We start from the raw sequence: 55,258 nt of genomic DNA on the forward strand, positions 1-55,258 counted from the left end.
CTCGTTCTCATCCCGCCTTCCTCAGAAACGTGTGGAAGGGGCATGTGCCAGCGGCCCGGGCCGCTCCGGCGATGCTCCAGCGGCTCCCCCGGGCCGTGCCATCGGTCTGGCGGCGATTCCCAGGGCGCGTGGAATCCCGCTCGCGGGGAGCAGCGGGGCCGAGGCAGGGGTACCACGGCACCGGCAGCGGGGTGGGCTTGGGCAGGCCGGGCAGCGGCTTGGGGCCGGGCGGCGCCATCCCGTGTCCCGCATCGCAAACGCCGTCTCCCGCACCGCGCCGCCCCTCAGGGGCCCCGCGCGCCGTTTCCGTTAAAGGGGGTGCCGCCGCTGGGGGGGGCGCGGGGCGGGCCCCCCGCGCGCGCCGCCTCAGGGGGGGCGCCAGGGCCCCTCCCCGGGGGCGCCTCCCCTGCGGTACCTGGCGGGCACCGGGAGCGCGGGGAGCGCCCTGCCCGCCGCCCGGGGAACCGGGGCAGCGAGGGCTACTCTCCGCGCCCGACTCCGCGGAGGGGAGTTTGGGGTGGGAAGGGGGGGGTGCGGCGGGGAAGGCGGTCCCTTTAAGAAGAGCCCGGGGCGCGCGGTCTCTTTAAAAGGGGAGGAGGGGGCGTGGGCGCCGCGGGGCAAGGGCCGGGTTATGTTAATAAGGGGCGGGGCCGCGCGGCAGAAGGTGGCCTGTCTCTTTAAGAGCCCGGCTGGTACCACCGTGCGGCAAAGGGGGAAGGGCTGCAGTCCCCTCCCTCTGGCTGGGGAGAGGCGGGGCGGGGGGGCCGGGCGAGACCACTGCGCGGCGCGGGGAGCGGGAGGCGGTCCCGCCGGCGGCCGAGTGAGTAGCGGACGGTACCATTGCCGGGGCGGGGCGCGCGCGACGGGCGGTACCATTCCTCTCTCCGCGGGTTGCGGGACGCGGGCGGGAGGGGGGGGGCGCGGTGGGGGGTGGGGGGGGAGGATAGAACCGGTGTGGGGAAAAGGCGAGGGGGGGGCAGCGGGCGGGGGGAGCGGGCGCGAGGGGCTGCGCTGGGCGGTACCATGTGCGCGGGGAGCGGGGGGGGGGGAGGCGCCGGCGGACAATGGAGCCTGTGTGTGGTGCGGGAGGGGGACAGAGCCGCCGCGCCGCCCCCGCCGGCCCCGGCTGAGCGCGGTGAGTGCGGGGCGGGCACCGGGCACCGGCACCCGCACCGCCCGCCCCGACTTCGGGAGTTGGGGGGGTCCCGGGGGTGCCCCAAAGGAGGCGGCGAGGGGAGCTCAGGGGTTGCAGGGAGTGCCTGGGGGGCTGTGATCCATGGAGGGATGTGTGGGTAGCTGGGGATGCTCCGGGAGGTGTGCTCCGGCGATGTGTGAGGAGCAGGGGATGCTCCTGGGGAACTGTGGCTCCGTGGAATGTGTGGGGAGGCCGGGGATGTGCCCCGTGGAGGGATGTGGGGAGCAGCGGATGCTCCGGGAGCCGTGCTCCGTGAATGTGTGGGGAGCAGGGGATCCTGGTGGGATGTGCTCCACGGAGGGATGTGTTGGGAGCAGGGGTATGCTGCAGGCGCTGTGCTCCATGGAAGGATGTGTGGGGCATGGGGGATTTCTGGGAGCTGTGCTGGGATGAGTGGGGGGCTTTGGGGTGCACTGGGAGCCCTGGGGGTTGCGCTGTATGGGGCGGCACATGGAATGCTGTGCCTCGCGTGTTGGTGCAGGGGATGCCCCGGGGGCTGTGATATATGGAGGAATGTATGGGATGCCATAGGGCATGTGCTGGGAGGAGGGATGTCGGCTGTCCTGGGTCGCACTGTGGTGCATGGGGTGCTCCAGGAGCTGTGCTTGGTGGAGGATGTGTGGGATGCTCGGTGGTGCGGGGGATGTGCTGGGGCTCTTCGCTGTGTGGAGGCGTGTGTGGGGTGCCGTGCTGGGGCCACTGGGGCTCTGCTGTGTGCAGGGCTGTGGGTGCGGCACTGGGGTGATCTGTGCTGCCCTGAGCTCTATGGAAGCGCCTTTGGGCCGTGCTGTGGAAGAGGACGGTGTTGGGGGACCAGAGAGGTGGTTGTGAGATTCCAATCTCACTCAGGGGCTGGGACATAGGATGGGAGGGGCTGTTGGGTTGGGAATGAAGACTGTCCTAGGAGAAAGAGGCTGATGTAAAAGTGGGGCGGGAGCTGCATTCGTGAACTCTGTGGTTGAGCTGAAGTGAGGGGCTGGGGCACAGAGATCCACAGTAGGTGTAGGGAGTGGGATACAAGGTGAAACGTGCAGTGAGAGGGTGGGAGATGCTGGGTGGGATATTAGATCACCTGGGACGGGCTGTGAGGAAGGGATGGTGGGCTGTGGTGCAGGAAGAACTGAACTATGGGCATCTGCAGGAAAAATGTGGAGAGCTGGAAAGAAAGGAGGTTTGCTGGGGAGAGTGGTACATGAAGGGAAGCATGTGAGGAGCTGGGACTTGAGTCATTGTCAGAAAGAGATAGGGGAAGCACTGGGAGCCAGAATATGGGGTAGGAAGTGCTTTCAGTGTGAGGGAGGTGCACATGATATGAGGGTAATTGTGGAGCTCCAGAGATCTGTCTATCCAGAGATCTGTCTATCCAGAGATAGGGGAAGCACTGTAGATAGATCAGGAATCCAGGGAAGCTAAGCGTGTAGTATCAAACTAGTAAGTGGGATACTAAGTGTGGGAGGGGATCTTGTATATGGGGATTGTGGGGAAGAGCAGTACTGTCAAGGCAGGGGAAATGTGTTTATTTGGAAGGATTCCTACTAGGTAGAGGAGAGGCTGTTGTGTGTATGCATGAGTCTGTGCTCTGACTGGCTGCAAAGGGGGATGAGAGGCTTAATCTGAAGTTAAGGGTTGGATGATGAGAAAAAAAAATGAACAGTGGAGACCCCAAATACATAGGGAAATGGTGAGAAAGGTGGATGTGTGCAGGCAGCAAGACTCCACTTCTAGGATGAGAGAGATGCATTTCTGTGTTGTTCATCTCCTTGTTCATCTCCCAAGTTCTATGTGTAGGTGATGGGTCTAAAAAAGGCCTCTGAGGATGGAATGTTTGGGATGTGGAAAGTGGATTTTACTCAGGGAGGGTAGACAAAGCATGAGGAGACAGATGGGAAGAATCTGATGTGACAGTCAATTGTGGGTTGTTATTTGGGTGTAAAGTATTAAGGTGGGATGATTGCATGATTAGTGGTTTAATAGTAAACTACATGAGAGATCAGAAAATTGTCATGCAGCAAAGAATGAAGTAAGTGTTAGATGGGAGCTGTCTGTGGGGTGAGTGAAAGCCCACCAAGGTGAAAGGGAAGATGCTTTTACTCTTCAGATGCCAAACCTAACATGGACTCTGAAGCTGTTCTGGAAATAACCATGAACCTCACTTTTGGGAGAGGGACATCAAGTCTTGTAGCCCTTACCTGGTGAAGTAACACCTCCTTGGTCTGGGCAGAGAAGAAAGGGCTGTGCCAAGTCAAGTTTGTCTCCTTAAGCCTCCCTGTTGGTGACTGGTTGCTTTTCTCTCAAAACACAGTTGGAGGAAGCGAGGGAGACAGTTCTCTCTCTTTTTAGGGGTTCCAGTTACATTTTTATTTTCCTTGAAAGTATTTTGTCCTTGATTTCTCTGTGAAAAGCCCACACAGACATAGGATGCTCTTAAGCATCCTTAAATGTATCAAGCTTTGAAAGCATGAGGAAAAAAAAGTGATGCAGATTTTTTTTTTCCTTATGTTTTGTTGGATTATTTGATCAGTGATTGCTCAAGATATTACAATAACAACCATTGGGAAGCTAGGCAAGGCATTATATGAAAGCAAATGAAAGAATTAACATACTTTAACAGCTTTATTCCCACTTCTTTTTGTTTACCTCTGTCCTGCTTCCTCTGAGGTCTGCGATGGCGAATTTCTGGTTGAAGTGGGGTGTTCAGGTGTGGCGTGGGGGAAGTTGATCGGGGCACACACACACACACACACACACACAAACACACACAGAGCTGTTTTGTGTCAATCCCACGGCAGAAGAGCTATGCCTGCAGGAGGGCACACGCCTGCATCCCATGGCACAGGGATCTGCTTTCTTGCCTGAGCTACACGGGTTGTTTTCCTGAGGTTTTATAGCCATTTTGGACGAGTTGGCATGATGGCTCTGTTATGCGGTGTGGATTTTTTTTCTTTTAACAGTGATCTCTAAAGAGATTATTTTTAATGAATGTGTCCTTTTTTTCTTACTCAGTGCATAAAAATGGCTCAAGGGCTCATATTCTTTCCCTGTCTCCCTTGCTGGCCTCTCCTCAAACAACAAAAGAAAGGCATCTTTCTTTTTTTGACTTGGAGTTAGCAACGATGTTAGTTTTGGGATTTTGGAATTTTCTCAGTGGGGCAAGTGCCTTTTTTGTTGTTGTTGTGGTGGTTTTTTTGTTTAGGTTTTTTGGTTTTTGGGGGTTTTTTTGGGTCGGGATTTTATTGTGGAGAGGGGTCTGGGGATCTTGGGTCTCACTGCACTTGTGTGAACTCTTAACACCTTAATTGAAGGGGTGGAGATGCTGAATCACTAACAAAGACCTCCTTTATCCAAAATGTTAATCAATCATTGACGTTAAATAAGTGTGAACAAAACCAAGCAAAAAAAAAAACCCACCCTAAACAAGTTTTTGTGCAAGTCCCCCTCCCATTCAGCTGCTCATCTTTGGTCAGGTTAACGTGATAAATTCTTTTGGGGATGTATTTTGTGCCTGTGCACTTGGCTTTTGTGATGTTTGGTAGAAGTTCTGTTTATGACTTCTCAGTGTAGGTTTTCCCAATACAGATTATTTAGCTCCTAGATGTCTGAAGATGTTCTGGGAGAAATTGTGATTTGCTCTGGTGTGGAGGAGTAGCTGGAGTATGATGGTTCTGTTGTGACCATCTTTTTGTATACTAGATTGTTGGTTTTTTTCTTGTTTGTTTTGGGGAGGTATTTTGCTTTTTCTCTCTTGTGATCAGTTAATTTGTTTATTGGTCAACACAATCTTCTAAGCTAGGCAGGACCTGAATTTTAATGTGAAAGAAAATAAATAGGTTTCTGGTCATACAACCAGAAGCTTTGTAGATCTCTTCTGGATATTATGAATACAAAGGGTGTGGACTCTTTCTTCCCTGTGCTTTCCCCCTCCTTTCCCCCCATTTTGCATTTCATCTTTACAGTTCATGTACTTGGATTGTTTTCAGTTAGGGTTAGTCCACAGCCAAACTACATTTGTCACCAAATATCCAAATATAGAAACTGAGGCGACTGTAAGCCACAGGGCTAAAATATTCATATACTACAGCTTTTTTGAGCAGTTTATGTGTTTGATGTGGATAAGAATGGAGTACCTTTGATCCATATTTCCCAGCTATTCAAAGGCTTGCTACTCTGCAGCACATTGACTTCCCATACCTATTTCTACATGTTTCTTTCTAGATGTTGTTTTTTCCTGAGTTCTTGACATGCCGTGTCAATTCTCTTGCCTCACAAACTGTGCCTATGGCTTAGGAATTTTGCTGGTCTTTTATAAATTCAATAGGAATAAATCCCAACCCCAAACAGCAACAACTTTATCCTGTGAATTACACCCATTTAAGTATTCAAACTAATCCCTATCCTAAATGTGAGCTGGGCTACCTTGCAAGGCTTTTTCCCTTTCTGCTTTAGAAGTTTGTCAGAATTTCTTCATAGCAATGCAGGCAGCCTTCATAAAATCCTTCTAACTCGTTTGTGTGGCCTTGGACTTCACAGAAATCTCTGTGCCTCCTAAGGTTTGTGGTCTGTTTACATAGATATGAAGTCCTTTAACCCAGCAAGTTTTGCTGTGGGCTTGGATTTCCTGCTTAGAAGCTCTGCTGGAGTCCCTCTAGTCTTCCTGCTGGCAAAATAAAGGTGTTAACTCAGTTTTTCAGAGCAATTTGTGAATGGAAGGAGATTTCACTGCTGAATTTTTGTTCAAGTACTGCTCTGCCTATTGAATTTAAAAGAGCTTTCTCCTACATAGCCTTACTTGTCTGATAGGTTTTTTAACTGCTTTTAAAGTTTAATTGTTTTGGAGGTTGACCTCCTTTGTAGTAGGAACTATACCAGTCCAGAAGAACAGGAACTTTATTCATAATTAGGAAGTTCCAGATAATCTTGAAGAACTTGAACAAAAGAAATCGATCTGTTTGGGAATTTCCTGAAGGGTTGCCTTTAAGACCATGCAGGCTCATAAACACTGGTTAGCAACAATAGGTGACATTCAATGTGCTGAATCCAAGTGAACTGTTCCAGTGTTAAATTTTGATTTATATTTTTGAAGGAGCAGGGGTGTGCTTTGTGACTGTGCCATTACCTGTGGGCCAAGCTGCCCTGTGTTCCTGTAAGCATTTCCTTCAGTGCTAGAACTGGGCTTTGAGGAATCCTTGGTGCTCATCTGTTTTGACTCTGCACCACCCTGCTGTGTGTGCTGGTGCTGCTGCTGGAGCAGCTGGATGCTGGAACAGATCAGGGAGCTGATCTGGATTAGAAGTAGCCTAGCAAAGAAATGATGATACTTAGCCTGCATCAGTTTGCCAGGCTGGTTTGGTCTTTGGCCACGGGCACATCAGACAGTGTGGTGCAAGGGTGGGAGTAAATATTGGTACCAGCAGTTCTCTAAGGTGGTGTTGCTGCCAAAAGGAATGCTCATCTAACTGTACCCCTAAGAGTCTGCTAAACTTGCTAAATGTTTTTTTCACCTGTTTGTTACAGCTTCCCTTGCCTGAGAACAGTTCCTTCAGCTTACCTTGTTCTTTTTGCCAAAAATCATCTCTGAACATACATGCAAGGTATCAAAAGAGAAGCCCTCTTTGAGAAGCTTTAAGCAGGGCCAGCAAAAGTGGTGGCTTCGCTGTGGAAGAGTTTCTGCTGCTTCAAGACTTTCTGATGATGCAGCACATGTACTGTAAATTGACGATAGACTATTTAGTGTGGTTGCAATTAAGCAGTGAAACTCATGCTGTGAGAATCTTGCTGAGGAGTAAGAATTCAACAAGAGTTAAAAAGCATCAGATGTCTTTAAGAATATGAAGAATATTCAGTTATTGTAATCAGTGACAGTGGAAATTTTGGAAGAGGTATTAAGCCTGTGGTCTAAACAGTGTTGTTTTTTTTTTTATTCTGCTCTAGCAGTTGTGCTTCTATATTGGGAAAGGGAGGGATGGAATAGCTTGTTGTGCCCGGGTTTGCTGCAGGGCTCTCACACTCCTCTCTGGAAACTTGATTGAGAACCAGTGTATGAGATGTGCCATAGGTTTCTGGTCAGACCCTGGTCAACTATCCTGAAATTTGGTCTGAGTTACTAAACTGTGGCTATTGTGAAGTGAACTGCTGCTTCACAACTTTTTATTTTTACATTTTCTTTACTCCTACTTTTCTAGGTTCTTATCTGTTCTTCTGCGGAGTTGAATCTGAGCACTCTGGTTTTGATCTACTTTGACAACACTAATTGAATTTATTTTAAATACTGTTATGAAATTGCAGTTAACTATATCTGAAGAATGAATGTTATCTCTCTAAAGAGATCCCTTTTTTTCAGACAGACTTAAAAGCAGAGGTGGGATTTTCCTTGTTTAGCCTCCAAGAAGATGCTTGAGGAATAGGGAAGGGAGATGAACAGTGGAACTGTAAGGTGGTTGCCCGGTTTGTTTTTTTAAAGCCTAGGCAGAATCAATGAAATCTTTTAAAGGAAGGAAAAAGGAAAGTGCCTTTCACCACTAACATGATTTCTTTCAACAAAGAAAGATGGAGCAATGTCTTCTGAGATTTCACTGAAAATTGGGTGCTGTAGTCTTGAAAAGAGTGCTGGTTTTAACAGCTCCTTAGTGGTACAGTCGATGGCATAAAGAGTGGATGATATACACAATAATTTAGCTGCATATGGAATCGAGGGAGAACTTGCTGTTTTCTGTATTGAGTTCAGAGCAGTTGTTGTTTAGGAACAGATAGCCACTCAGCTGCCTGTTCAACTCCTAGCACTGGCAATTACTCTGAGCTGGGTGTCTTGTTTTTATGGCTGTTTGGCCTCTTAAGAAAGCAATGCCACTGTGTTTTTCCTTTTTGGCTTTCTGGTGAGGCTCTGTCTGTATAGTAGCAGAGCAAGAGAGCTGTAAATCACTGACCCACCTTGTCACTGCATGGTCTCCGTGTGCCTGTGGTTGTCCTCTCTGCCTTCTGAACAAAGGGTGCAGATATCTGTTTTACCTTATCAGCAGGGTGGCTGGGGCCCATGGGCTCTTTTAAAACCAGGGTTGCTTGGATTTGGTGGTGAACTTGAGAGCAGAGCTTGGCTCCTAATGTGCCTGTGATTTATCCACTCGACCATGTTACTTATGCTCTACAAATTGCTTTAAGTCTGTGAGTCTGCCCGTGTATGTTGTGTCAAGCTATCTTTGCCACCTTTGCAATGTGTACAGGGTTGTGAAGACCTGAACAAAATTCTAGTTTAGTGGTTCACTGATAAAAACACTGGGTGAGATCAAGTGGTGCAGGCCATTTTCAAGTTGCTCAGAGCTCTGCTTTCTGCATTTTGCTAACTGACTCCTTCAGGTGTCTTGGTACACTGTTCCACTGCCTGTGAAATAGCGATGTTTTATCGATGTACCAATCTGGATTTGTCTGAGGATTGATTAGAAATGTATTTGCAGTGTAATAGAAAAACAACTGCTGTAGCCTGTTGAGGTGAGCAGCCAAAGCCTCACAGGGACAGCTGGTACAGTGGACAGTTGAGGCGAGTCCTGTGTATGGAGAAACTCTTTCAGAACTTGCTCCTATGGAGTGGAAGTTTCCCACCACAGTTTATATGTATGTATGAGAAAAAAAGTAAAAAACACTTCAGGTCAAAATGATTTGACAGCTCATTAGCAAGAAACACTTTCTTCTGCTCTTGAAAATAATATTTTTTATATATATGCATATATACGAAAAAAATATTTAACCTTCTTGTGGTTGGGGGACAGAAGGTTGAAACCTGTCAGGCAAATAGCCACCATCCAGCGGAATCTGTCTGAATGCTTTAGTGAAAGCCACTTTGATTTGACAGTTATGAGGCTTTGAAAATAGCGCCGTGTTTATACAGCACAGTAAATACTTTGAAGTGCGTTAGCTGTGCTGTACATGCGTGGCTAACTAGAGGAATATTAAATGCCTACATCTTGTGTTGAGTGAGGGAGGATCCTGCAGCAATTGGAATTGCATGCTCCTCGTACTTTTATAAGATCGTGTCAAAGCAGTAGATTTGATAATAGACCTGATTGATACAATTGCTTAATTTCTTGTCAAAATAACAGTTTTACACGCAGTGTTCTGAGATCTTTGAGGTGACCTCATGTTATTTATCAAACGTCAGTTTTTCATCCCAGCAGCTTTGATATAATCGTGTAGCATCGTGGAGTACTGTGTACATGCAGTTTTTGCTTGCTGGAGCGCTTTGAAGTGCTTTACTCCTTAGAAGAGTCATTGCTGTGTGGAAGATCCTGCCTTTAACGGCTGGGAAGCCAGTATGGAATCACTGCACTCACTCAGACTGAGGGTTGTGCTGCCTCTCACATGCCTAATGTGGGTCTAAAATCAAAGCAGTGAGAGGTGTCAGTGCACCAGGGACAAGCACACCCTGGCACACATTTTACCCAGCAGTAAGCTGCAGGGGATGTAGTAACTCTTCAGCGCTGCTCCGTGGGAATGCTGGGTTGGTGGTGTTGAGCTCGCCAAGGTGCCTGAGAACAGCAGAGGGCTCGTGTAAAGGACAGAGCAGAGGGGGATGGCTGGTGGTGACAGTCCTGGACGAAAACTGGTCTGGCAGGCACTGCTGGAAGGTAGTGATGCTCAGGAGAGCCTTAGAAAAGTGCTCATTTGGGAGGAGAGAGACCAGAGAGCTGTAAAGGTGAAGGTTAACATGAAGGAAAGTGTACGGCTTGCCCCCATCAATTCCGACTGGTGTCGTGTGTCATGTCCCCTTGCAGCCGAGTGGGGAATCACTGCTTGCTGTAGCACTGGGTTTTTCCTCAGAGGAGCTCTGTCCTGTACGGACCCATCCCAGCCCCACTTAGCTTATGAAAACTGACAAGATGTGCAGCCCAAGGAGTTATGCCTGAGGATTGCTTCTTATCTTTGATTCCTGGATGCCTGTTGAAGGGATGCTGAAAGGGAAGAAAAAGCACTTGGGTTTTTTTCTGTGTTTGAACTGATTGGTGACTTGTTTCTCCCAAGCCTTTTGTTTAAGCAGTGTGGTGTTAGACAAACTGCTGTCTCCTTGGTCCTGTCCTCCATCCAGTGCTTCAGCATATTTTCCCTCAGTGCCTTTCACAGATTAGTTTCTAGAGAATGGGCTGCTGGCAAGCTCGACACAGGTGTCTTTTACCTGTGGTTGTTCATGCTAATGTTCCTACTTGAATTTTGAAAAAATATACCCAGAGAAGTAGGGGAAAGAGATTGCCTGTGGCTTCTCCTAACTCCTGAAAAGTAAATGAAGTTTTGACAGAAGCCAAAGCTATGAGAGCAGGCCATAGAAAACTCTCATTACCCACTGGACTCCTGCATGCAATGCTGACTGATGCTATTAACTGCTGACATGATATAGAAAGCTGCAGAAGCCTGTCATACAGTAGGGAAATACTGTTAAAATGTGTCTTGAAAAAATCCCTTATTGCTCGAGGTTTTGATCTCTGTCGGTGTTAACAATAGCTGGAACTCCACAGCAGCCCGGCTGCTGCTCAGTAAGCGACGCTCAATGTAGGGACTCCAGACTCCACTTGTGAGGTACATAGACTGCTCCCAGCACTGCTAACAGAGGTGGAGCTGAAGTGATGTTGGCAGCTGCGCTGGAGTGCGCCGGGGCTGAGCTGAGGTCACACGATGTCGTGACAGAGTGCGCGGCGGTGTCCCTGGCACCCCGGCTGACCCGCACCTGCCAGTGCCACTGCTGCTGCTGAGGCTGAAATGGCTGGAGCACCGAGGGGAAGTGTTCATAAGGTTCCTGTACACAAGCAGATAGCTGTAGCTTAGGCTTTGAGTTGGTTTTTTTTTTAAAGAATTTTTCTTTTGGCTTTTTCCCCGAACTGGTTTCTGGAACTGTGTCAGAATCTGCCAAGAGCTTCTTCCAGTCCAAGTGAACCAAGTAGTTCAAGTGTTTTTACATAATAGCAGATGGGAAATTGAAAAGCTCTCAGTGTTTGTCTGTGTACACCTTGAATTTGATCACTAGCGTCCATAAGTGTCTGTCTCCTCCACTACTTTGGGGAAGCACTGTACAACTGGGAAGGAGTTGTACAGAGTGAGAAGCTGTCTAGGGCAGCCACGCATCCCCACCGGATTAATAATGCACTGGGGTGTTGTTAAATACACTGAAAATAAAGTCTAATGGATTTACAGTTGTCTGTTTGACAAGGAGTGTTAGTGTTATTCACAACTCTTAACTTGTGAGAGTAGCAGGCAACATGTCTGTTGCAAAAGTCTATTTTGGAATGATTTTAAAGTACTAAAAAGACTGATTACTTATACAGCCTTTAAATCATGGTTTGTTATCCATGTACTTGTCAGAAGGAAGAGAATAGTTGCTAGAGATACCATTTTCTCAGAAAAGGGGATAGTGACATGAGAAACTCATAAAACACTTAATTCTCTGAGCCTTTGAGTTTGTATTGTGCTTTGTCAGTGATTGTCTTCACTCCCCATTTTAAAGATGTAGAGCCAAAGGTTGGGTTTTCTGTGGCCTTTGTTGTTTTGAATGGACTTCAGGAGAGATTTGTTCTTTGGGAAAGGTCCACATGTGTGGTGATAGGGGCTGGGGGGAAGTATGGGAGAAAGGTATCTGTCCTGTCTTATTTGAGAGATGTAGATGGTCAGGCACAGGTAGGCTCAGCAGAGCTGCATTGTGTGGCCACACTGTACTGCATTGCATGGGCCTGATTAAATATTCTTACAGCTTCTGGGAGGCTTATCCACTGGTCCTAAATTCTTCCGTTAAATGAAGCATTCAAGGGAATTTCTTTCCATGTAATGGCATAGAATCTTGCATACCCTTTCCCTGTCTGTTTGTTGGTCTTCAGGGTGCTAATTTTAGGTGATTCTGTATTTGCTCAGCCCCTTTCTTTGTGCTTTCGGGCTGGAGGTAGTCGTGGGCAATAACCTACTCATTTAGAGTTCAGCAGAGAGGTGCTTACACACAACATATGCAGGAGAAGGTATTTTTCCTGTGGAGGTTACAATTCTGCCTGGCAGAGATTGTGTAGCCCCCACATTTGTGTCACCTCAACTTATTTTGCTACAAGTTCTTGATTATTCTTTTTATTGCAAGTAATTTCTGGTATAAAACTGTGAGCAGAGAGATAGTGCTGTGCAGCCTTTGGAATAGCAGTGATTTCTCTGATGTGGTGAGATGGAATTCTTTGGGAGACTGTGAGAACTTTGTGTATCATTTTTTATTGTTGTGACATAAATATAGGAAAGTCCGTACTATTTCAGGATAAGTTAGGACCATCTAGAAACTGATGACTGGCTGTGAGTTGCTATCTAATCACCATAGATGAACAACTTATCTCTACGTACCTTTAGGTGTCCAAGTTATTTATCTGAAGGCACCTGAGGTATTTTCTGCCCTTGTTTAAGCAAAAGGGCAGAGGGACCTGGCAGAAGATGGGCACAAATGTATTTCAATAAGTATAAGTCTATCCATGCCTTTGCCATCAGTCAGTACTGCCTCCTTTGTGCCAATGCCAGTGAGCATATGGACACCTGGTGGGATGAAATAGGAAAGTTGTCTCCTGAATATTATTGGTATTATCTGGAGTTCATTTTCAGCTGTATCACAAGTGCTGGAAGGGATAGAGTTGGATAGGCTTAAGCAGGTTGAAGTTGCTTTCCTGGGTCCAGTACAGAGCTGGTGTGCAGAAGGTAAGGTTGCATTTTTGCCAGACTATTTGAATGCTGATGTGTTCGATCCTAGTAGTGTGACAGGCATGTGCTGTATCTGTTCTGGGAAAGGATGAGGAGGACAGCTTTTGCTAGGAGGCAGATTTAAAGGTGTATTTATTAGCCCTTGGTAGAGAGCCCTGTCTAGAAATTGGGACTGCTTCAAGGGATTGAAGTGTCTTGTGTCTCTACATCCTCAAGTGCCAGGAAGATGTATGGGAGGTAGAATATTCATGTCATTTTATCTATTTGCTTTTACGTGATCTTAAGGAAGTCTGACAGCTCCATAAAAGCTTTGACTAACACTTCCTGTGCCCTCCTTGTTTCCTGATCACTCTCCTTATCAACGAGGTGTGTAATCAAGTACTTATTAAACAACAGCTTATTAAAAAGTAACGTGCAGCACAGCTGCAAGTGTGTAAAATAAGCAAGTGCTCAACAAAACTGCTAAGTGCAGCACGTGATGAAAACCAGTGGTAGCTCTTGGGTGTAGTGGAGTCACCTTTTGCCAGTGCAGCTATTCTCCCTCTCATGTGGTTGAATGAGGGTCGGAGAAGTTGGAGGTGCCCTTCCCAGTAAAAATGTGCTGAAGGAGCGCGTTGGCTGATTCACTGCCTTGCCCCACCTCTCTGGTCACACAGGGAATCCACTGGTGGATACACTTGCAGAAGTTTGCTTCCTGGTGGCTGTCAGGATCAGCGGTTGCTCAAATGCCTCCTGCTGCTGCTATTCTTGCTTCCTCCTAAAGCTTCTGTTCTTCTCTGAGCAATCTCTTATTCCACTCTCCTTCCTTACCCACTCCACTGTCACAGATACAATTCAGGGTGTGGGCTCAGCTTGCATTCAGAGTTATCATTTGTTTTCTGCAGCAGCAGGTCTCCAGCCTTTTTTCTTTTTTCCATGCTGATTTTGAGCTCTTAATACCCTCAGTCCAGCACAGACTGACAATCCCAGAAAGGCCAGGGGGAAAATAGCAGTGTGCTCTTTCTTGTATGCAGGGAAAGGTTTCTTGCCTTTAATGCTTATGTCACAGTCAGGCCAAAAGTCTGATACTTTTATCTTCTTGGTATGTCTTTATTTCATCTCTCCACGTTCTCCTCCTCAAAGAGGGAGAAAAGACTGAAGTGAATCAGTGATAACTGCAGCTGTTCCTGCTGGAATAGCCACAGTGCTGTGCACCTCCAAGTATTTGACCACTTGTCACTATCCAGCTTCTTCAGCTTAAGGCCATAAGGTAGGAATTAGCTAGTTTGAATTTTTTAAAACCATCTATTTGCCACCATCTATATGGTGGCTGGTTTGTAGAAGTACAGGAGTGGTCAGAATATTTAACTGAAAGGTAAACCAAGATGTGCATTTGCATCTTGTTAGTTACTCTGTGGTAGCTGCTTTGTGTGCATGCTCTCACCCTTTTGCTCTTAAATTCACTGTAAAGCTAACTGCCTTGTGCTGGCAGGGCTAAGACTGCAGGTGAGCAGCAGAGATGGGACACTAGGGAGTGGAATAACAGTGCAGTAACTGGGTAGCCTAAAAAGATGGATGACGTCCCTCTTGCAGTCCTGAGCTATGGTGTGCAAGGCTGTCCTTCCTTGCTAGGCTGGGATTGAATGTTTCAAGGAATAGAGCTCTGAGCAATGTTTATGATAAATTCTCTCCATCTTGATGTGTGCTGGTGTTCACATGCTTTCCTCTTCAAGGGAAAAAGTGTTTTCTGTCCCTGCTTTGGTAGAGGTGTGTCAGTATTGGCACTGGCATGGCTTAGGCTGTATTGTTTCGTTGGGTGGGGTGGGGGAAAGGGGAGAGGAGATATAACTGAGTAATTGGATTCAGGGATGATTGTGCTGCTGTGGTGAGTTTTACTGGATGAAGCAGCTTGTTGCGATAGGTGTTTGTTTCAGCTTCTGTCTGCAGGTGTGACTTGGCTAGATAAGGATGGTCTATCACGTTGATGATTTCATTGTTTGATTTGGCTGGACTGGGTGGAGAATGTAGCTGCATTGTTTGGGACTAGCTTTGTAGTTCGGTTTTGTGAAGTGGATTGCTCGGCAGCACATTGCTACATTATTAAGGTGAAGCTGCAGTAGATAATAGTTGGAGAATGTTGGAGGGAAGAGAATATGCACAGGCTTTCACAGCGCATAACTAATTGAGCCTCCAGCTCCTGTGTTTCTGTTGGGAGATCTGGTCAGCAGAATGCATTGGGATTACACAGAAAAATTTTGGTAGTGATTTCAGTTTGCAGTTGTACTTTAACTGCAAGACTGTCCATGCTGTGTAAATAGCTGAGAGTGCTCTGAGATACCATGCTGGCCCTGACAGTGTGAGTGTTGTCTGGATTCATACTGTTCTTGCAGCCTCTACAGTTTTCACAGTGGGTGAGGGAGAAGCTGGCAGGTCACTGCTCTTTTTTTTTTTTTTTTTTACCAACCTCAAATTTACCAGTAAGCCGCTCTTCAGAGCCTGCATTTCCTTGTATTGCTGAACATTCAGGCACTTAAACTTGCTTTGGAGTCCCTCCTTCCTGCAGGGTATGCAGTGATGTGAAGTAGGAGCTGCCAGAGCAGTAGATAGTGCTTCCTCCTTCTACAACCTGCCTGGTTTTCCCCTAGATGTGATTGCCTGGCTTTGCCTGATACTTGATGTTTCTGTTTATACATTGTCTGGCTGTGGAGGAGGTTGCATATGTGAAGCACAAGGGTTTGGCAGGAGTTGCTGGGCACATTGTGAGGGGAAGGTGAACCTTTGAAGAGAGATGGGTGCAGAGAAGGGAAGGTGACATGGCCAAGCTTTGTGCCAGCTTCTCTAAGCACAGATGAGCTCATGGGAATCCAGCTGGCTAAACGTGGGAGTGCTAAAGCAGGTCTGCCCTATTTCCCCTCCATGGGCAGCATGGGTCTTCTGAGTTTTCCAGTCTGATGGTGGCTTCTTGGGCGCTAATACATCTTTCCAGGCTGAGCAGAAGCTTCTCCTTGTTGGCGGTTCAGAGCAACTTTTGATTTCTCTGCCTTTGTGGTTGAATGCATGGAAGGGGTGCACAGCTTGGCTGTGACTTCTTGTTGGTGAAACTTTTCCTCTCCTTTTTCCAGGTGACTGTTTTTTGTGAGACAAGTGGTTTGCAACTCATGGCCTCCATGATGAGTACTGCAGTGTCGTGACACCAGGGGTCTCGGTAAGCTACTTGTTGGAAAAATAAGGATCTATAATATCTCCAGAAATGGAGATCTGTCTCTTTTGTCTCTGCAGTTGAAGTTTGAATTAATTTAAGGCCATTCTAATTGTAGGCTGCGAGTGGGGTGGGGATACATTTTCACCTGTTCACACCGCCTCCTCTGAGCTTATAATGGTAGTGATGTGGTTACATGATCAACCAGGTCAGGGGGCAAATCCAGCTGAATAGAAATTCCTGTTGTTTCCCTTGGGTTAGTTCCCATTTAGATCTTTCCCTGATGTGGTTGGGAGAGGTGGTGAGAATGAGTAGCTGGCCGAACCATCCTTTTTCTCTGCAACCTTTGCCTGCCAAACAAACCTTAAAGCCATCCTGAAAATACAGTCTTGGATGTAGCTTTCCAAAATGTCTTGAAAAGTGGTTTGACCATTCACTGTCACTGACCCTACCTCTAATTTAAGGCAGTGATATAGGCTTTGCTATGGCAGGCAGACTCCAGCTGCAAAAATACATTTCTCTAGAGCTTTTGCATTATTGAACCCTAGATTCCCAGGATTATATATGCTAGAAGTGCATTGAGAAAAATCACAAGACATTCCATTTCACATTATAAAAGGTGGTACATTCCCTGTGTGCAGAAATAAGAAGCTGAGAAAGTTGAGTTGCTGTTGTTCCTCCAATGAATATATTGATGTATCCTTTATAGCTCTCTCTGGTAAGAATAAATTTAAACTGAAATTGGAAAACACAGTTCCCTTGCACAGCGCATCAGTTCTAATATATGGAGGATGTGTGTATATAGAATAATAAAAAAGTAAGGTTAAAAAATTGGAGGGTTCTCCTCCCACCCCTGGGTGAAGTACTTGAAGGTCTGGCCAGGAATACCATGTAGCCAGTGTGATTGTGATTCTTCTCTTCATGTTTTCTCATTGCACTGTGCAAGACTGGGACTCTTGAGACAGTTCTCATCTTGTAATAAAAGGTAACATAATGTAGAAATATCCAAATGGAAAAGCAGAGGATGAAACAACCAGAATACTTAAATTCATCATGCAGGCATCTACATCCTGCTGTAAGCATCAAGCTCTGTTCACTTTTATGCTGTTACTCCTTTTCTCTCTCTCTCTTTTTTAACCTGGAATTCACTGTCTTTTCAACCGCACCTTCACCTTAAGGAGGGGTGCTCGCAGAGATCCACTGACTTTTACACATGTATCAATCCTTTAGGAAAGCAGAGTTGGGTGTTGTTGATAATGTTACAGTCTTGTTTAACAAAACAGACATAGGAGCCAAATTTGCATGCAAAGATGATACAATTTAGCTATGTGTGAAGAGGTTCTCTCTCCTCTTTAATCCATCTGTATAGAAGCAGCTGTAATTGCAACATGATAGTATGGGCAATAGTGATAGGGTAACTCCAACATTGTTCCCAAAATCAGTGGGATAACCAGCTAATAGCCCCAGAGAGGCATGTGGGTCCTCTGGAGTGTGTGGCTCAGACTAGAGTTCATCCGATTATGCCTGATAAGAGGCCTTTAAAATGAGACATTTGCTGCAGAAACATTCTCTACCTTAATAGGTTTGTGCAGGGCAGTGGAGGTGAGAATAAGGAGTAGGATGACTTCTCTGGCTCATGAAGGAGACATGTGGTAAGCAGGAGAATTTTTGGAGGTGATGCAGAACTTCATACAACCACTGCAATGTGGATCACTATCATATTAAAGTAGAGGATTGCAAAGTCACTAAAATGTGTAATAGCACAACCTCACAACTGTACAAATTTGGGGAACTGGAAAACCACGGTGATCAATACTACAAGCTGCTGATAACTCTACTGGACCCTTAAGACACAGGTCATAGAGCACCTGTGTCTTAATCCTCTGGTGTCATCAGCACATAAACCAATTTTTTTGTTTTGAAAGGCAGTTTGAACAGTAGTTTCTTTATAAAATTCAAGACACTCCCATCCTAGTAGGATTTATTTAGTTTCATTTGGTATTTCTAGGAAGAAACGGCTTCTTTGATGCTGAGAAGGAATATTGGGAATATTTACATTTGAATAATACTTAACTAGCAATGCGTAATACATTAACAATAAATCTTAGTTAGATTCTAAATTAAGTGGATTTGCATCTGAGTAGGTGAGATGAACAGGAGAGATTTTGTTGAAACATAAACAAGACAGAAATTTGTTCCAAAATAATTTAGCCCAAAGCACGTAAACAGTAATGTTCAATAGTTTCCACCTCCAGAAACAGCATTATGCGCCTTATTGCCTGCGTCATGCATATTGTTTCTTAGAAAGAAGTTGAAAAAGCAGCTGCTTTTTTTGTGCCCTTTTTTTTTTTTCTTTTTAAGCCTCAATAATCTGTAGAGTGTTCCTGAGCAAATTTAGATGGGTACTACTCCAGTGCTTTTTTGGCCTTTCTAATAGATATGATGAGTTACCAACCCCTTGTGTTTTCAGAGTAATCACACAGAGCAGTAGCCTACAGGTGGTCAGGAAAGCATTTTATTTTATTTTTATTTTTCTCCCTTTATGTAACCCTTAGCATACATCATTGAACATATGCCTAGGTATAGTGGACCAAAGAGACAGAAGATTTAAGCAGAGTTCATGTTCTTAAGAAATATCAGATTACAGACATTCACTGGGGAATTTTGGACAGCTAAGTCTTGTTGGGGATTTGTACTTTTGGCTACCTCCTGACTTGCTGTGAGGTGTCTTTAGCTTGAGCAGAGATGCAGCATCAAAATGTTCTGATACAAGGTACTTCCCTGTTTTGTTGACTCCAGGATGATTTGCTGTGGCCAAAGGGAAGATGGCCTCATTGCCTCTAAACTGAATGGCCAGCCAGGGCTGCCTCTGGTCTGAAATACACATCTATCTGAAAGCTCTTCTGTATCTTCCCGGGAATGGGGGGAAAATTGCCATGCATTGCTTCACACCAGACACATCTGCTTAGGAAGTTCCTCACTGGTTTTCTGTTCTCTCCTTGTGGGGTGGTTTGCAGTGTGCCCTGGAGATGCGAGACTTCCCCTGGGCAGCAGGAGGCACGCATCTAGAGAATGCTGGAGCTGCAGGAGGGAAGTGCCCAGTGCAAAAGCAGCGAGGAGCAAAGAGAAAAAAGGCGAGCAGGCAGCCGGCACTGAGAGAAGCGGGTGGCAGAAAGTGCTTCGGCGCTGCCTCTGGCGGCACGCTCCCCAGAGGAACTTGACGAGAGCCCATCTGCGTGTGTGTGAGACTGTGAGCTCAGGATTTCTGTCAATGCATTCCAGTAACCCCAAAGTGAGGAACTCCCCGTCAGGCAACACACAGAGGTAAGGAGAAGAGCCTGGCAGTCAGCTGCTGTGGGTTGGTGCACATTGCCATCCCTACCCTGCTGCTGGAATAGCCCAGGAACTGGAGCAATGTGGCTTCACGGTCCCTCTGTGCTCCCACTGGATCTGCTGAGTACCTGAGCAGTGGCTGCACAGTGCTGATGGTGTCCCTGTTTGCAAGGCTCAGGATGAGCTGAAAGCTGTAAACCCATGAGGCATGGATTCTCCATTCCTGATGCTCTCCTCCTTTCCACCAGGTGCCTGGATAGGCTGTAGGAGAGTAAACCTGCTGTTTCTATCTTGGTGTTGTTTTGTTTTTTTTTTTTTTTTTTCCTTCCTCCTCATCTAATTATCTATTTCCCAAGGGGTATTTGGGCAGCAGCAGGTCTCTCTGTCTGTACTTTCTCACAAAATGCTTTCTCCATATTACTGGCTTGAACAGCCTGGAGAACTGATCAGCTGAGAACTGAGATCCTCTGCATCAGTCACCTGCCAGTGCAGCAGGTCAGCATTTTTTCTCCACTAATTTGGAAAGGGAAAAATATGAAAGCAAAGCAGTGTCCAGGGACTTAGGATGGTTCTGATTGACAGCATTCTTGAGTCTGATTATTTACTCCTAGAGGTCATCTGGAGCTTAACAGTATTTCAGAGGGAATGCTTCTGAGTCAGATGTCTGTCCAAAGGAAGAAACAGCTTGTGTGAGTCCCACAGTGAGGATGCTAGCAAGCACTGCCTGTTGGAAGTGATAGTGATGATGGGAAAACACAATGCAGAAGATCCAATAGCAATGGAGTAAGTGGAGGGTGAGGAGGGAAGGGGTGCCTAATATCTGTGGAACCCAGAGGAGCAAAATATTTTTAGGATGCAATTTGCTGGATAGAAGAGGAATGAAAGACTCTTGAGTCTCCTTTGGCAAATTCATCTGCCCCATTTTGCAGGAGTGTGCTTGGAGATGGTGTATCCTCCCCTTTCCTTATTCAGGGGCAGGTTGTAGCTGGTTTAATTGTTTTCACGGTCAGAGGTTTGTGTTTCTCTGGCAGCTCGCCCCAATGTATGACGAATGCTGCAGTAATGCTGGGTTTTCCTTGTGCTCCCTGTAGAACAGGATAGGGAGGTGCAAGGGAGGGGGTGTGGGGGGTCTGCTCTGATCAGAGCTGCAGCGCAGTTGGGGTACAGGAGAATGGCCAGAGGAACTTTATTATGCCTTGTTTGTTTACTCTGAGCTGGTCTTGGTGTGAGGTGCTTCTCTGTGCACATAGAAACCGTTGTCTTTATTGACAGAAGCACCAGAGGTGGGTCCTCATGTGACAGCAGTTTCTGGGATCTGGCAGGTCTGTGGTTTGCCCTGGTGCCTTCTTGAGCAATGAGATCTCATCTTGGATAATAACCCTTTCAGGGCATGTTCAAAAAAGCACCTGCATGACTCTAAGCTTGCAGGCATTTTTTATTTGTCAGCAATTGTCTTAGCTTGTAAAGGTGACAGTGGTTGTTTCTGCTTCACTCTAATCTGTTCCTACAGGGCTGAATGACTCAGTGGTGTGATTTGTCATTTTTTCCTTTTCTTTCTTTTTTTCTCTCTCCCCAGTAGCCCCAAATCAAAGCAGGAGGTGATGGTCCGTCCCCCTACAGTGATGTCCCCGTCTGGCAACCCTCAGCTGGATTCCAAATTTTCCAACCAAGGCAAACAAGGGGGCTCCACCAGCCAATCTCAGCCCTCTCCCTGTGACCCCAAAAGTGGAGGTCACACCCCCAAAGTGCTCCCAGGCCCGGGTGGGAGTATGGGGCTGAAGAATGGGGCTGGAAATGGTGCCAAGGGGAAGGGGAAGAGAGAGAGGAGCATTTCAGCAGACTCCTTTGAACAGAGGGAAGCTGGGACTCCGAATGATGACCCAGAAATCAAAGGTATGTTTGCTGGGGTTCGTGTGCAAGTGCAGACAATCAGTCTGCATCCTCTGTGAGATGGAGAATTGCTATGCAAGTATTAGTGAAACATTTATTTGTCTGGGGTTCTATAAGTTCCAGCCAATGAAGTCTGAAGGTCTTGAAAGCAGGCAGGAGGAGAGATTGTCATAGCTGACATTGGTAAATGTCTTGTTCACACTCAGTTAGAGCCCAGATCTGACTGGTGGGAAAGTTCCTTTGCAAGTCTTAAACTCCCCCAGAGGATTTAAAAATACAAATGCAACCTGTTGGTCTCCTTCTGGCTTTTGGCCTTTCAGGAACTGTTCTGTTGTAACTGGGGTTTTAAACAATATGCTGGTTTGTTTTGTCACAGATACATGGCCCGTGACACTCTGACTGGTAATACAAGCCAGAGAGTTGTGATTTCTGTGTTCTGCTCCTGGCTCCAACCTTGCCTCTGTGAGACAATGCAAAACCAGACCACATGTTCAGTTGTCCATCTTTGTTGTCCATTTGCTAGGTCACCTTGCTAAGGTGGCTGAGCAAAAAAAAAAAAAAGTAAAATGTTGTGGAAGTGTTTCCTTGAGGCAGACATGTTCCTACATAAAATTGTAGTTTTCCTGCTTTTCTGTGTGGTCATTAGAGAATTCAGAGAGATCAGTTGTGGAAACTGCCATTTTCCTTGGAAACGGACCCTAGAGGAGCTTTCTCCCAGTGTTGCTTGAAGACACCAAAGCTTTAGAGGAAAGATGTGTGGTGTAATAGAAGGAATTGCCTTTAGTGGTGCTTGAGGAAGAAGCAGGAAAATTCAGATGAGAAAAAGCTCTGATCACTTTCCAGAACTGATTTCCAAAGAGATCCCAAGATAGTGATTCCCTTCTTTTCCCCTTTGTCCCTTTCCAGACTGCAATTCTGCTGATCATGTGAAGTCCCAGGAGTCTCAGCACACACCACACTCCATGACTCCTTCAAATGCTTCAGCCCCAAGGTCTTCCACACCTTCCCATGGTCTGACTGCCACTTTGGAGCCAGCAAGTGGGCAGAAGACTCCATCCAAAGTGGTTTACGTCTTTTCTACTGAGATGGCCAACAAGTAAGTAGGTAGATGCTTGAATGTTTTCTGGGAGCAGGAATTATATTTGTGCTCATCTTCTAAGAGGTTATCAAGGGCATCAAGTAGCAAAAAGTCATTACTTGTTTTGGGGATGCAGAAAGGGTTGGAGTAGATAATGTCCCTACGTTTTTGCTCTGAGAAGTAATTGTTTACTTCTCTGATGTATAGGGATTTTTTTTTTTTGCAGATGTTTAGATATTGTTTTGCAATCCATGCAGTGAATAGCAGCCAGGATAGCTTAAACTGAGACATGAACCCTGCATGCTGATGAGTTTGTGGACATAAGCATTTTTCTTTTGCTACTCATCTAGAGTGAAATATGTGTGGTTAAGTCTTTCTCCCTTTTGCCAGCTGAAAGATAGAAAGGAGGCCAGTTAAGAAAAATTGATTCTTAGCTTCAGCTGGGTATGTGCATCTGTCTGTCTGTCTTTGCAGGGCTGCAGAAGCTGTGCTGAAGGGACAGGTGGAAACCATTGTGTCCTTTCATATCCAGAACATCTCAAACAGCAAGGCGGAACGGAACGCTGTACCCTTGGTAGGGAATACCTGCATGGGGGTGAGAAGGGGAAATTGCAAATGTGCCTATGTGTGATTCAGAGAGATGGATGATTATTTACACTCTGAAATAAGTTTTAGGAAGACAGACAGTTGTCATTCAGACCATCTGCAAATAAATATCTCGTGTCATCCAAAGAAGAGTTAGAGTCCTGAAATGTTTGGGTAATATATTTCCAACCCACTGGTCATGCAGAGCTAGCACAGATGAAAGGGGTCCCTGCAGTAATGCCTTGAGCAGAGTAGGTTTCTGCATTGCCAAGAGGCTGCTGTGTAATTGCTGCATGAAAGCTACCCTTCCCTGCAAATTTTGGGCTGGTTGGATTGAGAGTGGGCGTTTTGTTTGTACTGCTCCTTATGTGACGTCGTTGTAAGAAGAGCAAGTGACTGAGTGTGGCTTTCTCTTGCAGAACCCCCAGATCACTGCACTTCGGACTGAACCCAAGCCCCTGCCGCAGCCCCAGCCCCCCGCTGCCCAGGACCCGAACCCTCCCCAGAACGCTAAAATGCAGCCGACTCCACCCGTGTCAGCGCCAGTATCCAAACCCACTGGCCCCCCATGTCCCATAGATCAGGACAGTCCCAGTGTGGAAAGCAAAGTGATGTCTGTGGGCAGCCCTGCCAACTCTACCCCGTTGCAGACAGAGGGATTTGGGCAGAGTTCAACCCCCAATAATCGAGCAGTTAGCCCAGTTTCCCAAGGTAGCAATAGCTCTGCTGCAGATCCCAAAGGTCCTCCCCAGCAGGGGTCTGGTGGGGACCCATCCAGTTTGGGTGAGAATCCTGATGGACTGTCACAGGAGCAGTTGGAGCACCGAGAGCGCTCGTTGCAGACCCTGAGAGACATCCAGCGCATGCTCTTCCCTGATGAGAAGGAGTTTGCAGGAGGGCAAAGTGGGGGACCACCTCCAAATGCTGGGGTGCTGGATGGTCCCCAGAAGAAACCTGAAGGGCCGATACAGGCTATGATGGCTCAATCCCAAAGTTTAGGCAAAGGGTCGGGGTCTCGGACAGATGGAGGGGCTCCGTTTGGCCCTCAAGGACACAGGGACATGCCTTTTTCCCCAGATGAAATGGGGCCACCACCAATGAACTCCCAGTCAGGAGCCATAGGCCCAGACCACCTGGACCATATGACTCCTGAGCAAGTGGCCTGGCTCAAGCTGCAGCAGGAGTTCTATGAGGAGAAGAGAAGGAAGCAAGAGCAGGTGGTTGTGCAGCAGTGTTCCCTGCAGGACATGATGGTCCACCAGCATGGGCCTCGTGGGGTGGTCCGAGGTCCTCCCCCTCCCTACCAGATGACCCCTGGTGAGGGCTGGGGACCTGGGGGTCCAGAACCCTTCCCTGAAGGCATGAATATGTCACACTCTCTGCCCCCCAGGGGCATGGCCCCTCATCCCAACGTGCCCGGGAGCCAGATGCGCCTACCTGGTTTTGCAGGGATGATGAACCCTGACATGGAAGGCCCCAATGTCCCAAATCCTGTCTCACGGCCTGGGCTTTCAGGAGTTAGTTGGCCAGATGATGTGCCAAAAATCCCAGATGGCCGAAACTTCCCCCCTGGTCAGGGTGTCTTCAGTGGCCCTGGCCGAGGGGAGCGGTTCCCCAATCCGCAGGGCCTGCCTGAAGAGCTCTATCAGCAGCAGCTGGCTGAGAAACAGATGGGCCTCCCTCCTGGTCTGAACATGGAAGGCATCAGGCCCGGCATGGAGATCAACAGAATGATGCCCTCCCAGAGACACATGGAACCTGGGAATAACCCCATCTTCCCTCGCATGCCGGTAGAAGGACCGATGAGCCCCTCTAGGGGGGACTTCCCAAAAGGCATACCCCCACAAATGGCTTCTAGCAGGGAGCTGGAGTTTGGGATGGGCCCTGGCAGCATGAAGGGGGACATGGGCATGAATGTCAGCATGGGCTCCAACCCACCCCTCGTCCCTCAGAAGCTGAGGGAGGCAGGAGTCGGGCCGGAAGAGATGATGAAGCTGCGCCCTGGTGTCTCGGAGATGCTCTCCTCTCAGCAGAAAATGGTGCCGCTGCCGTTTGGGGAGCACCCGCAGCAGGAGTATGGCATGGGTCCCAGGCCTTTCCTTCCCATGTCTCAGGGCCCAGGAGTCGGTCTCCGGAATCTCAGAGAACAGATTGGGCCTGACCAAAGGACTAACAACCGGCTCAGCCACATGCCGCCACTACCTCTCAATCCCACCAGTAACCCGAATAGCCTCAACACTGCTCCCCCTGCGCAGCGCAGCCTCGGCCGCAAGCCCTTGGATATATCTGCAGCCGGTCAGGTGCATTCGCCGGGAATCAACCCCCTGAAGTCCCCCACCATGCGCCAGGTCCAGTCTCCCATGATGGGGTCTCCCTCGGGGAACCTCAAGTCTCCCCAGACGCCCTCCCAGCTGGCAGGAATGCTCGCGGGTCCCACTGCCGCAGCTGCTGCTGCCTCCATTAAATCCCCTCCTGTGCTGGGGTCTGCTGCTGCTTCTCCTGTCCACCTCAAGTCTCCGTCTCTCCCCGCACCTTCTCCTGGATGGACTTCATCTCCGAAGCCCCCTTTGCAGAGCCCTGGGATTCCCCCGAACCATAAGGCGTCTCTAACCATGTCTTCTCCAGCCATGCTGGGGAACGTGGAGTCTGGTGAGTGCTGCCTCTTGCCAGCCAGATTCGGTGCTTTGGTTTGTGTCAAGTCATCCAGGGTGTGCAGCAAAGGGAGGGAGGAGGGCTCCTGCAGCAGGACAAGAGCTGGATGGCCCTTTCCCTGTTTGAGGGGGGCTGTGCTGAGGGTCTGGTGGGTGGCCATGCAAGAGGAGGGTGAGGGCTTCCCCTCCTGATGTATTAGTGGGTTCGCACCATGCCTCCCGTGTGTCCAGCTGAGGGCTGGTCACTCTGAGGACGTAAAAGCAAAAGGATGGGGTGGAGAGGTGTGAAAAGATATGGAGGATCAATGGAAGAATTCTCTCCCTGGAGGGGTCTTTTGCTGTTCTGCCATAGCTCGTAGTCATTGTAGCTCAACAGAGAAGATCCTGTTGATATTATTAAAGCACTTTGGTATAAAAAGTTCCTACAAAGACATGCTGAGCAGTTAACCAGCTGTGTATCTGGGTATGGGTCAGGAATGATTGCTCCTTTCTGGATTTACATTGCAGACAGGAAGTTGTAATTCAGTTGTTCAGGTTTCAAGCATTTTGGAGTGATCTAACCAGCACTGTATGTAACATTTGGTTGGATGCTGAGCCGTGCTGTGCCTGAGACCTCTGGGTCCAGGTGCTGGCACACCTCTGCCCTCACCCTCTCAAAGCTCACCTGCCCTTCAGTTCAGGCTTACATTGCTCTGGGCGGCCTTCCCGCCTGGGAAATTCTCCTGGCTGGGAACGAGGAGCCCTTTGCCCACGTTGCCCTCTAGTGCTGCCGCGGGTAACAGCGGGGACCGGGATGTGCCTGCGGGGTCGGTGGCTTGGGAAGACACCCAAGTGCCTCAGTCTGTGCCTTAAGTAGTGCTTAATGACTGCTTTGACATGCAGCTCTTCCAAAGCATGCATCTTTCAGCATTGCAGTTTTTTTCCCTATTCTTCTTTCCTCTTTTGGTTGGGAGGGGCTGAGGAACGTGCAGTGAATTTTCTGTGAGAGTGCTGCTTCAGTTTAGCATCTTTCCTTCACATTGGTCTGGGTGGCATAAAATTCACCAGAGAAAAACAAAGGAGATTTGAAGTGCAGTTAAGTTACTTTTAATTTTGTGAGAGCAAAGGATGGCATTAAGGTAATAGGTGCAGAGAATACTTCTTTCACTGGAATAAGCAGCTAATATCTCTATATGAAACAAGAAATGCAGCGTAAACAGGGAGTTTTACTTGTAGCTCCTGATGTAGCTTGTCAGAAATGTGCTCGCATGTCTCAGCATAATATCTGCTACAGCTTTCCTTGTGCTGCCTGTGTCTTTTTTGATTATAGATTTTAATAGCTAGCTCTGGTACTGAAGTCTGTCTTCAGTGTAAGGGAATTGAATAGTAAGATTCTCAGACTAAACTGGTAATTCTTCATGTGGATTTTTGGAGGCTGAAGATAGTTCTTGTTAGAAATGTTATGCAATAGAATAACAGATGTTAATCAACTTGACCAATAGGCTTATTTTTCTGGTTACCTTTCATAGTCATTGACTGCATTAGTCATGTAAAGTCTTGCAATAAGAAAGATTTCTAGGGGAAGAGAGCTTGATTTACAGAAAGCAGTAAGAAGGAGAAAAAATTAAATTATTTCTTTCTTTTTCTTCTCTCTCTTAATTTTTTTCTTTTTTTCTAAGGTGGTCCACCTCCTTCCACAGTCAGCCAGTCAGCTCCTGTGACTCTCCCTGGAAATCTTCCTTCTAGCAGTCCTTACACAATGCCTCCAGAGCCAACCCTCTCCCAGAATCCCCTCTCCATTATGATGTCCAGGATGTCCAAATTTGCCATGCCCAGCTCTACACCACTCTATCATGATGCCATCAAAACTGTGGCCAGCTCAGATGACGACTCCCCTCCAGCACGCTCCCCAAACTTGCCGCCTATGAACAGCGTACCAGGTAAGAAAATCAAAGGAACATAAGCCCAAGGTATCAGGGTGATTTTGGAGAAACCTCGTCAAATGAAGACAGGGAGATGAGAAAAAACTTGAGGAATACGTAGCTGTGAGTTGTTTTTGAGGAAGCAGTTGCCATTCTCTGAAATATAGAGATGGAAATTCTCCTTGCAGCTAGTTTTTTTCTGTCCAGGAAGTGTGTGTTATTCAGGCGTCTGCCGTGGAAAACACTTGTGTATGGGAGCGATTTCTCCTCAGGCAGGCTGGGATTATTTGTGTGAATGAAGGCTGTTGATGGGATTAAGGGTCAGACCTACAATGTGTTATCCAGAGGAAACTTTACCTCTCCTGTCTTACGGCAGTGCCACAGAAGCTTCACTGTTTTTGAGGGGGTTTGTTTGGGGTTTTTTTTTGACACTGAATCATCAAAAATACAAAAGTAGGCTGTAGCACCTCCACCCTATTGAATTAATAGTTGGAAAAGGGGATGAGTGGATGTTTCAAGAGAGCGGTAATTGGTAATGAATTCTTGATGAGTTTAGCTGTAGCTTTGCAGTGTGTTTCACACAGTAAACATCAGGATGGCTGAATATATCTGGGGGAAGCTGGCTCACTGAGTAAGTTGATGATGGTAACTCATTAACCTCATTGATGACTGCCTCTTAGTCTTATGAGGGTTACCTAATTTATCACTGCTGAGTTTTCAAAGGAGTTCTGGTCACTTCCCAGTGGACAAGTGTCCATATGCTGATAATCTGTCACAGACATGTCTGTTACTGCCTGTGTCATCCAGACTGCCAGAGAGGTAGTAAAAGTATGGTTTGGATTGAAATCCTACTTGTGGAGCAGGCTTTAGTCACTGCTCGATGGGGCAGTGACAAGCTCAGGGAGGCGGCTGTTCGAGTGACGTCAAATTTCTGGTTAAAATTAACACTTTTCAGAGCCGCTGCTGATGGTTTTTTTTAATAGCACTGTTTCTTTGTGTGTGTGCAGACTTGGTAACCTTGCAGAAAGCTCTCTTATAGCTTTTATTTGTTATTACTGCCTGCTGTCTAAATGTGATTCCTTGTTTCTTCCCTAGGAATGGGTATTAATTCTCAGAATCCTCGAATTTCAGGTCCAAACCCAGTGGGTCCAATGCCAACCCTTAGCCCAATGGGAATGACCCAGCCTCTTTCCCATAACAACCAGATGCCCTCTCCAAATGCTATGGGACCCAATATACCTCCTCACGGGGTCCCCGTGGGACCCGGCCTGATGTCACACAACCCAATGATGGGGCATGGTTCCCAGGAGTCTCCAATGGTACCTCAAGGACGCCTGGGCTTCCCGCAGGGGTTCCCTCCCGTACAGTCCCCTCCACAGCAGGTGCCATTTCCACACAATGGGCCCAGCGGTGGACAAGGCAACTTCCCAGCGGGAATGGGCTTCCACGGAGAAGGACCTCTGGGGCGTCCTACCAACCTGCCCCAAAGTTCGACAGATCCAGCACTTTGCAAGACTGGAGGCCCTGGCGGTCCAGACTCCTTCACTGTTCTTGGAAACAACATGCCTTCAGTTTTCACTGATCCAGAGCTACAGGAGGTGATCCGTCCTGGAGCCACGGGAATACCCGAATTTGACCTGTCCAGGATTATCCCATCGGAGAAGCCTAGCCAGACACTACAGTATTTCCCTCGTGGGGAGGTGCCAGGCCGCAAGCAGCCACAGGGGCCAGGGCCTGGCTTCTCCCATATGCAGGGGATGATAGGAGAGCAGACCCCGAGGATGGGACTAACATTGCCCGGCATGGGGGGCCCCGGGCCAGTGGGAACTCCGGATATCCCTCTGGGCACGGCTCCGTCCATGCCCGGTCACAACCCGATGAGGCCGCCGGCCTTCCTGCAGCAGGGCATGATGGGGCCGCACCACCGCATGATGTCACCAGCACAGCCCGCCATGCCCGGCCAGCCCGCGCTCATGAGCAACCCCGTGGCCGCCGTGGGCATGATCCCGGGCAAGGACCGAGCCCCCGCCGGGCTGTACAGCCACCCGGGCCCTGTGGGGTCACCCGGGATGATGATGTCAATGCAGGGCATGATGGGACCCCAACAAAACATCATGATTCCCCCCCAGATGAGGCCCCGAGGTATGGCTGCTGATGTTGGCATGGGAGGATTTAGCCAAGGCCCTGGAAACCCAGGGAACATGATGTTTTAAGCTGCTACCATAAAGACTGGATGTTCTGATCCTTGTCAAGATGAGATTCCAAGTCCTGAGGGCTTTTTTGGGAGCTTCAGGAGTACAGTTTGGCCATGCAATAGGTGAAAAGAGACCAGAGGACGCTTTGGGAAATCTCGAATGTATGGAATTACCTGAAAAAAAAAAATATTCATTTTAACAGGTTGTTTTTTTTTTAAGATTTATTTTTTAAAAATTATTTTTGTGGACTTGGGTATCCCGTGATGGCACCTGCTTTGAGAATCTGTAGCTGTATTTTGAGAATTGCCATTTGTCACAAGTTGCACCATTCTCTGTATGTTTACGTCCTTCGGACTGGCTTCTCCCAGGACTCTCGGTTATTTTTGGGGTTTTTTGTGTACTGTACTATATTGTAAAAGGGATTTTAGCAGAGACTTTAGTCTTTGGGGTGAGAGGAGAATGGGATTCTAGGCTGTTTACTTTAGGTGGAGAATCCATCTTCAGAACTTCGGACTATTTTCCTTCAACTCCAATGTATAGAAAAACCAAACTACGACCTCAGAGCAGAGTATTAATGAAAAGCACAAAAAGGAACTTAAGTTCAGTGAGGGGAATCTTTTAAAAGAAATAAATAATAAGTTAAGGACATATTTTTCAAATTATGGCGTGCTGTCCAGCACCTTCTGTCTCTCCCTCCCACTCTTTATTAAATAGGCTTCTCTCTCTCTCCGTCCCCTTCTGTCTCCTCCTATGGCAGCTGCAATACATTGTGTTATTTTGGGGAGTAAATCTAGGAGAGCCTCTCCTCACGTGGGGACTCTTCCCACTTTTAGGAAGGGGCTGGACTTGGACACTGTTACATCCTACAGTAGTCTCTCTCACTGTTTCCTATTCTCCTTTTCTTAGAAACCCCAAGTGATTTTATTAATGTGGGAGTGGAACAGACACTAAAAGTTATCCAGGATTTTTTTTTGTGGTTATTTTTTTTTCCTCCCCAGCGTAAAACGTTCTGTGTAACCTCCATTAAATTTGGTACAAAACCACTCGCCAGGGCTGTGGTGTCAGAAAAATAAAATATATTGTTTCTTACAAAAATGAACCGTCTCCTTTATCCAGTCCAGTTGTTTCTGTCTACATCAAACAGCTGGCCAGATGGCTTTTTGCTCTTCCCTGTGATCACAGCCAGCCTAGAGGCCAAGTGGGGTAAACTTTGATAGCTCCTAAAAGTTTGGTCAATAGGCAGCTGTGTGCTCCTTTTGAGTCAATTCTGTTAACTTAATCCTGAGCTGAGCTTGTTTTCCCTTGGAGTGAGGTCTTATTTCAGAACATCCCGGGAACGATACTTAGAGACTTCCTCAATTTGTTGAGGGTCAAAGAACAGATGAAACTTGTCTCCTCCTGGAGAGTGTTTGCAGCACTGCAAGCTACGTGGGTTTGGGCTCCCCCCGAGCAGCAGTGTCAAGTCTTCCAGGGCACTGGGATTGTGTCCCTCGCTGGGGAATCTGGATTGGCTCAGGTCTCTGACTGCCAGCGCTGAGAGCCTGAGATGGTGGGGAATAGATGAACTTTAATAACAAAGGTGAGAGAGAAATTGTCAGTGAGCAGATTTTTATCAAGACAGCCCTGCTGAGTAAATGGTTGCTTTGCCACAGTTCTCATCGATTGCTTCCTAATCCCCTGTCTTTTCAAACTTGCCTTTTGAGAGGATTTCAGCAAGGAGGTTTTATGGTCTTGTCTATGAGAATTGAAAGGCTGGATGACAAAACATGGATTGGGAGTTGAGCCGTGCTCCTGGAGAATACCAGCATGAGCCAGACACGGATCTGTAGGCCAGGGTGTGGGCTCCTTGGCTGGCTGTTCTCTGGTCCCCCAGCACTCTATATGGAGCGTGTAATCTGTTCTTCCTTCCATTTACTGCTGTATAAAATTATTTCAATGGGTAGTTCCCTCAGAGGGATGGGCATTAGTGTGAAAATTCATGTGGAGAATGAGTATTTTTAACATGCTTGTGTATGAGAATTTTTTAGAGTTAACTGATCCTTAACAGGTGGAAAAAGAATTCCTCTTGGTGGCTGATTTACTAAACTTTTGTTGCTGGTGTTATAAAACGAGTGAAGCCATGCACTGTTGGAGGCATGAAAGCCTCAGAGCCTTCTGTTGTCTGCTTCCAAATTCACCTTTGTGCTGTCATGCAAATTTACGATGATTTTGGGTGAGAATTACTCTTTTGACAAAGTGTAGGATGTCTGTTGTGGTGCTTCCCTCTGACAAGACAGGCAGCGTGCCTGAAGCACGGGCTTGTCAAGATTTTAGAAAGAGCTGACAATGACATAGTAGTAAGTGTTATTTCTGTAGCGGAATTACCTCTTCTTTAAGTGGTTGCACAGCTCCCTTTTGAGGACCTTGCATGGGAATTGTCACAATGCAACCTTTTTTAGTGTTGCTTCTTCTGCCGTCTCTCCTGACTGTTTTTACCATGTTGAACAAAGCAAAGTTCTTGATCGACACAGAAATGAGCCGGAGGTTTTTGGATTTTTTTTAAACTGCTTTAGTGCCTCCTATGCCTGTTGAGATTTTGAATAGCAAAGGATTTGAGGTGGCTGTGACTTATTCTAGGAAAATTAGCATGGGGAATTCACCATTTCAAAGCCACTGAACAGCAAGAGGATATATTTTAAACATGCTGTATAATTAAAGTTCCTTCTGTGTCTGTCTAATTTACTATGCTGGCATTTGGTATCTTAATGAGATTTTTCCTACAGAAAGTGCAGAAGATGTGGATGCTCCCAAGTCCATGTAGGTGCACTTAACCTCAGTGTTTGCACCAGCAGATGGACAAGAGTTGCTAAGGTCTTAGCTGGCTCCATTTATGAAAATGACTCCGTAGATATGCATAGATGAACTTCTTTGTTTTGCTCTGATTCTACTTCTTCCCTTTTTGCTTTGCAAATGGAAAAGCTTTCTAGCTGTCAGCCTTGTGGATTCACCTGAGGATCTGTAAGTCAGGCTCTGTTCCCTCCTGCTTATCAATAGTAACTGTGACTCAGCTTTGGTAGTCATGGTACAGTTGAAGATGGAAAGTGGGTTGCCATTTTTAGTTTTCTTCCCTTTTTTTTTTTTTTTTTTAAGCTTTCAAATTATCCTCCTCCACCTTTGTTTGAAAGAATGAAATAGACTTTATTCATACATGCTTGGCTGCTCTTCCTCTCTAGTAACATGGGAGGAAACAGTCTGCTGTTCAAATTATCTCATCCCAGATGGCTGCGCAGCCGGAGTGTGGAGAGACTTAAAAGGTAAACCCAGCAGATGGTGAACTTCTGAAATGCGAAGTAATGTGCCTGCTAAATCAAAAGTTTAAAATATTTGAAATCTGTTTGTTTTAAATTAGCAAACTTGCACTCAGGTCATCTGTGAAGTACACCGGCAGTTTTAAGCACCATCCAAATAAACTCGAGGTTTGTACCTGTATCATGGGCTAGCTAATCTGCCAAAGAAGATGACAGCAAGGAGCCAGCCATAGGAGTTTAGTCCTGACATCCTTGGGGTGTCAAATGGGTCACATTTTGGAAAACAGACCAGTGTGTGGAGATCTGATCTGCATCAGTCTTGGTTGGGATTTGAGTGCTGGTAGTGCTTCTGGTACAATACATGTGCCCTGACTCAGAGTAGATGTGGGTGCCCAAATCTTCCTGAGGGTAAGTTGAAATGCAGCACTTTTTGTTCCTTCAGAGTGTTGGGACTATTATGAATACGGTAGTTGCAGGGCTTAACTTTGTGGTGCTTTGTGTGTTCTCTGCTAATTTTCACTTAGCTGGCGGGACAGGCTGCATTTTATTGGTGGTGTCCTTCTGCACTCATGATGGCTTTCCTTGTGCAGCCTTGCCAGGCTGCTGGTTGAAAACTGTTCCCTAATGTGACACTTGTTGAGAAAAAAATGATCCATGTTTTACATAGGCTTGTATTTACTAAAATTTATTTGTCAATTAGTAGTAATTCTTAACCTAAATATAGTTAATGACACAGGGAAAAAAAATGATGCTGTTTTGTTCGGGATATTGGGAACTTGTTGATTTATAGGAATTTTTATTCCACATTCTCAGAAAAGCCTCAGCTCCTCCATGGTGTGCTTGCAGTACAGTAGCTCTCACTTACCTGTGTCCTTTGGTATTAAAACTCTCACTGTCCAACCGATCCTCTTCTGAAATAATCATTTACACTAGTTATGGTCAGAAATAACTCCTCCTTCATCCTCTGGGCCAAAACTACCATGGAAATGCTCAGTGGGATGTGCCCCAACCACTTCCACACTGAGGGGAAGGGTAAGGCTGGAACAGGGCAGAAGGGGCACTGCAGAAACCCTACAAGAGACAGTGAAGTAACCCGTACCCAGTGGTGTCTTCCTCCTAGCCACTGCCAAGAATCTGGCCTGCTTTTCTGAGGTCTTCTGCTGTTACTGAAGTTTGTGTTGACCTGCCTAGAGTGATAGGAGGACCCTAATTGTGTAAGAGCAGTGCCCTTTAACAATCTTACCTGCTCTGGAACAACTTGTGCTGCTGAGTGCTCTGGCTTGTGGATGTGTTGCAATTTTTAACCTGGCTGCTGGTCAGTTTTGTTGGGGATGCTCCTGGTTATTATTTAGGTATGTGAATTCTCCCTTTGTATGGCCAAAGCTCCTGATGCCTTTTTCCAAGCAGTCCATGCCTCACAAATAATTTGTAATTGTAGACCTAATATTTTCATCACTGTACCCCAAATACTTGAAATTGTGTATAAGAGAGAGCTTGATTAGAGCAGAACACACTGTTCTTAAGCAGGGGTAGGCATTGATTTTTTTATATAGTGGCATTATGGTTTTAGGCTGTATAAAAACGTGATGGAAAATAACAATGTTTGTTTGCTTTTTTGACAGCTTCTAATAGCAGTTCAGTAAGACCTCCAGCAATGTATTTAGTATTCAAATTATTCTGTTCACTGTGCATGGTGTCAACATGTAATTGTGGTGGGGGCAGGCTAATGAAAGAGTCGAGGTTCATCCTGCCCATTCTTCTCAGGGAAAAGGTGCTGTAGTGCCTCCATCACATATCTGTCAATGACTTACACGAAGTAATTTTTCACTACGTGAGAAGGGGTAATGCAGAACCAAAACTGCAGGGCCATTTTAATAAATGGTCTCCCTATTTTTAACTCTGCCTATCCCAAAGAAAGTAGGGACCACATTTTATTTACTTACTGAAAAGTGAAGATCTTTTTCAATTAAATAGTCAGTGGGATCAAGTGCACTCTCAGCAAGTTTGCAGAGGACACGAAGTTCAAGTGGTGTCGTTGACAGAAGAGAAAGACCTGGACAGACTTGAGAAGTGTGTTAGAATCTAGTGAGGTGCAACGAGTCCCAGTACATGGTGCTGCAGGGTCAGGGGAATCCCAGACATGAGACCAGTGTGGGAGAAGAACTGATTGAGAGCAGCCCTGTGGAGAAGCACTTGGGAATTCTGGTGGATGAAAAGCTGGACATGAGCCAGCACTGTGTGCTCGCAGCCCAAAAATACAACCGTGTTCTGGGCTGCATCCAAAGCCCTGTGGGCAGCAGGTCAAGGGAGGGGATTCTGCCCCTCTGCTCTGATGAGACCCCACTGCAGTGCTGCATCCAGCTCTGAGGTACCCAGCACAGGAAAGACATGGCCCTGTAAAGATCAGTTCAGAGGAGGCTACAAAGATTATCAGAGGAATCGAAAACTTCTATGAAAACAGGCTGACAGAGTTGGGGCTGCTAAGCCTGGAAAAGAGAAGGCTTCAGAAGGACTTTAGAGCAGCCTTCCAGTGCCTTATGGGGGGCTTATAAGAAAGAGGGAGTGACTTTTTACGTGGGCAGACAGTGACAGGACAAGGGAGAAGTCTTTAACTCTTTAAAGGACAGATTTAGGTTAAATTCTTTACTGTGAAACTGGTGAGGCAGTGGCACAGATTGCCCGGAGAAGCTGTGGATGGCCCATCCCTGGAAGTATTCAAGGTGAGGTAGAATAGAGCTTTGAGCTGAAGTGGATGGCATCCCTGCCCATGGCAGGGGGTTGAAACTGTATGATCTTTAAGGTCCCTTCTAACCCAAACCATTGTATGATTCGTAGTACTGGCTTACAGTCATCTCAGCCAGAAGTACTGCTGTTGGCTAGTGCTGTATTCCTCTTTCAGCAAGTGCAAAATAGATCACTGCTGCCCAGAGCTGAAGTCGATAGCAGCTCCCCAGACTTCCTGGTTTAAAGCACATTAAGCAGAGTTCACCAAGACTGTACTTGGCCCACTGTGGTTGTCCTGCGTGCTCATGGCAGAATTTCCATAATTAGAGGAGTGCAGGGAAGAGGTTTGGAGGCTTTCTGTCTCTTTGGAGATGTTTTCTGTGCGTGAAAATGTCCTCAAGAAGATGAGGTAGCTAAATCCTATGCAATTAGGGAAGCTCACCTGTCTGCAGATAGCAACACTCCAACATGCCAAAAGAAAGGGAAAGGCACAATGGTTTCTGCAGTTTACCAAACTTAAAATCAATGTTATGTCAAAGCTTTCAAGTTGGGTAGAACAAAGCAAGCAGGGCTTCATCTCACGGTCCCAGCATATGAGGAAAGAGGTATGTTCTGTCTCGTATTCCTGATGCAGATGGGCTATTCAAAATGGTTTTTTCTTGCTCTTGCTGTTTTCAGCCTCTCCCTGCTTTTGTGTGGTCACCTCAGAAGTAAACTTGAGCCATTCTGCCACGTGGCTTCTTTCAGCTTGCTGCTAACAGTGTCAAGTAACACTGTGCCACCCTGTGTCTGGTAGGAAAATGTCCCCTCATCTAAAATACCTTTGGAATAGAGAAGGCTGGCAAGGACATAAAGAAAAATAGTAGAAGACTGTGACAATAAACTAGTTTTAATTTAAGACAGCTTAATCATGGGTTAGTTTTCTACTTCCTGTCCCCTTTGGAACATAGGTTATTGTACTCCTCTGGAGTGACTGAGTACTGTGAAATAACTTCCAGAAATTCTTCAAGTGGACAGAGACCTGCTTTACAGCCTTTCACCACTTGCTCCTGCAAGGCAAAGAGACAGAATCACAGATACTGTGCACTGCCAAAGCCCGTTTTTGCTGCATGGTAAAACTTCCCACAGGATCTCACCTCTCCACGGTAAGACATGCGCACAAACCACTCCTTGGAGTCCCGGTCTTGATGCAGTTCCAGGATCACATCTGCAGCATAAGGTGGCCATTTGTGATCAAAGGTGCCCAGTGCCAGCAGGAGAGGAATAAGAGTGGAGTCATGAACAGCGTAGAGGCAGCATTTTCTGGAGAAAAACAAGAAGGGAAAAGGAAAAAAACAGACCTGGAATGTCAGCTGTGTTCCTCCATGAACAGGCAGTAGCACTCATGCTTTTTCCAGCAGATGAGCACTCCTTTTTATTTCACACATCCAATGTCTTTCTGAACCAGTTTTTCACTGACATCAAGTAAGAATTTGTAACGATCAGAGAAGGAGTTCTGTGCTGTACCTGGCCTTTTCAGCTTGATTTGAGGGATTTACTGCTGCTTGAATGTTATTCCGTAAGGCATTCAACACGAGACCAATGTTCATCTGAAGCATCTCTCTAGAAAAGAAGCAGAAATAAATTTACCAGTTTAAAACTTTCACACAATTATACATGAAAACTTGAGATCCTGCTTTTCTCTTATGATTTGATAACCTACACTGAGTGTAGCTAAGAGCTATTAAATGCAATTAATATGGCCAGTTTTCAGTTCGCTGGTGTGACTGCAGAATGGGAGGGAAGAGGTGTTAACAAGCAGTCTCATGAGGTGTGGCCATGTAAATGGTGATCTAGAAACTATCTGATTGTTCTCTAGGCTATTCTGTTTCCCTGATATTTTTGAGTGCATGAGTTTCAGGTAGGGAGGATGACTGCTGCAAAACAGCAGCTAAAGTGGTTGGGGTCTTTGGTGAGGAGGGGCAGGATTCAAGAAAGTGGTTGCTGTTTTTAAAAAGTAGTTTTTGTCCTCTTATTAAACAAAGAGATGATCTTACATTTAATATCTGGTGGGAAGAAACTCCCTCTACCTAATGAATACATCAGTGGGAATGGAAGATGAGTGTGACTAATTCTCCTGGGTGTTGTGGGAATGGGGTAAATCAGTCTTTCACTACCTGAGATCTCTAATACATGGTAAAGAAAAGACAGTCCTACGCTACCACCTGAGAAGAGCTGGTGAATGTGGCAGCTGCAAATGAATCTGCAAGGAAAATGACTGCTAGGCTAGCAACTCAGCCAGCCTTTACAACAACTGTGGAGGAGGTAATTAGCTGCACATAGCAGCAAATTCTCTTTGCAAGTAGTTACATGTGTGCAGGACCTGGCATCACTTTTTCTGCTAGTGCCAGCATTTCTCAGCTGTGCTGTGCAGGTGCCATCCCTGGGATAAACTTCCCAGGCTGGAATTTGGACTGTACTTGTGCAACTGCAAGGGCAGCCTAAGGGCATGGGCTGGAAGCATCTCCTCTTTTCTTCTTTTGCTTTTGCCACTGGTTCACTTAGACCCCTGTGGCAACTGAGGCCTTCACTGTCTACCTCAGTGGCTTACTGCTGCTTCTGGGAGACCACCCTCTCTCTCCAGGTGAATCAACAAAAAGTGGTGCAAGCCCACATCCTGGTGTCCTCAGTGTGCACTCCTTTTTCCTAGCTTAAGGTACTGAACTTTACACTGAGACAGCTGAGGCACAAACCTCATGAGTGGGCTCTGGTGGGGGAATGCAGCAGATGGGAAAGCATTTCTGTCTGCTGAAGTAAGCTGGTTTAGCACATCCACCCCGAGTAAGACTGCCCCTAAGGCCAGAGGCATAGACACAGGCAATCACCTGTCTTCCAGAAGGAAAACCATGGAGTCAACAGATCGGCTCTCCACTGTCTGCTGGAACCTCTTCAGCACAGGGCAGCTTGGCATATTGTGTGTCTGGAAGGAGGAGATGCAGCAGAGTTGTAGGGTTTGACCCTTTCTGAACCCAGCCTGAAGACATATGGATGACTGCCCACAGGAAACAGCTGCTCGTGTCACACCATTTGTAAAAAAACCATTTTAGGATGGTTTTAAACATACAGACTTGCTCTGTGTACCCAAACGATGGGTGCTTGTTCTTTAGGATCCAGTTCTATGGGAACTGTAACACACTGAGCCATTCAGCTGACAGACCAGTTATCATTAGCTCCAGGAAAAAAGAATACTAAGGAGGGGTAGAAATGTGCCCAACTTCCTTCCAGTAGCAGAAGCAGTCTGGCTTACAGGTAGTGTGCTGGAACTGGGATTAGGATGACTGACAGCTGCTGAGTGCCAAAAAGGGGAAAGCACTTTGTAATGGGTAAGCAAGGCCCAATGCTTCTCTTAGTTCTACATTACACTTGAAACAAATACTGGATTTCAAGGCAAGAACAAAAATACTGGAGACAAGTCTTCATTCTACAGCAAAGCTGACCTCACATCCTGCTTTTTCAAAAGGCCATGTTATTTCTACAAGCATTCTGGGTTGCATAGAAAGGTACTGGAGTGCACATTGCTATCTGTGGGTGCTGGCACTGTTATTTCCTCCATGGGCATGGTAAGGGGATGTTTCTTTCTGTGACAGTGCAACAGAATGGCTCAGCTCACCTGCTCAGCAGTAATGTTATCGAGGAGGATAAAAAAATCCACAGACTCATCACCATCAATACCCATGCTGCTCTTAACGTTTTTCAAATCATCAGAGATACCTGGCTGATGCAGAGCATTCTCCAACTTCTCCCTGTAAAGGAATTAAGAAAACCAAAAATTTTTCACACACGAGGCTTTCTATCTTTTGTTTTTCTCATCACCCAGCCCAGTGGAGTTGTCCCACATCAGTGAGGAGTAGAAGAGAAGCAGTGCACCATACTGAGATTCCTGATGTTGGGAGTCTGTGCTGCAGAAAAGACAGATGCTGTATCCAGATTTCAAGGATCAGAGCTGGCTCTCTGCTCTGACAAAGGTGGGAGGAAAAATTAGGATGAGATGTGAACATCCCAGAAGTGCTTCCCATAAGCAAGGACTGTGTATCAGCTAACAGATCTGGTCATACTGGAACAGGACAAGTCTATGTCTTCGGGGAGTAGCATTTAACTGCCTCATGAAAGAAAAAAGGGCAGAAACTTTGAACTGATTGCTCTATGGTGTGGGAAATGGGACACACCTAGATACTCGCTTGTAGCTTAAATCCACCTTTTGATTTGTTAGAAGCCATTTGCATCTTTATGCGGCTTTAAATTTTGTTTTTAAAAATCTAGCTGAGAATTTCCATGCTGGCCATATGCTCCCTAGGTAGCCTGCAAGCTGAGGCAGTGCTTAGAGCTCAAAAAGTCTACCTTGATATAGTCTCACAAAAGGTGCAGTTGGGGGGCAGGGAGGAGCAGCAGACCCTGCAGTTTACTCCGTTTTTGGACAGGTGATGCTACTCAAGGAGGCTGAATATGCTGCTTCTAGGGGCTGTCACTCACCACTTGACCAATCCTTTGCCTGCAGAGCCAAACATTGCACAGTGAACTCTTGCAAGTGAATACTGATAGCTCTTGAATTTTGGACAAAAATATGCTAATGTACAGTCTAGCCAAACTGTAATTTATCTGCCTCTCTTTTTCATTTTCCACCCTGTGCCCAAACCTTGCACAAGCATTTCAGAGTACTTGACTCCACAAACATGAGTGTTTTATGTAGGATCTTCCTTATTTCACTTCATTAGTCTTCATTAAATGTGTCAAGACTGAGTATATTTCAGTTTCTTCAAGGTATGAATGTGACAGGAATGTTGAAATAACCCCCAAACCAGAAACTGAATATAAAAAGGAGGCCCAATATGTTCACACTTGAAAGGCTTGTTAAGGGATGTAGATGACATTAATTCTGCCCTGCAGCAATGCCACAGACTAGCTGTACATGAGCTAGTAATGAGTGTTTGCTAGACACAGACTAAATTAAACTGGTCTTTCAAGGAAAATTCTCTATTTTATTTTCTTCTGCTACCACTGCCTGGTGTATAATTCCACTTACCAAGTATTTTATACAACTAGCTGACCATTCCCAAAGAACAGTAAGTGGTAGGGAAAGTGGGAAATGGGAAGAGCATGTGTTGTTGTAAATTACTACTGCTGAAACTAAACAGCAGTGAAATCATAGGGGGAGATATTGCTGGCAATTACCTGGTCAAGTATTTCAGGTGCGGGCAGTTGTGGTAATTGGGGTAGAACATTTCAGAGCTTGCTTCATCAGTGACAATGACAACAGGTCCTGTGGAACAAGAAGGAAGTTTCTGTGATCAGTAGTGCATCTGTGTTTCTTTACACTGCTTTATAATCACTCCCACAGTCTTTGTGCTCAAGTCGTGTTATCAACTAGCAATTCCCCGAGCTAGCACCTGAAACACAAAGCCACTGTACTTGCTTCTGTGCATTTATTTCCACAGCGATGCCTGCTGTGCACCTTGTAAAGCTTCCCAGTTGTGTGTTCATTTTTCTTAGTGCCAAAAATTAGTCTCTGTGTCATTAAGTGTAAGGAGCTCTGGCAAGTCACTTCTACTTGTTTGTGGAAGTGAATATGAAAGGAGCAGATGTAAGATCTTTAAAATACAGAGCATATTTTTAGAATGTACAAGTAGTTATCAACTGCAGGACACAGGTGTAAGTTGCTCCAGATACTGAACTTGCATCCAAGATACTTGGGTTTCCCTGAAAAAGCTTTTTCAGATGTGTGAACTTTTTGCCTTCTTGATTTTGAAGAGGGTTAACACTAACCTCCTTAGCAGGTCTGAAAGAGCAGCAGAAAGATATGCAAAGAGATGGAACAAATGACAAGCTGGCAAAGAATCTAGAGGACCAGAAGGATTGGGAAAGGAAGCCAAGTGCGAAGAACCAAGGAAGAAGTAACAACTAGGAGCCAGAGAGAGTTAGGATGCAGAAAGCGTGTGCATCTAGGGAAGACTAAGCAAGGAAAGGCACTATTCAGAATTCTCCCCAACCTTCTTTCTGCTGTTGGTACAGCCCAGCTAGCAGGCACCGTGCAGACTCCAGATTCCGGCAAATATTAGTGGAACGGATGCTGAAAGATAGAAAGCAGTTTGTGAGGTAGCACTTTCTCCTTCATGTTAACATGGCTGCAGCTGGAGAGGTCTTGCTGGAACTGAGGATTCTGCTTCCACCATGGCTTTGGAAGCCTGTGGTGGGACTCATCTTTTGTCACTACAGAATATCTTAGGCAGACACCTATAATCTGAACTGCCCTTTAACCGCATGTCAGAGATAGTAGAGATAACAAACAGGCACTTCTCTGGTGTGATTTTTTTATCTCATCCTAAGGAGATGTTCTCAGGATTACTGATGTGAGCAGCAGGAGTTGCTTCATCTCACCGAATTTCAGCTGTTTAACAGTGAGTTATAAAGTGTGCTCCAGAAATGCCTGTTTCTCTGCACTGACCACGAAAGTGCATAACAGCACTGCCAATGGCTCAGCCTAGGTGACATGAATCTGTCCCTGGCATCATTCTCAGGACTGCTGGGCAATTGGATGCTTTGTGTCATGAGTGAGTTCTACTGCCAGGCTCTGCAGGCTGAGCAAAGATGAAGGCCTAGGGGTCAGGCAGTTAGCTGTGGGGTGGAGAAGAATATCCTAGCCAGTTTCCCTAGCACAAGGCTACCTGTTAAGAGACAGGAAGAAAGGGAAAGCCCAGGAGGGAACTGGGAGACTCACAAGACCTCAGTAGGCTTAAATGTTGGTGAAAGAAACTTGACTTCTTCTATATAGTTTCTCCTCAGCCTTTCCCCCAGGGCAAATGACTGCAGCATCCCCAGTTTTGTCAGCTGTCCTGCGTTTACACCACCCTAAGGGCAAAGAAAAGGACAGGTCTCCAGTGGACCACAGAAACAAAAAGGTCTGCAGAGGAAAGAGGAACCACCAGGGAATATACCCTCACCTTAAAAACAGTCTTTTTGAATTCCTCATCCAAGGGTGAGAAGGGTTTAGGTCCTCCATTTAGGTCTGTCACTATGTAATCAAACTTAGTCTTAGCAGGTACATCTAAAAGAGTGCGGTCCCATTCCACCTGTTTCAAAACAAACAAACAAACAGTATTTTAGTGGAAGACTTTCAAGGGCATTAAACCAAGATCTTTTAAGAGCATTAAACTAAAGCTGGAGTATTACACTGTGCTGCCTTGCCAACAACACCACACGGAGACAAAGGGATCTCTTTACACAGCTCATAGAAAAATGAGAGCAGTGCTGCTCTATGGATTTGCAGATCTGATGTGCAGAAAATGCAGTACTTGCTTTCCTCCCCTTACAAGAGAAGCATCTGTAGGAAATCACAATTGCTAGTGTTTGTTACACATCGAAAAGCTGCTGTAGGAAACTACCTGAGCTAACCCCTGCTGGCTCCCCAGGCCACCTTGGTGGAAGCTGGGGCAGCTGGATCACTTGTGGTTAACACCGAGGCAGGAGCCACGCCTTTTGAGCACCCATTGTGAAGTGCAGACCTTGGCCTTGGAGTAAAGTTCATGGGCACAGCAGCCCCGGGATGCCCATCCCTGCATCCTGTCCTTGAGGGCTCTCTGCAGTTGCAGCAATTGTTCCTTCTGCTGTCATCTGTCCCACTAATGTGCTATAGCTGTTCCATTTTAATCACAGAATTTAATTAGGTTGGAAAAGACCTCTGAGAATGAGTCCAACCTGTGACAGAACACCACTGTGTCAACCAGGCCACAATGCCATGTCCAGTCTTTCCTTAAACACCTCCAGGGACAGCTACTCCAACACCTCCATGAGCAGCCCATTCCATTGTGAAGAAATTCCTCCTAATGTCCAACCTGAACTTCTAGTGGAACAGATAAAAGACTGTCTCCTCTCATCCTGCTATATACTCCCTGGGAGAAAAGCCTGACCCATACCTGGCTACAACCCCCTTTCAAGAAGGTGCAGAGTGGTAAGGTCACCCCTGACCTTCCTCTTTCCCAGACTAAACACCCCCAGCTCCCTCGGTGGCTTCTCCCAACACTTGTGCTCCAGACCCTTCCCCAAGTCCGTGGCCTTTCTCTGGACTCGCTCCAGCAGCTCAATGTCCTTCCTGAACTGAGGGACCCAGAACTGGACGGGGATGATCCCTGCCCTGCTCCTGCTGGCCGCTCCATTGCTGCTCCAGGCCAGCATGCCATTGGTCTCCCTGGCCATCGGGCACACTGAATCGTGTTCAGTCGGTGTTAGGCAGCACCCCCAAGCCTTTTTCCACCGGGCAGCTTTCCAGCCCCTCTTACCCCCAAGCCTGTAGAAAGGCACGGAGCGCAAGCTCCCAAATTCCTACGCTCTCCCTTCGGAAATTACTCTCGGTATCGCCTCGGGCGGGGAATAAACGCCAAACCATCAGGCTGCCGGCAGCAAGGAGGAGCTCAGCAGCGGGCACGCCGCCGGCTCGGGGTCAGCACAGCTCCCGCACCAGCCCCGTCCCGTCCCGAGCTCACCGGCTCTATGCCCGGGATGGGCCGCAGCGGGGTCCGCGCCCCGTGCCGGAACAACACCTGCACCAGCCTCAGCTCCAGATCCCGGCGCCGCCCGCCCTTGCCGCTGTCCCGCCGCCGCCGCTGCTGCGTCCAGAGGGCCAGGCCGCCCAGGCCGCCCAGGCCGCCCAGCACCCACAGCCGGGCCCCCCAGCCCATGGCCGCTCCGCCGGCCCGGCCGCACCGCGGGGAGCAGTGGGAAGCGCAGTCCCCGGCCGCCCGGAACCGGGCAGAGGCGCGGGGCAGGCGCGGACTGCGGCTCCCGGCGGGCGCCGCGCAGGGGAACGGGCGGCGCTGGGCGGGACCGGCGGCGCCCCCGCCTCGAGCGGGCACGGCCGGCAGCCGGGCCTCTGCTCGCCCTTTGTGGTTAAACTGCCCCGCGGGGCTCGGCCGCCTGTGAGTGTGCACAATAACCCCTGTAGCGTCCCAGGCTCGGGGAAAAGTGGCTGGAAGGCGGCTCACTGGAAAAGGATCTGGGGAGTTGGTCACAGCGACTTAACTGAGCCAGGTGTGCTCAGGTGGCCAAGGAGGCCGCTGGTATCCTTGCCTGGGTCAGCAATATTGTGGCCAGCAGGAGCAGGGCAGTGACTGTCCTGTGCTCGGCACTGCTGGGGCCACACCTGGAATGCTGTGCCCGTTCTGGGCCCCTCACTTCAAGACAGACATTGAGGGGCTGGAGCGAGTCCAGAGAAGGACCTGAAGTGTTCTGAGAAGCCGCTGAGGGAGGTGCGGGTGTTTAGAATGGAGAAAAGGAGGCCCGGGGGGACCTTACTGCTCCCTACACACACCTGGAAGGAGCCAGGTGGGGTTTGGCCTCTGCTCCCAGGGAACGAGCAACAGGGTGAGAGGAAATGTCCTCAACCTGTGGCAGGGGAGGTTCAGGTCGGACATTCAGAGGGATTTCTTCAGAGGAATTACTTCATAGAAAGAGTGATTAGATACTGGAATGAACTGCCCGTGGAGGTGCTGGAGTCATAGTCCCCGGAGGTGTTCAAGAAGCAGGGTAAGGGTGAAAGAGAAAGAGGATGGTGCCCTGCACAAAGGCCAGAGGGAGAGGCCACTGCAGGTACTGTGAGGCTGGCACAGACACCAGAACGTGCAGAGATGGGATTTTGGTCATCTCCTCGTGTCTTTCAGAGCCCTGCAGTCCTGAAAGGGTTACCTCAGTGTTCTGAGCTTGAGAGTATGTGAAACACACAGGCACAACAAGAGCAGAGATAGAAGGGGGAAAAAAACATTTCAGAAGCTAAGAGAATAACAAATGAAGGAATCAAGCCTAAATCTTGTGTTGCAAGAGAGTGAGGGTCAAGAATGCTGAGGGAGGAAGGAACAAGAATAAGTAGTTAAAGAGGGGGAGGAAGGGAAGGTGGAAGAGAGATAGAGGTGATGTGATAGAAGTGTGCAGGGAGAGAGGCTCACAGTGATTTGTATTTCCATTCAAATGTTACCTGGAAGAAAACCCCAATTCCTGTGAAGCTGTGAAGACTGGGACTGCAGGGTCTCTCCTGGGTGGCCCTGGCTGCTGCCAAGCAGCATTACTGGTGGGATATATTTTAGAGTACACCATGCCGCAGCAGGTGCATTGCAATTAGAGGAGAGATCTCCAAAATAGCAGGCGGCTGTCAATTTTTTAGCAAATGGTGTTGCCCTGCTTTTTTTTCTTTGTCCAACTGTGTAGAAATTTATTCTAAGATGCACCATCTTTACAGAAACATTTTCAAAGGACCTGTTATTTTTACCCTTCTGTTGCTTTTTGTGACCAGACGAGGAGCAGAAGGCTAATCCAATGGCCACCAGGGGTGACATTTTTCTCACTGAAGGAAAGTAATGAGCTCTAATGAACAAGCAAGTTTCAGGAAACTTTCCACTCTGGAAGGAGAGGGCAAATTTCCTCCTAGTTGGAATTGTAACCAAATTGCAATGATTGCTATCTTTACGAAGTATTACCACTGCTGTCATTTGCCTTTTACAGTGCTGCAAAAATCACGTCAGAACAGCCTGGTTTGATAAGTTTGCATTTACATCCTCCTTTTTTTGAAGAGGAAACTGAGTCATAATTAGTTTTGTAGTTTGACCAAGTCACACAGTTGTGTGGCTGATAAATTGATAAGGTGTGAGCCCAACTAGCACGATTAGATTTTTTTTTTGTTTTGTTTTACAACATGGATTGAAATTAAATAATGCTTAAAAATACCCACAAAAGAAACAATTTAACGTCATGAGTTTGTGTGTTTTATTGTTTTTTGGACTAAGTGAACACCTTGTCCCTGAACAAAGGTAAAGCATGGCCGAGTTGGATGGTGCTCTGAGCAGCCTGGCCTAGTTGTAGGTGTCCTTGCCCATGAGGGGATTTGGAACTGGGTGATCTTCAAGGTCTCCTTCCAACCCAAACCATTCTATCATTCTATGAAAGGTTTTCATCTCTTTATGATGTGAGGTTTGTTTGTATGGTAGAGGCACAAATAGCATTTGGATGCCCTTTAGGGGAGGGGGGTTTATTTCTCCCCGATTGGTAGGGGTCAGAAAATAGACATGTTGCCTTGACTTCTTGGGTTCCTTTGCCAAGTGAACTGGAAATGTCCTGCCACAGCTCTTCACCACACAGGCTGCAGCTGGGCTGGGAGCCTGGCTGCTGGAGAAGGGTGGCTTAACTAGCTTGGTGTGATGCCCAAAGTGCACCACAAAGCAGCTCCTGCCAAGCAAGATATCTCTGTGTGCCAGCCTTGTTTTGGGGCAGCTCCACCTCTGGGTGGAGTATGAGCTGCTCTGCTGTAGCACAAAGTGTTTTCCTGTCCTTCCAAAAACTTCTTCCACCCCAAAATGTTCCCATGATTGGCTTGCTGAGTGCAGTGAAGGTATTTTAGCTCTGATCCCTTGAAGTGATCACGGGTACTGAAATCTCAAATGCAACATGGGCAGGAGTTCGTGTGGGATTCATGTTTGGAATCACAGGCTGCTGCATCCTGCAGCCAAAAGAGCTTTCTCCATTCCCAACTCTGGAGCTAATGGTGATGTCTCTGTGTCCTGCAAGGACTGCTGACCACAAGTGGCTATTATAAACCAGTCAGTCTGGGCATGGAAGCCCTTCGCAAAGGGCTGAACTTTATTTATAAATTGTTTGAGTGTGCTGAGCTGCTTCCTGTGGAGCCATATCACTCTTGTCTCCTCCAGTCTGTCTGTTGTGGTGAACCTTGTAGCCAGCTGCTTTGTGAGCAAGGCGCCTGGGGAAATGGAAAGAATGTTTCCACTCCTAAAGTCTGTGATCCTTTGCGGTGGAATTGGCAAAAATAAACCCCTAAATGCCACCGCAGACGGAGCTCTCCCTGCAAGACACCATTCATGGTACACTGTACAGATCTGACGCATCTTATCTCATTTTCTGCATGCTTTCACATCAGTGCTTTACCTTCCAGCAGTGAAATGATGTATGTCGATACTTAGGGGTCATAACTTAATTTCTAAATTCCTGCAGGTTATGTGGGAGAGTCCTAGTTGTCAGAGTCAACTAGGACTAGAAGTCAGAGTTGTCACATTTAGGGCTGGCATTGTGAGGAGATTTTGGGAGATTTTCTTCTATGTCTTTTAGAAACAGGGCATCAGACAGTTGGTAGTTTCCTGCCTCTTTCACCTGGGAAGATGTGGCTTTCCCTCACTTTTCTCTGTCATTTCCAGGCTTGGGCATTTGGTCATTGTCGGTGTGGCCGTGGAAGAGCTGGAAGCTGGCTGTGTGCTGGCGACAGACCGACTGTGCCAAGGTTCAGCCCCTGCCCAGTAACCCAGCGCAGAAGATGCATTCCCTGCCTTCTGTTTTTCTTTTGTTCCAACTTTGTCATCCTAAACTGGATGATGCCTGCAGCCATCTGCTGCATTCGGTAGTCTGCGGCATCATGCCGACTCAATTATGTGCCGCTCTGGGAGAACAGCAGGCCAGTTTTCTCTTCAGCTTTGAAAGAGTCTTTTTCCATTGCACAGGGAGGCTGAGGGAAGAAGGAGCCTCCAGAAGCAGGCTGGATAAGCAGTTCCCAGCCATGTCAGGTGGACTCTCTGTGCCTGTGCAGTCCAGGTGTGGTGGGAGAGCTGCCAGTCTGTCACTGTGCCCGAGATGCTGTATCCTGGGACTTGGTGTTCCAGTGCCATGGCAGATGTACTCCCCTGTGGCAGCACTTAACCATTTGGCACTTTTAAGCTTTTATCACCTCATTTACTTTTCGTGGATGTATATCAAACCAAGGGTATTTCTATTAAACCAAATGTTTTGGGATGATAAAAAAGGAGATGGTACAAGTGTAAATTACATTTGCCTCTTTTCAAAACAGCCAGGAGGGAAGGGCTTCAAAGAGATGATGTTGAGCCTTACAGTGGACTCCTAGCAAAGTTGTTTTGTTATGCTTTCATACTTAGACAGAAGTGACCATGCAGGAGGATTTATGTGTGTGATTCAGCTTGTGACATCAGTCTTTTTCCTGTGGTGGGCAGAGGAGACAGAATCGAAATCTGGGTTGAAATGTGGGGGTTTTTCCTTTCTTTTTTTCTTTTTTTGCATGTTTAGGATAAATTTTGAGATTCCAGGACTGCTTAATATTTTCTTCTTTGCTTTCCCTGCAGGTAGTGGACTTGATGAATTTCAACATGCAGCCATGTGAGTTTCAACTCACATTTGCTGTTTGAATCTTTCTGGGCTGTCCATAGTGCCCTGATCTTTTTTCCCCTTCAGTAAATTCTCTTCTTTATATGAGGATAGGGGTCAGATCAAGTGGTGGGGAGCTAGAAAACAGGGACTTGTGCTATTTACATTTAAGACATTTCTGGCCCCACCAGCTGTTCCATGTGTGTTATTTTCAGAAGAGTAATAATCCATGGGAGGTTAAGAGGGTGGAACTGTGTGAATATGTGGGTGAAGGAAATCAAGATGCTTGGGGAGTACCCAGGCCCTGTCATGACAGAGAGTCTGGATTCCAGATGATTCTGGCCAGGAGAACTCAAGGAGAGTTCTCAAAGTGCTGCTTGCATGGCTAGGAAAGGCTGCTCAGCTGGGTGTTTCTTAGCTGTTTTCAAGAGTCATCTGTGTTTACACTGCTGGCAGGACCACCTGTTCCTTTTTTAAACAATAATATGTGTGTGTGTGTATATATTGCTGCATTTCTGCATTTATTTTTAGCCCTTCCTAAAAACCTCCAACAGGTTTGAAAGATGCTGTGGATTGTGAATGGTGCCTGGCGGGATTGCTCACATTGATGGTTGTCAGAATTTCCATGCTGAATCTCTGCTTTGAAAGGTTTATAACTCATCCTTCTATTCTTGGTCCTGCAGTTCCCATTCCCTGGAAAAATAAAATAAATTAAAAAAAAAATTAACAAACAAACAAACAAACAAACAAACAAACAAAAAAACCAAACCAAACCAACAAACAGACAAAAAAAAAAAAACCCACAAAAAACCCCCTCCAAAACCCAAAAATACCCCAAACAAACAAAAACCAAAAACCAAAACCCACCAACCAACCAAAAAACCCCCAAAACCAAACCAAACCAAAAAAACCCAAGGAACTTTTGAAAAACGACATTTTCCCCTACAGGTTTGTGGAAATCAGACTTGTTTGCCTTAACAAGAGCTTTTTCAAAGCAGACATTGAGTTTTGTCACTTTATTTTTCAGCACCTAATTGCAGATGTGTGGCAGGTCTCTTTAATGTGTTTCATATGGTGAAATGGAGAAGCTGTTTTGCATATCTGGCTGATACAGGCACTGGATGGTGTAAAATGTCAGGGAGCCAGCAGTAGTTAGCTCTCCACCACCAGCTCTGAGGAACATAAAACCAGCTGAATTATGGCAGAGGTTGGGCAGTCTCCACTTCTGGGGTGACACCAGCTGCAGAATCACAGGGTGATTCTGAATGCTCCTCATATCAAGAACTAGCAGAGAGATGACACATACCATGGCTTTTTAACATTCATAAATAAAGGACATGCATTTTGCTGTTACATGAAGTCAGCAAGAGAAATCTAGTACAAAGCACCAGTTGATAATTTTAAGAAATACATAGTTATCCCTTATTAATTTATGGTCCATGTTTTGGAAGTGTCTCCCACTTATGCAGTGCAAAGCAGGTTTGCAGTAGTTCATCTGCACCATTCCCTGGTGAAGTCCTACACACATCCTGATGATTCCTGGTGCCCACCCAGAAGAGAAGGTGTTGGGAAGAGATTTAACAGAGTGCCCTGGTGTTGAGAATCAGTGGCAAAACAGGCAACAGCACACAGGAACCTGACTCATGCAACAGTGCCAGAAGGAGTGAGCTGCATCTCTTCTGAGAGTTTTCCCAGGTTTGGGAAGCTGTTGGAATGTTGACTGCAAACGGTACATTTGTATGGAGGCAGTAGGCACTAATTCAGAACACGAAGGTAATGAACTTGACACTGGGTCCTGGTGCACAGTGAGGAGCATGGAGGGAGCACTGGGAGCTTGAGCTAAATCAGAGTCAGGGTAATTTCTCCTGCAGCATTCAGCAGGACGTTCAAACTCAGATTATCTTTTGGCAGATGGGAATAACACTTATTCCCTGTCTCTCCAGGAAGGCTGTGAGGTAGCAAAAGTACATGCAGAAGGCTTTGTATATGCAAGAGCTCAGCTGTTTTTTTCACACTATATTAGTGGCTGTTTGAATGACAGATACGACCTTTCCTTCAGGTTTTTTCTGACAGCTCCAGACCCTTGTGGTTATGAAAACACTGCTATTACAAAATGGAAATAGTTGGGTTGCTTTTGTGCATGTTGCATGGGTACACACATAATGTTGCTGAAGACACAGAGTTTAAACTCTTTTATCCTGATTTGTCTTCCCCTGGAACTCATTTTACTGGTGTCACAAAGGTTTTTATTTGTTCCCCTGTACATCTATTGCCTGTATCAGGTCATGACATTCCTGTAGGCTCTCAGCACCTCCTTAGTGGAAGGCAGGGTCCACTATACTTTTTTCAGATGGGAATTTCAGACAGGCAAAGCCAAAGATGACTGGCCTGTTGTCAGACATAATACTTCTTGGAGTAAGAATCTGAGGGCACTCTCCAAATTTCCAGGCTGGTGCCTGAGCTGCTTGTCCAGGCTCAGTGTTATCTTTTGCTGCTGTTCTGATCCCATCTGGCTGTCAGCTGTACCAGCCAGTGCTCTGTGGGTATTTATGCTGCTGCCAGTTCTCATGTCTCAATTGGGAGTCATTTAATGCGGGTGACTGAGATTCCTGGAGAGGAAGAATTTGAAGTATCCCAGACAATGGTATGGCTGACATAGTTTTTGTCGTAAGACTATGGTTTAATATTAATTTTAAAGATTCTTGACACGTGTGGTTTTTTGGGGGTTTGGGGTCTGTGGTTTCAGCCATAAAATAGGGTCGGAGGCACAACAGTCTTGGTATCGGAATTTAATATCCTTCTCTTGTAAATAAATAGAATAAATGGAAGGAGAAATATATGTTTTAAAATTTCCGGTGATGGTGAGATTTTAAGAAAGAGTCAGGATAACGTTTTTCATGATGCATTTGGCATTTTTGAAGAAAGATTCCTGGTGAAGCCTGACTGCAAGTCAACAGAGTCAACACTTGAGTTAGAGAAGGGAATGGGGCACATTTCCCTTAGTAAAAAACTTGATTGCATGTTCTCTTACTCTCAATTACTCTAATTTGAAGTGGGGAGCTAATGAATATTGCTAAATGATTTGAAACAAACAGCAGCACTGTGGACAAAAAATAGTCATTATGAGCTGCAGTGTATCACCCACAGTGAATTTTTCACAGATTTGTAGGTTTCAGTGCTGGGGTGACTGGTCTGGCTGTTTCCTTACTGTAGGGGAGAGGACTTTACCCAGTCATTTCCAATGGGGTCAGTAACTTCTCTTGGTATCAGTGCACACCTTTTAAAATCCCATCACAATAATTAGAAATTACCTCATCCCTAGACTGTGCTTTCCAATTGTTAATTAAAATAATACTTCTCATTGTAAGACTGCTTCTGTTAGAAGAGCAGGCAGCTGTCAGAAATGTTGTTCCTTTTGGCAAGAACTCGCATATCAGGATTAAAATCCTTCTCATCTTTGTCTTGGTAAGTGAAACAGAGCAAGCTGCAGACTCCCACTGCAGGCCAGTCTGTGGTGCAGAGATGCTGGGGGTGACATGGGAGGTGACACTACAGTGCAGTGAAGTGCAGAGCAGCCAGGCCTGTGTCTGTGTTTGTGTGCCTGAGATGTTCTGGGTGTGTGATGCTGTGATGTGGATGTGCTCTGCAGCCTCACTGCTTGCTTAGAGATGCACCTGGTGTGATGGCAGCCCTGATTTGGGGTGTGGGAGCAGTGCTTTGGAGAGTGCTGGGTGTGCACTAGGGCAGGAGAAGGGATAAAGTATCTCATGTTTTTTCCTTTGATGATCTGGAGCTCTCAGGTGCCTCACTGTGATGTGCTTGAGTGGTCAGAGGGATATCCATCAGGAATCAGTGAGGATTATTCCGAGTTCTCTTTAATTTAATGAATGTCTTTATTGTTGATTTAGGACTGAGTACTTTAATGAACTTTTCAGAAAGTCCTCAATTTTGGCATTTCTCTGGAAATGTCAGAGATGAATCTTGTGAAGCTAGAAATAGGGAAAGCAAAATGTTATATTCTAAGTTATATTCTAAGAAAATACAAGGCCACAGAGGGGAAAAAAAATCCAGAACTTAATTTCAGAGGAAAAAAAAAAAACAGGTGAGAAAAGAGTTCTCATGATCTGCAAGGGTTGAAAAAAAATGAATTGAACTGATGGTGAAAAATTAATATGAATTGGAAAAAAGTGCATTCTTCTGTGAATATGCAGCAAAGATGATGGTAATTTCTGCTATGCATGTGTACCTAAGTGCTTTCTTGAGTCTGGGCTGAAGTGTAAGAAAAGCAAGGTAGGAAAAAAAAAGATGGTTTCACTGGGCTACACGATTTTGCAATGGCTTATTTTGGACACTTGTTTCTGAAAAATCTTGCCTGTAGCCTGGCGCACATTAAACCAGTTCTCTCAGAAGCACTTTTCAACGTCAAACTTTGTTCCCAGGCCGAAGAGCTGGCATGGCATTTACTCCAAAACCCAAACAAATAGCAGCAAGTTTCTGACCTCAGGCTTGCCTCTTGCTGCTAATCTGATTCCTTTTAAGGGTAGGAGCTGGTGGTTAACATGATTTCTAGTAAAACCCTGCTTGCAGCTGAATATGAGAGTGTTGGGTTTTGCTGGGGCTGTTGAAAAAAATGTCATGGCCACACACCCATATCTAGTTTCTAGGAAAATCTTTTGATATGCCTTTTGCATTCTTTATATTGTCCTATGGCTGACCATCACTGACATGTCTTCTTAAAATTATGTTCATATCCAATAAGAGCATGAAATTTAACTCTCTCCTGAGTCCCTACCAGTTCATTTTGACCCCTAGCTTGGCACCATCTGCTTTACCCCTTCCTGTCTAAAACAACTTTATGGTAAAGAGCAGCTCTTGCACATAAATAGTGAGTCACAAATCCCAGCTCTGAGTAATTCCTGAGCAGCTCCCTGCTGTGATCCAGCCCCAAGAGGTGGAGAAGACAAAAAATAGCAGGGGTCTGCAGCAAATTTGGTCTTGCTCCTGCAAATGCTGCAGTGGGGTTGTTTCTCTTGCCTGTCATGTGCCAGCCAGAGTTTGTTATAATATAGAAATGAAAAGAGAAAAAACTGCCTAATCTGCTAATAAAATGTAGCCACCTCGAGGGAGGAGTGGCTTAATGTAGCAGAGCTACAGGCCTCAGTCAGGGAATAATTTTAAAGGAATATGTAAATATCGCAGCTTTTCTGCATTTTACTTTCAGACTTGCTCTGGGGGAATAGTTTTTTCCAATGTATGTGGAATGATTGCTTTTATTCACTCAGAGACCAGTGGGTTTGTGTTAATGGTTGACTAGGAAGCCTGGCATGTTAGAGGACAGGGGGGCAGGTTTTATGCCGGTGCTGCAGTGTGTTCATAGAATCATAGAACCACAGAATCACACAATGTATTGGGTTGGAAGGGACCCATCAGGCTCATCAAATCCAGCTCCTGGCCCTTCACAGGACACCCCAAGAATCACACCATGTGCCTGAGATCATTGTCCAAACACTTCCTGAACTCTGTCAGGCTTGGTGGTGTAACCACCATTTTCACCAGGCAGTACATCACTGTTCTCTTAAGTGTTTTCTATTAATAATCTAAATGCATTTAATGGTCCTTAAAATCTCTTTTGGTGAGTATTTATTGCATAAAGTCTGCAGGGGAGGTGTGTTGTTTGGTTTCTGATTGGCTACACAGCACTGGATTGGTTACACAATATTGTTTGTGCTTCCCCAGGGCTGGAGGAACACAGAGCTGCCTCTGGGGTGGATATTGGCCCATATGAATTTAAAATTTGGTTTCCTTGACTGACATTTACTTTCAGAGAACTCTGTTGCCCGTCAAACTCAATTGCTCAAATGTCTGTGGGAAACCAGTGGTGGTATGTGAATGTGGCCTCAACAAATTCATTTTTAAAAATATGACAATATGTTCACTGGAGAAAAAATGAAGCATTTCTGCATTATTTGACTACAGTGAGTCTTACAAGCTCATTTGATCCTCTTTCTTTTTCTGTCATCAGATTTTCACGACAAAGTTATATATGTATGGTATTACAATTCCCGAGCTCCCCAGAAAGATCTTTAATCATCTAGACCATATAAGCAACAAACACTTCAGGCAAAAGCAAAGCTATTAATTTTGCACTTCAAAGTCACAGTTTTTTCCCCCTACAAAGTGTATCTTATAGAGCTGCCACTCTCCATGCTCATTCTCAGTCTATCCATACCCCTGGTGCCACCACTAACCCAAATCACTGAACTGTTCTTTATTCACAAATGTGTGCAGAACCTACCATCAGCCCTGTACAGGATCCCCTCCTGTCACCCCTGCTGGGAGGAGGTGCTGGATTCCCTCGGGGGCACTCAGAGCCT

At 46.5% G+C, this 55,258-nt stretch overlaps 2 protein-coding genes across 7 annotated transcripts; one reads left to right on the forward strand and one right to left on the reverse strand.

Annotated features, from left to right (window-relative positions):
- The first annotated feature begins 729 nt into the window (after positions 1 to 729).
- Positions 730 to 30,792, forward strand: BCL9 (BCL9 transcription coactivator). 4 transcript variants are annotated; one of them, XM_066340887.1, is made up of 9 exons: positions 730 to 820; positions 15,988 to 16,070; positions 19,082 to 19,388; positions 20,974 to 21,290; positions 22,194 to 22,383; positions 22,840 to 22,939; positions 23,370 to 25,599; positions 27,260 to 27,520; positions 28,598 to 30,792. In XM_066340887.1, the coding sequence occupies exons 3-9, from the start codon at positions 19,336 to 19,338 to the stop codon at positions 29,713 to 29,715; spliced, it is 4,269 nt and encodes a 1,422-aa protein (XP_066196984.1). In that variant the 5' UTR covers positions 730 to 820; positions 15,988 to 16,070; positions 19,082 to 19,335; the 3' UTR covers positions 29,716 to 30,792. The 4 variants fall into 4 exon arrangements, with proteins under 4 accessions (XP_066196984.1, XP_066196987.1, XP_066196986.1 ...); XM_066340890.1 differs by having other exon boundaries at positions 28,634 to 30,792; XM_066340889.1 differs by having other exon boundaries at positions 20,977 to 21,290.
- A 5,787-nt stretch (positions 30,793 to 36,579) lies between these two features.
- Positions 36,580 to 44,562, reverse strand: ACP6 (acid phosphatase 6, lysophosphatidic). Of its 3 annotated transcripts, XM_066340891.1 has the most exons (10): positions 44,222 to 44,562; positions 42,683 to 42,811; positions 42,460 to 42,590; positions 41,732 to 41,811; positions 40,917 to 41,004; positions 39,358 to 39,490; positions 38,573 to 38,667; positions 37,215 to 37,310; positions 36,845 to 37,010; positions 36,580 to 36,757 (listed from the first exon to the last, which is right to left on the reverse strand). In XM_066340891.1, the coding sequence occupies exons 1-10, from the start codon at positions 44,414 to 44,416 to the stop codon at positions 36,632 to 36,634; spliced, it is 1,239 nt and encodes a 412-aa protein (XP_066196988.1). In that variant the 5' UTR covers positions 44,417 to 44,562; the 3' UTR covers positions 36,580 to 36,631. The 3 variants fall into 3 exon arrangements, with proteins under 3 accessions (XP_066196988.1, XP_066196990.1, XP_066196989.1); XM_066340893.1 differs by lacking the exons at positions 41,732 to 41,811; positions 42,460 to 42,590; positions 44,222 to 44,562 and having other exon boundaries at positions 42,683 to 42,810; XM_066340892.1 differs by lacking the exons at positions 41,732 to 41,811; positions 42,683 to 42,811; positions 44,222 to 44,562 and having other exon boundaries at positions 42,460 to 42,589.
- Positions 44,563 to 55,258: the final 10,696 nt, after the last annotated feature.

The sequence above is a fragment of the Sylvia atricapilla genome, chromosome 2 (genome assembly GCF_009819655.1).
Source record: "Sylvia atricapilla isolate bSylAtr1 chromosome 2, bSylAtr1.pri, whole genome shotgun sequence".
Lineage (NCBI taxonomy): Eukaryota > Metazoa > Chordata > Aves > Passeriformes > Sylviidae > Sylvia > Sylvia atricapilla.

Coding starts and splice junctions, on each gene's coding strand:
- ACP6 (XM_066340891.1), bottom strand. CDS start 44,416: ATGGGCTGGGGGGCCCGGCTGTGGGTGCTGGGCGGCCTGGGCGGCCTG. Junction 42,812..44,221: donor CCATCCCGGGCATAGAGCCG/GTGAGCTCGGGA, acceptor GTTTTGAAACAG/GTGGAATGGGACCGCACTCT. Junction 38,668..39,357: donor ATAACATTACTGCTGAGCAG/GTGAGCTGAGCC, acceptor TCCTCCTTCCAG/ACACACAATATGCCAAGCTG.
- BCL9 (XM_066340887.1), top strand. CDS start 19,336: ATGCATTCCAGTAACCCCAAAGTGAGGAACTCCCCGTCAGGCAACACA. Junction 22,384..22,839: donor TCTACTGAGATGGCCAACAA/GTAAGTAGGTAG, acceptor CTGTCTTTGCAG/GGCTGCAGAAGCTGTGCTGA. Junction 22,940..23,369: donor AACGGAACGCTGTACCCTTG/GTAGGGAATACC, acceptor TTTCTCTTGCAG/AACCCCCAGATCACTGCACT.